Here is a 72,089-nt window from a genome sequence, read left to right as displayed (position 1 = left end):
ACGGTCGGATTTCTGCCGATTGCCAAAACCAAGTGGCGGTTAACATTTTATTTTATAAACTTACAAATCCAATTCGGGAAAATTTGTATATCATATTCCTGATCCGTAAGTTCCTATGGTCCTCAAATATTACGTACTATAACATATTAAAGTTTGGTGACGATCCGACAGTCGGGTCATCGATTCATATAATAACCTATTAATGTAACGTAGAGAATTTAGGTTCCAACAATCAATCTACGTCATACAATTACCAAAACTAAGCTTAAGGCATCTAATTTAGCCTAAGGATAACATCGATGGCCCATTGGCCACGCTCTGCCGCCCCGACTCGCCACAAAATTCAACTATTTCTAAACATTACCAAATGTTACAGAATTGTAGATTTAAATGAGTAGAGTAAACTTTATACCTGTGGCCAAGTCTAATTTGGCCTGGAAAGGCTTTAACTTACCTCAAACCCGCTGGGACTCGATTCGACCTCCAAACTTGCTCCGACTCCTCAACCACTGCTTGGGCCTTATTCCTAGGTTCTAGGAAAGTCTAATGGTTGTGGTAATTGAAGGAAAACATTTCACAAATTGTGGATTTCGAGCAAAAGTCTCACTGCACCCACCACCGATTTTTGAACAATTTACCACCAAATTCATCCTAACTGTGGGTGGAACTGGAAGAGGGAAGGTTATGGAGTAGGTTGTAAGTAGTGGGAAGGTTTGAATTGCCGAAAAAATGACGGTGAACCGTTGAGAAATGGGCAGAACGAGTCAGGTCGAAGGCTTGCACGGGCCAACCTGTGTCACCCCCTTCTTCTTCTCTTCTTTCCCCACCTTTCTTCTGTTTCTGATTGGTGACTCCCATCACTCTCTCCTCCCAATTGGTATGTCCCTCTCTTCTCTGATTGGGCAACCAATACCCTTTCCTCTTTCTCCCATCTTCCTCCCGCTTCTTCTTCTCCTTCTTTTATTCCTTCATTACTCTCAAATAAACTTATAGTAATAATAATAATAATAATAATAATAATAATAATAATAATAATAAATGGAAATCCCTTAGAAACATAATTTTCAAATTTGTGACTCCATGAAACCTCACGGATCATTTGGCGTCTATGCGTTCGTATCATTGAGTACTACGCAAATACATTAAAAAAATAAGTCGTATGTCTCACTAAACGTTGGCCAATGGAAGTCAAAACCCTCGCCTCTAAGGGCATTTTTGTAAAATCATGCTTTTAAAATTTGTAAAAACATAAAATTAGGGACGGGTCATCATAATCTACCCACCTTCAAAAAATTTCGTCCCCGAAATTTGAAATCAATTGTCATACATAAAATTGACACACCCCGACCTGGAAAGGTCAAAGCATGCTGGCCGTCACCGTGAGGTGACGTAACCATAAGGGTAAGTGATGCAAAAAGTGAATAAAATTAAAACTAATTAGGACTAAATAGTAAAAGAGTGCGCAATTCGTGGGTTGAACCCACTGCAATTATTCAGAGCGTAATAGACAGTGAGACTACGAAAGAGTAGTCAAGGCAACCAAAGTACACTTATTACATAGTAGTGATAAGTTCATACGTCTAAACAGAAGGAAATGTCAGAACTGCCGTGATTCCTCGAGTGCCACAGAGAGTACAACTATCTAGGTCCTGGAGGGGCAAAAAACAAGGTTGAGTGGGTCAGTAAAACAATGTTTATAAGAAAACCTTTATCTTTGAATATACTAACCCCTCGCCGTAAAACAAGTATAGTTTCCTCAAAACATACTACGTAAGTATGAAAATCCAATATATATCAACCATATAACCAGAATTATGCCAAGTTAATGATGTATCATATGCCACAATAATAATCAAGTGATAATCAATACAACTAAGTGCTCATCCATCTAAGCTGACACACAAGTTCGGACAGATGGTTTCTGACACAAACAGGACTGGGTGTAATCAATATGCTCTAGTACTACGATCACGTGAAAACTGGTGCAAAAGCACATCACATACAAGTCGGATCGCCTAATGCAATCTACCTGACAAGACTGGCACCTAAACTTGGATCCAAGGTGAGCGAACGGTGCAGATGTGAACATACACGTGAAGGACTGGCCCTGGCCCTGGGGCGAGTACTAACACCTGGTGCAGCAAGATGAGCATGTACACAAGCACGTATGCATGCCATGACAGTAATATCACAACCATATAGCAGCATTTATCACAGTTTTATATCACAATAATGATACTAGGCAATGTAAGCGTAAAAGTGACATAAATATGCATTTATGGAAACTATAAATATATATAGGTATAAAGCAACTGTCCACTCACAAGTATGTCACTGGGTTGTAACCCCCGAGCCTAGCTTGGCTTCGAAAATCCTCGGAATAAGTTTCCCCTATATGTGAAATAACTAAATAACATTAATTAAAGCACATAGCGGAAACCTAAATAAAACGCCCATAGTTTGCTCAAACCTAGGGTATAAATATATGAAATCGATCTACTCGACGACACGAACGCGTACGTACCATCCACGCGCCGCCTAAAGTCGCGGTCCACGCGCGCCCATGCGCCCCCGCGAGTACACTGTACTCGACTTCTTCGCGAAAATCTGCAGTTTTGCAGATTTTTGGGTCAACTTCCAGAGCCCATAACGAGCTCGATTCTCAACCAAATTCACTTCTACAAAAACCAAATTAAAGCTAAGAATGTGATCTACCGATCCCAATTTACAGAAAGTTCGAATATAGTCCGTGTTGTTCAGAAATTTGGTCTGAAAGTGGCCAAACGACCACGGCTAAAATTTTCCAGAAAACTAAAATTTTCTTCCCAACTTCCAGAGTTGATTTCTAACTCGTTACTTAACCAAACTCAGTGATTCAAAAGCCATTTTGAAGTTAGGAATGTAGAGAACAAGTTGGTACCTAGAAGAAGTCCAGTTGTGGTCGAGGTTGACCAGAAAAATGGTTTGAAAATGACTAAATGGCCACGGTTCTTGTACGAAAACTTCGGGTTCTCCTTCTTCTCGAGTTTCTGGGTAAAACCACACTTTCAAAACACAAACAAAGGATCAATAACAACCCATAGAAGTGAAATGAAGGTTCTAAGGGTTTCTTAAGGCTTACCTTAGCCATGCATGGCTTGAAAACCGTAGTATCGAACTCACCGAGTCGAACCTTCCGAGTTGGACGTTCAAAACTCGGTCAACACGCAAACCAAGGGTATGGTTGTGATCGTGGGGCTGAGATGAGCATGATGATGTAGTTTGTTTGTTCGATCTATGAGTTTTGGAGCTTGCTCATGGAGTTGCAGAGGGAGAGAGAGCTCACGGGATAGGGAGAAGGAAGAGAGAAGTTTTCAAATTTTCTTTGCTTTTTCTGATAGAGGGGGGACAAAACATACAGAAAAGATGGGATTGAATAGCTGAAAGTGGAGTGCTGTAGAGAGTGCACTGGATGGGTTTTAAAAGGAATCCAAGGGATAGATTTCTATATTTCCTACAGTAAAAGGAAATCGAAATCTATCCGAAGTAGATATTTTTACACTTTAAAATCTACGTCTACTCGTACTAGCGTGTACAATTTAAATGCGATAGCGAGAAATAAAATGGAAAGCGATAAGAATAAGTCCATGTCACTTGCCAGTAAGGCATAGTCGTCAAAACACATACTCGGAGAGAAATTACATAGGAAAATTAGGGATGGGTCGTCACAAAATGCTCCAAAAGATTGTAAGAAAATGTACACATAAAGAAGAAATCAAATTAGAGCGGTTGCATAAAAGAGAATGTCATTCCGTTGCGATTAGAGTGTAGTGATTCCTCTTTTATGCCTCCAAGCTCAAACTATCCTTCTCCTTCATTACCATGCCAAAAATATAATATTTTATCAAAACATAGGGTCCAAAAATAGACGTAGAAAACATAACATCAGAATATGTATGTAGTGAAGTAAAGTTAAAATAGTTGTACTGAAATAAAAAATGAGCATAAAATATTTTTCACAAACACACTCGTAGCGTAACGTACTTCGAAAATAAGCATGTATTATCTTTGGGTCAAGCCCAAACAACACATAACTATTTAAATAAGTAAATACAAATACTAACGTAGAATGACCTACTTGTTTACTTGCTTATCGAACCCAACGAATAAGTTATTGATATTACGGTCTGCAGCCCGCAATACCGACAACCCACTGTTATCTCAAATGATGCCATACTCCTAATCAGGAATATAACCGTAGTTACACATAACTCTAACAAAAGTGAGCATCTATCAAATATGCATTGTGCATAAAGTCTGTATGTCAACTCCAATGGTACCATAGCTAAACCAAAATTGTAACCGTGGTTACAAGCAACTAAAATAGAGATAATGGTATGTTGTAACCAAGCTAATAGTGGAACGAACAATATGCAATTCGTCCACTAAGATCTGAGTAACTTGTTTCAGGCTAGTCGTTAGTCTAGGGGTAGAAATGCGAACTAATAACATCTAATACTCATAATCTTCATAAAGACTTCCAAAGGTTTGGAAGTGAAACATATAGCACGATAAAATATAAATACATCAACATGATAATCTTATCGGGTTTCTGTTTGCCTGAACTTGTATAGAAGTCTAGAAGTAGCTTTCTCATAATGCCATTATCCTCTGGACGCAATTAGAAAAACTGTGGTCATCCAGGACGTTTGAACTCCATATCCTCAAAATCCTCTCAACGTTAATCAAAAGCGAGGTGTATCTAGAATGAAGATTCTCTTCAAACGCATCAAAGGGAGCCTCAATTTTATTCCTTTCCTACCTCCACATTTGATCATGCCACAACGAGAACTTCTTGATCACACCACATGGAGAAATTAACAGCGTCCCACTTCTATCTTAGTTGTCTTCACAAGTGTTTTGTTGTTGAAATTCCAATGCCCATTTTCAGGAATAAAATCATCGCCAATACTTAAAGCCTTGGAGCTGGAAGAATACGGCTTCCCACTTAAATAAAGCTACCACCAATTGAAACATTACCTAAGCATAACCTTGGTTCGGCATCAAGATTATTGATTTTCACATTCACTACCCGTACAAAAAACCTCGTACTGAGAGCGTATAATGATACTTCCTAACTCCAGTCATATAACAAAAGTGATTTACCATTCGAACTATTCTTGATATGTTAAAAGTAACTCCATAATGATACTCGAATTCTCTTACTACAATAGGATAGGACAAGCTAAAAATGATCAAGGATAGCTATATCATTTTTACTGCCGCCATGAAAACTTAGCTCATTCCAAGAGTAAATGTATTTAGGAAATTCTAAGGTTGATAAGGATTTTGGACCCATTCTCCACAAAGCAATGTCATTTGATTTTCACGCAAAGATGGTAAATGTCGACTCTAAGTCATAAATGAGATAACAGTTAAAAACCCTTTGTGAAAATGTTAACTTTCTTCCGTTACAAGCTTTTTGGGAAAGGAAAATAATCTCGTCCATTGAGATCACGTCTCATATGAAGAGTATCAATTGAATCAAATTTTACAATCTAGGAATCTAGTATATAGTTGACTAACAGAGCTTAAAGAATTTGGTCTCGCTATCAAGGAAGATAAGAAGGTCATCGATAAAACCATTATGAATTTGTCAGACCATGGAGGCAAACTCAGATTTATAAAGGTCAGTCAACTTGATCATCAGTTCGAAGTAAGGTTTAAATGGGTTCTAATCGCCACCCGATCAAGTTGCCAAAGTCGAGGTACAAACCTAGGGTTCAGTCTTTCACCTTAGCAAAAGGTTTGAAGTTCCCTAAGTAAATGATTGTTTGGGTAATTCCCTACTCAATACGCGTTAGTAACTAAATTCTTCCAAATGGTAGAAATTACTCGAAAGGACATAAGGAAACTTGTGAATATGATAAAGTAGATCGATGATAATATCTCAGGTAAGGCTTTGGAATATGACGCCTGAATGTACGTCCTTAAAACGTACCATAATATTTCCTTTCACCACTCCACATGCTAATAGGTGATGTGAAATATATAAGCACTCAAATTAAACCCTCTTTTTATCAATTGTAGCAATGTATGTAAGTAGGGATCGTTCTAGACCGGGGATTAGGAGGGATTGCAAAATCACTTGGACATGACTCAAAAACGTAAAAACAAGTTTTAAACACTAAAATAGACTCAAAGAATGCAAAACTAAACTTTAAAACACCAAAACAAACCAAAAGACTCAAAACAGCACCAAAACACTCAAAACTGCCTTAAAAACACAATCTGGGCAGTTTTGGACACTAAGCACCAAATTGGACGAATTTGGGTTTTAACTTGAATCAAAACACTTAAAAACACAAAGTAAAACACTTACTAACTAATTTGACACTTTAAAACAAAGGGGGATTGGTTTTGGACGAATTTAAAAACAAAACAAAACTTTGTAAATTGACAAGACTCTAAAACGAATTTGGTTTAAATGGATGATGGAAGGCTAGCTAAGGGGTTCATCTCCACACATGTTATACTTGCATACAAAACGATTTCCAATTGCTTTTCAATAAACCATGAATTCTCAATGCCCCAAGTTAATTAGGTCCACTTAAATTAACCCTCAGATTTTCCTAACGTTATTGAATTGGATGATTGCATACGACAACCCAAACATTCCCCACAAGTTCCCTACATGATTGCATAATAGAGATACAAGCAAGAATCATTAAGTTCTATGAAAACCATAAGCATTGACGAAGCACTTGTTACTATGATTGCATGAAACTTATGCCAAGAATTTACTTAACGCGATTGAGATCATCAACCTTTACTACTTGTGAATATAAGTCCATAACGATTAGGTGAAATTTCCTTATATCCTAGCATTCAATTTATGCATGATAATTAAGCGTGCACTCTCAACCAACACACACCAATCAATGTAATGCACATAGATAAGTAAATTGAATTCACAACTTATGAAACGCAATTAGAAGTAATCAAATCATAACACAAGCATAAACATGTATTTCGAATCCCCCCCTAGCCAAGGGGGGTTTAGTTCCTCATACGCACAAAACAAAGAGAATTGAATTTAAACATTGAAATCAAAGGAAAAGAAACACCTAGAAATTCCACGACGCGAACTTGAATTGCATGAACTTCCGAGCTTCCTTCTCCTCCTCCTTGGTGCGGCAAAGGACTTTAGGGACAGGTTGGGACTTTAGGTGTATGGATGCATGGTTATGGATGGATGTAGTAGTGTTTAGGGGTTGGGGATGGTGCGGCAAGACTTAGAACTAGGGGGAATGGTGTTTGGTGGGTGCGGCAAGAGTGTGGAGAAGGTTGGACGAATTTTTGGAGTGAATTGTGAATTGTGGTGAGTGGTGATCTGATTTAGGGGTTAATAGGAGTATATATAGGCACTTAAAACCCTAGGGTAATCAGATATGGACTTGGATAACCTAAATCCACAAGGAAATAGGTCTAAACAATCAGAAATCCTAAGGGATAAGGAGTAGGGGTGCGGCAGGATTTATGGGACATGGATAGGCCTTCTAGAATGCCTTGCAAGGCAAGGAACTAGGGCATCTAGAAGCTAGGGTGCGGCACCAATGTAGGGATTAGGGATAGGGCTTCTAGAAAGCCCCAAAACTGATAGGAAATGTAGAAACTCACGGCAAGGAGGGGAATTCTTCTAGAAACTTCTCATTTGTGTCCTACAACACTTAGGAGTCCTTCTAGCATTAGGAAAACATGTCTCAATCCTCCCTTGACTTGGAATTCTTCTCCTACTTCATCTTGGAAACCTTTCCTTCTGGGACTTGGAAATCTTCTTTGTTGCTGAAACTTGATGCCATTTGGATTTAACTTTCGTACTTCGAGTAGGAAACCTTGTTTGAGTAGGAATCTTCATCTTCAAGGAATCCTAATTCAACTAGGAAACCCATTTTGACTAGGAATCCTAATTCAACTAGGATTCTATCTTCACTTAGGCGCTTTCCTACTTCGACTAGGAAACCTTGTTCAAGTAGGAAATATCATCTTCAAATCTTCAATTTCGTCCATCCTCTTGGCTCCAAGCATATGACATCCATTCCAAGCTCAACTTTGCTCCAAAAGGCTCCAAAATGCATCCTTTTTCATATTTTGCCCTCAGAACCTGAAAACACATAAAACTAGCTTAAAAGACTACTTTACTAAGCAAAAACACTATAAATGTACAAGAACAAGCTAAACTAAGGTGCATAAATATGCTCCTATCAATAGGTCTTCATAACTTTCTCGATACACAGCTCACTCTAACAGTGACAAGTTAACTCGTACTTTGACTCTCCTATCTACCCGTGGAAGTGATCCAGAAGGTGGCTAGCCGAAGAGATTCTGTTTACCTAGATAGGTGATAAGGTAGAAACAACTATGAGTTTACTGTCCTAATACAAAGCTTACTCCAAACTTTCCGAAATTTAGTTCTTTGGCTTCAACAGTCACTGTTAATCAATCTCTTAGTCGTACCGCTAATTGACGCATATACGATAATTTTTAATATTGTTCCCTACCCTGAAACTGTAAATCAGCATTCCGGCACAAGGGTATCACTTCCAGATACTAGCATGTCTCTGGTATCAGAAATCAAACCGCCTGAATACTAGTTGACAATTCATGGATATCGGACAATATCGTCACTTAGTAGCACAATTATAGGTTGATTACAGACTAGAGCATGCTTAGGTGATAGTTTTTGGACAACTAATAAGGAACGGGTCCTTTGATAGGCTTCCATAATTCTAGGGGGAAAAATACTCACGATCTCAAAGATTTTGCACCACTCATCAGTCTAACAACTCACACTTCGGTGCCTATACTCATCAAAATGACGAGTATATCATCAAAAGAAATTCAAAACCATACTCGAATTACCAAAATCCACATATATGCCATGTTAAATATCTCAGCATCCATAACGAGTAGACCAGGTGAAGTAAATCAATGAAAGTAATATGTCAGCCAGATTCACCTATTGTGACCTGTACATCTAAACTCATAGCTCATCCAGTATACCTACACATGAGTCGGAATCACCTATAGTTGTCTATGCGAAAGGACTAGGTGTAAATAAATACGCTCAAGTGCTACGATCACGTGAAAACTGTGCAAATAATCATGAGTCACCTACCAGTTGGAACCACCTATAGTTGTATGTACGACAGGCCTGTGCACCTAACTTGGATCCAAGGTGAGTGTGCAGTGCGGGAGGTGAACATCACATGAAGGCCTGTGCCCTGGCCACGAGCGGGAGCACTAACACCGGGGTGCAGGTTTATGAGCTCTCAATGCATCTCAACATACTCATCAATTCACATAAACAATCTACAACTCACCTGGCACTTACCTGAGCACCCACATATCAAATCACATTTATGCATACTGTACTAATTCATAGTCTAAGCATAAATCAATAGACATGGCATTTCAAAACATAATTTCATTTAAACACATTTTATGGGAAAAATACCAAGTGTATAAGTATATACTAAAAACCAAAAGCTCACTCACCTGGAGTTCATGCTGCAACTCCCTAGCACAACCATAAAGGCGTCACGAACGATTAGTGCCCAAAACAATTATCAAATCACAACTCATAATTCTTATCAATAAAATATGTAACTTACATAACACACATCCCTACATCGTTCAATTCGGAAGATCTACATCACCGATTTCTGATCCCTTACTTCCAAAGATCCACATTATACTTCTAGAACAACATCCTAAAGTTCCCTTACGATCCAAAGGTCGGATCTGCACCGATTGCCAAAACCAAGTGGCGATTAACATTTTATTTTATGAACTTACAAATCCAATTTGGGAAGATCTGTATATCGGATTCCCCATCCAGAAGTTCCTATGGTCCTCAAATATTACGTACTATAACATATTAAAGTTTGGTGACGATCCAACAATTGCGTCGTCGATTCATATAATGACCTATTAACGTAACGTAGAGAATTTAGGTTCCAACAATCAATCTATGTCATAAAATTACCAAAAATGAGCTCAAGGCATCTAATTTAGCCTAAGTAGAACATCGACGCCCCCCCTGGCCATGTGCCACTATGGGTGGTGGTCGACTGCCCCAACTCTTCGGAAAATTCAACTATTTCTAAAAATTACCAAATTTTACAGAATTGTAGATTTCAATTAGTAGAGTAAACTTTATACCTGTGGCCAAGTCTAATTTGGCCTGGAAGAGCTTCAATTTACCTCAAACCCGCCGGAACCCTGGAATTTGGTGTGACTCGATTTGACCTACAAACTTTCTCCGACGCCTCAACCACTGATTGGTCTTTATTCTTGGGTTCTAGGAAAGTCTAATGGTTATGGTAATTGAAGGAAAACGTTTCACAATTGGTGGATTTCGAGTAAAAGCCTCACGGCACCCACCATCAGTTTTTGAGCAATTTACCCCCAAATTCATCCTAAATATGGGTGGAATGAAGAGGGAAGGTTATGGAGTAGGTTGCAGGTAGTGGGAAGGTTTAAATTGCCGAAAAAATGATGGTGAACCGTCGGGAAATGGGCGAAACGGGTCGGGTCCGAAGGCTTGCATGGGCCAACCCATGTCACCTCCTTTTTCTTCTCTCCTTTCCCCACTTTTCTTCTGTTTCTGATTGGTCACTCCCATCACTCTCTCCTCCCAGTTGGTCCATCCCTCTCTTCTCTGATTGGGCAACCAATACCCTTTCTTCTTTCTCCCATCTTCCCCCCGTTTCTTCTTCTCCTTCTTTTATTCCTTCATTACTCTCAAATAAACTTATAATAATAATAATAGTAATAATAATAAATGGAAATCCCTTGGAAACATACTTTTCAGATTTGTGACTCCTTAAAACCTCACCCATAGCTCCAAATTCACTTCCTCTGGTGTCTATGCGTTAATATCATCGAGTACTACACAAATACGTTAAAAGAATAAGTCGTACATCTTACAAAACGTTGGTCAACGGAAGTCAATACCTTCGCCTCTAAGGGCATTTTCGTAAAATTACGCTTTTAAAATTTGTAAAAACATAAAATTAGGGACGGGTCGTCACAGGTTGCCTCCCAAGAAGCGCTTGCTTTAACGTCTTCCAACTGGACGATACCGTCATTTAAGCTTCACTAGGGCCAACAGCATGAAAAGGTACATCCTCCACGACATGCTCCTCAAAACACTCATAGTAAGGCTTCAAACAGTGTCCATTCACTTTGAATTCATGTCCTGTCTTTAAGCTTTGAATTTGGACTGCACCATAGGGAAAGACATTAGTAACAACAAAAGAACCAATCCATTTAGAACACAACTTACCTGGAAACAATCGAAAGCAGGAGTTGAAAAGTAACACTTTCTGCCCTACAAAAAATGTCTTACTACGAATCATCTTGTCATAGGCAACTTTTATTTTTTCCTTGTAAATATGAGCGTTCTCATAAGCCTCATTTTGAATTTCTTCAAGCTCATTCAATTGTAACTTCCTATGACGGCTAGCAACATCAATGTTCATGTTGAAAGTCTTGACTACCCAATGTGCACGGTGCTCCAACTCAACTGGAAGATGGCATGGTTTTCCATAGATTAGTCAAAAATGACACATTCCAATTGGTGTTTTGTAGGCTGTACGATATGCCCACAACGCATCATTCAAATGCAAGCTCCAATCCTTCCGAGTTGGTCCAACTGTCTTCTCCAAGATTTGCTTGATTTCCCGGTTAGAAACTTCGGCTTGCCCACTTGTTTGAGAATGATAAGGTGTCGAAACCTTATGTGTGATATTATACTTCTTGAGCAGTGCCTGTATGGTCTGATTATAGAAGTGGGAACCCCCATCACTTATAATAACTCTCGGCATCCCAAATCTAGAAAAGATGTTAGTTTTGACAAAATCTGCAACCACTTTGGAATCATTAGTATGGGTGGCTTTTGCTTCCACCCATTTCGAAACATAATCGACCGCAAGTAAAATATAATTAAAACCATGAGAGGAAGGAAAAGGACCCATGAAGTCAATGCCCCAAACATAAAAAATCTCAACAGAAAATATAGGCGTCTGCAGCATTTGGATCCTTTGAACCTATATTTCCTGTTCTTTGACAACGATCACAGGTCATGCAAAAAGTTCTAGCATCCTTAAATATAGTAGACCAATAAAATCCACATTCTAAAACTTTAAGTGTTGTCCTTTGAGTACCAAAATGACCTTCGCATGCATAAATGTGATAGAAATTTAAAATTGAATTAAATTCAGAATCATGCATCAGGGCAATATTTCCACAAATAAGGGTCTTCCTATACATAAAACCATGCCTCTTTCTTAAATTTGTCACGTTGGTTTCTGTTTAGGGTGTTTGGAACCTGTTTAGACACTAAGTAATTCATAATATTAGCATACCATGGCTCACTTACCTTAATGGTCAGCAGCTGCTCGTCTGGGAATGCCTCTGGGATAGGTAATGGATATTCATTATGCACCAAATGACTCAAGTGATCAGCTATTACATTTGCACTTCCTTTCTTGTCTCGGAGTTCGATTTCAAACTCTTGGAGAATAAGCATCCAGCGAATAAGCCTTGGCTTGGCTTTTTTCTTCGTAAGTAAATACTTCAAAGCTGCATGGTCAGAATAGATTATGACTTTAGTGCCAAGTAAATAAGAACGAAACTTATCTAAAGCAAAAACAATGGCAAGGAGTGGTTTTTCAGTGGTGGAGTAATTCAATTGCGCATCATTCAAGGTTCGAGAAGAGTAGTAGATGACATGTGGCTGCTTGTCCTTTCTTTGTCCCAAAACAGCCCTATGGCATAATCTGAAGCATAGCACATAAGCTCAAAAGGAAGACTCCAATATGGTGGAACTATGATAGGTGCCGAAGTGAGCATCTCCTTGAGGTGATTGAATGCCTTCTCACATTTGTCGTCGAACACAAATGGCACATCCTTCTGTAGGAGTCGACACAAGGGTGTTGAAATCTTCGAGAAATCTTTGATAAAACGTCTATAGAATCCTGCATGTCCAAGGAAAAAATGAACCTCTCTCACCGAAATGGGAGAGGGTAAGTAGCGTACAAGATCTATTTTTGATTTATCAACTTCAATTCCCTTTTCTGAAACTATATGACCTAAAACTATTCCTTGTTTTACCATGAAGTGACATTTTACCCAATTTAAAACAAGGTTAGTTTCAATGCAGCGTTCCAAAATCAAAGTGAGATTAGCTAGACAATCATCAAACAAATCACCAAAGACACTAAAATCATCCATGAAAACCTCAATAATCTTCACAACAAAATCTGAAAAGATACTTAGCATGCATCTTTGAAAGGTGGCTTGTGCATTACATAAACCAAATGGCATTCGACGATATGCAAAAGTGTCAAATGGACAAGTAAAAGTAGTCATTTTTTTTATCATCTGGAGCTATAACAATCTGATTATATCCTGAATAACCATCAAGAAAGCAATAAAAAGAGTGACCAGCTAACCTTTCAAGCATTTGATCAATGAACAGTAGAGGAAAGTGGTTTTTCCTTGTGGTGGCGTTGAGCTTCCTATAGTCAATGCAAACTCTCCAACTTGTTTGGATTCGAGTGGGCACAAGTTCATTCTCTGCATTCTTTACAACAGTGACTCCAGATTTATTTGGTACTACTTGAACCGGTGAAACCCAACGACTATCCGAAATTGGATAAATCACTCCACAATCAAGAAGCTTGATAATCTCCTTTTTCACAACTTCTATCATCAGAGGGTTGAGTCGGCATTGAGCCTCTCGAGTTAATTTAGCCCTCTCCTCTAAAAGTATGCGATGCATGCATGTTGTAGGGCTAATTCCCTTAATGTTGGCTAAAGTCCATCCAATGGTTGTTTTGTGCTCTTTCAACACCCGAACCAGTTTCTCCTCCTCTACTGCCATGAGTGATGAAGAGACTATGATGGGCAACGTCTCTTTATCTCCCAAAAAGACATACTTTAAATGATTTGGTAATGGTTTAAGCTCAAGAATGGGTGCCTGAATCACTGAAGGTAACAACTTATTAGTAGAAACGGGAATTGGAATTAGGATTGGAGGCTTACCAATGTGTTGTGGCAAAGACTCAAGGGTAGCCACCATATCGACGATTATTGTAGGATTAGGCTCGGCCACATTGGTTTTGAGTCTCATTCTTTTAGCAATGGTTGTTTCAAGGGTATCCCTCTCCAAGGAGTCAAGATATTCCTGTGCCAAAGAATCAAATACGTTAATAGAGAAACAAGAATGATCATCAATAGGATACCTTATAGCTTCAGAAATGTTAAAATCAATGATATCGTCATAAAATTCCATTGTTAACGTCCCCTTAAACACATCTATCTTGATTCGGGCTGTTTTCATGAAAGGTCTTCCAAGTAAGATTGGCAATGGTGTAGAATGGGCTGAATCTTCCATGTCAAGCACATAAAAATCTCCTGGAAATATCAAGTGGTTAACCTGCACCAAAACATCTTCCAAAACTCCTTTTGAATATGCATTAGAACGATCTGCTAATTGAATAATAACACCATCATTTTTAAGCTCTCCTAGATTCATAGATGCATAGATAGAGTATGGTATGATGTTAATGGAAGTACCTAAATCTAACATAGCACGTTCAAACTTGGTATTACCAATAACACAAGGGATTGTGAAACTACCTGGATCTTTGCATTTAGGTGGCAGTTTTCTTTGCAAAACTCCAGAGGCATTCTCACTTACCTGTACCACTTTCATGTTTGAAATCCGTCTCTTTGTTGTACAAAGCTATTTAAAAAATTTGGAACTTGCTTTATTGCATCAAGCAGTGGGGTATTGACTTGCACCTTCCTGAAGGTCTCTAGAATGTCTTTTTCATTCTCTTCTTTCCTAGATTACATAAACCTGCGAGGAAAAGGCACATTTGGTGGAATAGGGTTAGAAGGAATTTGATTCGAACCAACCTTACCTAAGTGGGATTGCGTGGGATTCTTAAGGGGCAAGGGTTGTTCTTCCTTTGTCATGGCTCTATCCTCCTCATCTTCTTCTTGCAGTAGCTTTTCGTCCTTTATTTGCCTTTGTTTGGATGATTTTGGGTTGGTTCCAATCTCCTTGCCACTTCTCAAGGTAATAGCCTTAGCAGTTTCAAAACCTCTCTTTGGATTTACAATGGTTGAACTAGGAAGCTTGCCTTGTTATCTGAATTGTCCCATGAATTCTGCTATCTGCCTTATTTGATTCTTCAATTCGCCTACCTCATTGGCTTGATTTTGTAAGCCATGCATCAAAGAAGTTAGTACTTGAAGAATTTAATCATTATCCATTAACGAACCTGAATTTGGTTGGGTAGATGGTGAGTAAGGCTGTGGTGGTGCAAATGGCCTTTGATAGTGCCCAGGAGGTGGCTGTCTATATCCACCATGTTGTTGAGTTTGAGGTTCCCTCTACTTCATATTTGGATGATCTCTCCAGCCCAGATTGTAGGTGTTGGAGAATGGGTCATTCCTTGGTTGATTTTGGCCTTGATAACCTATGGCATTGGCACTTTCCCATCCCCCATTCTCTATCAATTGAGGACATTGATCAGTGGGGTGTCCTTCCATAGAGCACACGCCACAAGCACTTGTTCCTTGCACCTTGGATCCTTCAACAACCTGTGATAAAAGAACAGAGAGATTAGCCATTTGGGATTGAAGTTCTAAAATAGCACTTACCTCATTAACTTGATTGTGCCATGGGGGGGTCTCTTTGTCAAACTCCTTCATATTGTTATGCATTCAAGGCTCGATTTGCTATTAAGATATTTGCAGCAACTGGTGTTTTGTCAACCAAAGCACCTCATGCAAAGGCATCAAGCATTTGTCTCTCAATTGGAAGTAGTCCTTCATAGAAATATTGAATTAAGAGCTCTTCCTTCATTTGATGTTGTGGACAGGATGCAACTAAAAGTCTCGAAACGCTCGTAATATGTTGGAAAGGATTCTCCTTGGCCTTGTTGAATTCCACTAATTCTCTTCCTCAAAAGAATGACTCTTGACATTGGGAAGAATTTCTCTAAGAATGCTTTCTTCATGATTTCCCAAAAAGTGACGGTTCTAGGTGCTAATTCAAAGAGCCAATCTTTAGCCTTTTTCAAAAGAGAGAATGGAAAGGCTTTCATCTTCAGAATGTTCCCATCTACGTTGATTGGTGTCATGCTCGAGCACACCACTTCAAATTCCTTAAGATGATTGTTCGGATCTTCTATAGACAGCCCATGGTATTTGGGAATGTGATGCAGTAAACTAAACTTCAATTCAAACTCATTGGTCATGCCTTGAGCTGCTCTAGGGTATTGAATGCAAAGAGGGACGACATTGTCCAATCCCGAGGCTGAAAGTTCCTTAATTGTTCGATTGTCTACATCCATGTCTTGTTCCTCTTCCTCTTCCTCTTTTTCAAATTCAGATTCAGAACTAGAACTAGGTGGATTGGGTTCTGGCTGTTTCCTCTTCCTTCTCAAAGTTTATTCAAAATCATCGTCAAACTCCAATATATGCCCACGAACTGGTTGAGAACTTCTAGTCATAAACGAGTACCTAAAACAAAGAAAACTAAACTAAACTAAATTAGAAACACAATGAAAACAAAAATAGAAATTGTTTGTACCATACTTGACCAATCCCGAAACTACTGAGCACCGGTCAACGTTATACCGTCAATGACCCAGAAGAGCTTCCCTTCAACCAGGAGGCCAATCATAATGCGACACGTGTCGACATCAGAAGCCAATCACAGCGCGACACGTGTCAACATCAGAAGCCAATCACAACACGACACGTGTCAAAACAAAACTAGAAACTCTCTTCTATAAATAGGGATCATTCTCCCACAATAATCTCTAATGTCATTTTGTACTAAACTATTCACTAGAACTCACAAAAGGAGAGCTTGAACCTATGTATTTGTGTAAACCCTTCACAATTAATGAGAACTTCTCTACTCCGTGGACGTAGCCAATCTGGGTGAACCACGTATATCTTGTGTTTGCTTCTCTGTCTCTATTCATTTACATATTTATCCTCACTAGTGACCGAAGCAACCAAGCGAAGGTCACAAAACCTGACACTTTCTGTTGTACCAAAGTCCTCACTGATTTTGTGCATCAACATTTGGCACCGTATGTGGGAACGACACTTATTCCCACTCTCTTCAGCTTTGTCAAGCTGGTTTCCACCGCTTGTACACTCTCTTTTGACCAAGCATCTCTCTCCGACATGGGGAGCGAAAGAAGCCATAACACACAGAATGACACCCCCGTTGGACCTAGTATGAAGCAGCGAAAGCAGAAAGGAAATAGAGTTACTCTTCAAGCTAAAGTCGATAAGCTAGAAGTTCAGAACAACAAGATAACGATGAAGAATGAGGTCCTCCAGGAACAATATGAAAAACTTTTCGAGATGCTTCATGAGGCTAGGCATGCTCAAACACACAAGCACGTCGTCCCTGTTGAGGTCAACAATCATCTGAATGCCCCCCAACACGGAGGGTCACCGATATCCAACACGGACATCCCTGATAGGGATCGAGCTACACATCAATGTGATAATCAACAGGAGACTTCTCTCAACCCAACTGCTTCAACCCGAAGCAGAAGAAGTAGAGGAAAGCACCTCTTCACAGAGGGAGTGGAAGGATCAAAAGCCGTCTATCGCGATTGTCAAGACTTCCTAAAGCAACGTCGAGAGAATCTCATCCACATAAGCTCGAAGATCAATGACCCAAGAGTTTCTGAAAGACTCGGTCCTCTTCCACGACCCAGGCCAGTAGCCAATCTAGGGAATGGGCAACAAGTCCCAGAAGAACATGAAGGTACAGGGGACTCGGAAATATTCCGACATACTCACTCTAGGAGTCAGTGTGGCGAGTCCAAGGAAAAATCACGCTATCTTGATCAAACTTTCCTACTTACAAGAGGCGATGGGGACTTACGGAAGAAAACTTTAGTGGGGCACGACTCCACTCAGGACCCCCTTGTCCTACAGCTCCTGGAGGAAGTAAACAAGTTGAAGGCTGAACATTAAGCCGAGATACCTGACTGGAACCAACTCAGGCCTGGCCCCCTCACAAGAAGGATCCTCAACACCCCTTCCAAGCAAAGACAAAGTAGAAGTTTGACTTACAACTCTATACTGGAAGGGAAAACCCGATTGAACACCTTAACCTCTTTGAGTCCACCATGGTATACCGGAGACACACTGACGAAGAACGGTGCCTTCTCTTCCCCTCCACCCTCTCTGGCGGAGCTTTAAACTGGTATTGCTGTCTTCCACCTGAGACAGTAGACTCATTTGAAGAGTTGAGGAAGCTGTTTGTCTCTCAACACATCTTCCAGACCGATGGCTTGCATTTCGCAGATGACTTGTACACTATTCGCCAGAAGTCGGACGAGTCATTACGAAAGTATGCTGGCCGCTTCAGCCATGAGTATTCTCGCTGCGCTGAGGCAAATGACAAGACCGCCCTTAAGGCCTTCACGGCAGGCTTACGTGATTGTTTCTTCAAGTACATGATCAATGCCAACACTTGGAAGACTTACTCTGAGGTGATGGCACAAGCTTACAACCATGCCTCCGCCGAGGCAAGGACATATCAAGGGAAACCCCCTACAGTCACCCCTTATCAACAAGTAGGGAGTGGAGGCCAAATCCAACCGAATGAGAAGACCTCAACCTTCCAAACGGTAGCAGCACACCCCCTGCCTCATTTAATGCTTCGCCAAGTCAGAAAACATATCAATCCCAAGGCAAAATGAAAGATTTCCATCCTCACCAATCTCATTTTAATAGAAAGAATAAAGGGCACTATCGCGATAACTCAGGATATCGTCACAATAACGCCCGTCCCCAGGCAGTCAACGCAGTGGGCCAATCACGTGTCAAGACAGGCCCTACCCCGAGGTATGAGACATACACGCCTTTGAACGCTACATGCACGGCCATCTACCCCAGTATAGCTCACCTGATACCAAAGCCAAAGCCAAGACAGCCGGATTACAAGTCCACAAAGAACACAGGCATGTTTTGTTGCTACCATGAGTATAATGGCCATGATGGCGAGAAGTGCATCATCCTCCGTGATCATATTGAAGCTTTGGCCCATGAAGGAAAAATTGATCAGTTCCTCCTTCACCCTCCAAGGGATAACCGTAACCAACGCCAGGTGAATGTGATATATTCCATAAGCGGCGGCACACCCATGTCTGAATCTTCCAATAGGGCCATGAAAAACAGTGAACGAACTTTAAGACCTGGCCATCAAGTGTTTCACGTGGAAGACATCAGGGGAGGCAAGTATCGAAAGCCTAACTGGGATCCAATATGTTTCTACCCTGAGGAAGAAAGAGGTATCATCTACCCTCACAACGACCCGTTGATCGTGGAGGCTCACATAGCAAATTTTGATGTGAAACGAATCCTGATAGACACAGGTGCTTCAGTCAATATCATGTTTGCTGAAGCTTTCAAGGCACTTAATGTAGCTGAACACTTGCTCGATCGCTCGATTTCTCCTCTGATAAGCTTCTCTGGCAATATCGTACAACCTTTAGGGAGTATACACTTACCCCTCACCATTGGTACAGGCCCCTACACAGCTACTATTACCACTAACTTCCTAGTGGTCAATTGCCTGACGGCATACAATGTCATCTTTAGGCACACAAGCATCAATGATCTCAAGGCCATGGTATCCACACATATGTTGTTGATGAAGTTTCCAACCCCTTTCGGCAATGGATACATCATGGGAGATCAACTCAGTGCTCGATCATGTTACAACACTTCAGTTAAGCAACAACACCTGTTTGTCCCCAAGGAGACCCTCTTTATACATAAATAGGTAGTAAAGACCAGTCCAGATGAAGCCAACACGGATCTTCATGATGGCAACAGTCAACCTGACGACCCTCGAGATGACTCCTTCACCCAGCAAGCACAACCCGTTGAAGAGTTAGAGAATGTCTCTATCTCCAAAGACCATCCAGATCGCATGGTGAAGATTGGCACCACTTTGTCACCACCCCTTCGATTGTCGCTGATCTCCTTTTTGCAAGAGAACGACGAGGTCTTTGCTTGGTCATATAAAGATATGTCGAGCATCTCTCCTGATATCATCTGTCACCACTTGAGTATTGATCCCAAGACCAAACCAGTAAAACAGAAGCGAAGATCTTATGATGTTGAGCGATATGAGGCGATGAAAGCAGAAGTTGAAAAACTCAAAGACATAGGCTTCGTTCGTGAAGTCAATTACCCAACATGGGTAGCAAATGTTGTCCTTGTTAAGAAAAATCCGACCAAGGAAAGTCTCTTGCTTCAAAAGGTCTTGTGGAGAATGTGTGTTGACTACACCTACCTAAACAAAGGATGCCCGAAGGATAGTTTCCCCCTTCCTCTCATTGATAGACTTATAGACTCTACGGCAGGGTGTAAGCTCTTGAGCTTCATGGACGCTTATTCAGGATACAACCAAATCCTCATGAACCCCTCAGACCAAGAACACACAGCCTTCACTACTGACAGGGGACTATATTGCTACAAAGTCATGCCTTTCGGTTTAAAAAATGCAGGGGTAACTTATCAGAGGCTAGTTAATTCAATGTTTACCGAACAAATCGGGAAGAGCATGGAAGTTTATGTTGACGATATGTTAGTCAAGAGCAAACATGCCGACCAGCATATCACCAACCTATATGAAACCTTCACCATTCTGAAGAGGTATCGAATGAGGTTGAACCCCAACAAATGTGCCTTCGGCGTGGGCTCTGGCAAATTCTTAGGCTTCATGATTAGCCAACGAGGCATTGAAGCTAACCCCGAAAAGATCAAAGCAATCCTCGACATGAAAGAGCCAGTAACTTCAAAAGACATCCAAAGCCTTACTGGCAAGGTGGCAGCCTTAACCAGATTCATCTCTAAGGCCACAGACAGATGTGCTCATTTCTTCAAAGCACTCAAGGGAAATAAGAAGTACATTACATGGACGGAGGAATGTGCCAAGGCATTCAGGAACCTCAAAGAGTACATGAGTAAAGCCCATCTACTCTCCAAACCAGAAGTTGGTGATACTCTCATTATCTATCTATCGGTTTCGACTTCAGCAGTCAGTTCTGCTCTTATTCGAAAGGACAGTGGGGTCGAAAGGCCCGTCTACTACGCTAGCAAGGCCCTACAAGATGCGGAGACACGATACTCCAACATTGAGAAATTAGCTCTAGCATTGGTCATGTCTGCTCAAAAACTTCGCCCTTATTTCCAAGCACACGCCATCATCGTGCTTACCAATCACCCTCTGTTGGAAATGTGCCCTAAAGCCAATCATATAATGATACTTTACGGACATTTTACATGTTAAACTAATCTAGTTTAATATAAAGGGCAAAGATTATTGTTTGAGCCGTCTCATATAAATGTTATATGCTTAAACGATAAAGTCCAAGGAATATGTGATTGGAAGAATGTAATCTAATAACGTTAGATTCATGAGACCATTCTTTCGTAGACACATCCTAAATGTTCCTGATCATAGGATTGCCAATTGGGCATTGACAGTCCGTCAAGATCGGTACGTGCTATGTCTTCTCTCAGGGAAAGTGACTAGTCTCGAGTCATTGGTGTGTGTGACATCAAGACAAGTACGTAGGTGCTCAGTAGAGAATGAGTTCACTGAACGTGATCAACGAAGAGTTCTCATACTCATGTCACATGAGAACTCATGTTTGGGATAATGCAAATTAGTCCTTTGACCTGAGGCATCACAGTTGTCTTGTGGTTAAGTCCTTGATCTTTGATTATGTCAAAGTCACCCCATCGGGGTGTCCACGGCATCGTTGGGGTTAAGCCACTTAGTCATGGAGGCAAGTGAATGCGCAACAAGGGATCTCTAACCTTCAAACCGTTTGAGGGAGAATACTCTATGATATGATTTAGAATCTCTGGCCAGAGTATGAATGAGATTTAGAAAAGTCGTTCTAAATCACATTCAATGAAATCATATAAGCACACGAATCACATTGGATAGTAGACATGAATAAATAAACTATCAAACCAAACAATGTGGTCAGGAGTATTAGATTAGAGAAAGACCGTATTGCATTTGTAATCCCAAACTGAATAGGTTTTCTCTACCTCTTCTGATTAGCTTGGGTAACCATGATATGCTGCAAGGTGTCACTCATGGTTTGTGGAAGCCCTAAACGTGTGTAATCACTAAAGGGAGAATTGAAAGTAAGTTTCAATTCACAATCGATTTGAAATGGTTTTAATCGCCCACTGCCTCGCTAAAAGGAACCTAATGGATCGCACACCATAAGAGGTGGAGATTGGAGATTAAATGGAGATGAGTAAGAATGATTAAATGGTTTAATCATTTATTTATGGCAAGGATTAATTAATATGTTAATTAATCAAACGAATAAGTTCGTTAAAGACCTCGGGATATGTTTTGGACCTTAAGGCCCAATGGGCTTCGAACGTCAAGCCCATTGACTTAAGTTGTATGACAACTTAATGAATAATGATTCACTAAGACCCAAAAGCCCAAACAACACCCCATGGCCGGCCATTTAGAGGAAGGGTAGTGAACTTGCTTTAATTACAAGTTTGCCACTCAAATGAATAAAGGTATAAATATGACTTTATAGCCTTTTATTCATTAGGGTTTCTTTTAGAGAAAATTGGTGAGAACTTGTCTCTCCATTTTCTCTCTAGGAGGCCAGCCCCTTGGGGGGTGCATCTTGCAATCCCACTACTCCAAGGTCACTCATTTCTTCTCCAATCTCTCCTTGGTGAAGAGACTTAGAGGTTCCCTACTTTGGGAACTTGGAGAAACCTATTCTTCCATCCAAAAATATAGATTTAAGATGCAAGGAATGAAGGCCCTCTCTTTGGGTGATTAGCCTTTGCTTATGCAAAGAGGAATCTACAAAGGTATAAATCTCAACTCACTTTGTTTTGAGTTGACTAATGGTTCACCAATCTACTAGGCTTTGAATTTCTTGGTTAATGTTTTGTTTTTAAGTGCATGCTAGCATGATTCCGCCTTTAATTGTTAATTGCATGCTATATGATGTTGCTTAAATGAACATGTTTTCACAAAATATTCCTTCAAGTGGTATCAGAGCCTAGGTCTAGTAGTTGGTGAATCCTTTTGGGTTTTGTAGTTCATAGTTTGTGATTTAAAAGTTGTAATTGTTACAAGCTTTATTCTTGCTTCTTTGAATGTAAATTTTGTTAGAAAATTTGCCATCTCAAATGTTGTAGATGTAGTTCATATGAGCATGAATATTGGAGCTAAAATTTGGTGCCATGACTTTGGGGATTTTCGGCCAAATCCAAAGGGTGGATTTTTGGGTTCTTGTTTGACTTGTTAAAAGTGTTTTAAGGTAACTTTTGGAACCCCTATGTACCCTAGTTTGGTTAGATGTTATTTCCCTAAAGTTTGAATGGTTTTGGAATGTTTTTGGGTGAAAAATGTTCATGGAAAATTTTGAGTTTTTTCATGAGTGTTCTTCATTGTTCTTGACATTTTTGCCAAGAACAAAAAGGTTTGTGTTTTGATTCAAAGTTTTGATTTATTTCATAAAGTCTTTGTTTTGTGCTTTATCAAATGTTTTAATGTGATAGAAATTGTGTAAGGTGATGGAAATGGTGATAGGTGTGTAAGAAGTACTTCTCTTACACACACATCACTTGCATGACTTTAAGTCACAAACCACTTGCAAAGCTTTATGAATTTGTTGAAAAATTTTCAAAATTTTTGTGGACTAACACTCCAAAACCGGCCACCCTATTATTAGGGTTCTTTTGGGTCTTTTATGCAATTACATAAAGTTTTGATACTTTTGTGTATTTGCACTTTGGCCCAAAGGTTTACGTTTTTACGTTTAGGTCCAAAAACGCTAAAGGACAAATTGTTTTGCTCCTTTAATGAAGTTTTTGCATTGATTAAATTTTGGGTTCTATTGTAATTACATGAAGTAGTGGACTTTTGTGTCTTTACAAAGTGACCCCAAAAGTTTTGCAATATAGCCCAAAAGTTGAGGTTAATTGCTTTATGGCCCAAAAGTTGTGGTTATTGCATATTGGCCCAAATTAGGTAGAGAACAAAATTGTTTTGTCTCTTTAAATGAGAATTGGATTTTCATTTTGTTTAGCTCCATTTAAATCAATTTTATGGATACAAAAAAAAAAACCAAATGAAAATGTTGCATTCAATTTAATTAGTTAAAGTGTTAATTAATTAAAAGGGTGATTATGAACCTAAGCCTAATATAATTGAGCTATATGATAGGCCGTTTCAAATTTGTTTGAACCATGGGAATGTGTAGATTAGATTTTGGTTGTAATTTGATTTGATCAAATGTTGTAAAAGGGCTTAAGCTCTTCTTTACTTTAAAGTAATTTGTTTTATGCAAATGTTGTAATGAGCATAAGCTCACCTTTACTTTGAAGTACTTCTTTCTTGCTTTATATGATATGCATGAAAATGAAGTAGTTGGGTCCAACGCCCCTAAGACAACACGCCTTAATGTGATTAAACGCGTAACTAAAATCAATCACCATCCCTAGACCGAGATTCAACACAAGGCTCGTGTTGAATCTAAACAAAGGTTCATAATCATCCTAAGGCCCTAAGGCAACTATATAGTCCATCAAATGAATGCAAAGGTTATGTTAGTAGTATCATATACTCTTGCTTTAAAATCGTTTTATAAGCATAGTGGGAGTATTATATACAACTAAATCAATCAAATGGACCAATAGTTGTAATAGGACCAAATAGTTTTAATAGAGATTAAAATGTATGTTTATATGTGATGAGACCTAAAACCCTCAACCAAACCAATATTAAGTTGAAAAGCGTGAGAGTGCTTTGAACACTCTTTCGTGGCCTTCCACCGTGGTAGGCTTCAATCGTTTGTGACTCATACAACGTATTCGTCCAGTTCTGGGGTTGCAAAGTATGTGCTTACATTCAGGAGAAGCCTATAAACATATGATGAAGTGAAAGTAGGCAACGAGTATGGCCAATATGGAGTTCTTCTGAGGCCATTCTTGAACCCCTACTTGAACTAGCATGGTGGGAATGACTTAACTAAGTGCAATGATGCCAATATGGAGTTCTTCTGAGGCATCATTCTCTAGAGGCCAAATAAGATGGGTACTTGCATTAGTTGCAAATGAGTAAGCGTACTATCTCATTATTATTGTTGCTAGCCAATATGGAGTTCTTCTGAGGTGGGCTTGGTAATAGTGAGCCTCCCATAACCTACTAAGAGTTTCCTCCAAAACTCTCGAATTCCAATGAGGGATATGGAATTTGCAAAAATAGTGGGTGGTGCTATTTGATTTAAAGACCCGAATCAAATAGCTTAAAATCAATCAATTTATATTCGTTATGTATTTGTTTACCAATATATTTGCAAACGCTATCCAACACTTGACAAATAAAACCGAATGTTTTAGTTTCCGGACTTGGTACCACAATCCCAAAGAATGTCTTAAAAGGATTGCATATGTATCTAAGTAGTCTCATCCTCACAATCTTCCTAATGATAATGTATCATTGGAAGAACATGTTAGAAAAGTCTATCATGAAGAGGACAACACAAACAACCAATGCTTATTCCTTCGTTATATGAACAAAGGAACTTACGGAGATTAGCATAAAGAAAATGACACTTTTAGTGTTATTAGTTCTTCACTTACAAATCGTTGTATGAAGAAATAATGAGTTGTTTTGAACAACCCTTAGTCAATGCAAACACTTAGTGCTTGTTTCTTTGTTAAATGAACAAAGAACTTAAGAAGAAAGCACAAAGGCATGGACACTTAATGTGCCATGATTCTTCACTTACAAATTGTTGTATGAAGAAATGAGAGTTGCTTTGAACAACTCTTGAAAGTTTGTAATTATGTTTAGAACATAATGGTTGGTTGACAAAAATAGTCCATCAACATGGACTTATGATGATTTTGAATCATTGAGTGTTGAAGTATTAAAACACTTCTAGAGACGGGAACTAGGCAAGGACTTCACCTTTGTGTCCCTATCCTAATCGTTCACTAAGTTTATTGTAAACTATGTAGTGTACAATAACCACATGCTCTCCAAAATGTTTGATGTGTATAACACAATTGAAATAAGTTTCAAGAGAGATAGTGGGAGTTTAGGGACCTTGACTATGGTAGTCAAAGGAGAAGTCAAATGAAGAAAGCAAAATAACTCCAAGGGAACAAACTTTCTTTATGAAAGGATGGACATTGGAAGGGGTATTTGCAAGAAATGTCTTGCAAGTGTCAAGAACACACCTTTCGAAGGCGTTGTAAATTGTTCTTGAATAGTTCAAAACAGTTGGTTCTTCTACTTGAATGCTTGATTCCGTATTAGTAACTAAGTTTTACAATCGTTGTAAAAGTATGGCTAATAAGAAGTAGAAGATATATGAGAGAAGAGAAAGTACTTCACATTCGGAAAGTGAATAAAATATAGATTTCTGCGAAAGCAGATGGTACTTACTTCCTCATATGAATTACCAAAGAAATTGGAAAAACCAAAGATTGTCTTTACATTCCAATTTTAAGGAATTTAATTCCGTCACTATAGTAGAGATGGATGAATGTTTTGTTTGACAAAACATTGTTCTTTATTAATCAATGATTAGATTATTGTAATCTAATTAATAATCTCTATAGTAGAGATGATATGGTAGTGTTAACTGTTTAGAATATAATGATGCTTAAAAACCCAAAAGGTTGCAAAGTAGTGACTAATCCCAACTAAAGTTGTGATACCTCTAAAACATAAATTACGAGTTGGTCATAGATGGACGCTATGGATCATTAGATCCGGATCCAATACCTTCTTGTTAAAATTGTATAGAGGCGAAATGTTCGAATCTTTATTCTTTTGGAAAGAAGAAAGAATCACAAAGTTGTTGAGGTTAATTCACTTAGATGTTAGTGGCACTTGTCCACAAACATAATACTACTCATGTTGGATAACATTCACCGAAGATCACTCTCGGTTGGACTATAGTTTATTTTTGAATAAACACAAGTCCGAATACTTTGCAAAATGTTTCAAAGAATTCAAGAAATGTAAGTTGATGAGTAAGACGTCTAAAGTATTTACATCCTCATATTTGATCCAAGGAATGTTAACACTTTAGAATAGTTTTCTTGAAAGATATCAAGGAAAGAAGCATCATAAGATAATGGATTTCTCCATTAGGAGAAGAACGAACTTGAATAAGATTTAGTTCGTTGGATATTATCAATTACCCATATATATAGGATATATACTTCTAAAAACAATATGATTGTCAATTAGAAGATCTTCCAAATTTTTCATGACTCCATAAGATGTAGTTGGAAAGAAAGACAAATCTTAAGCATGTTAAGATTTGGGGTTGTGTGTTAATACACAATATTTGTTTGATAACAATCTTGTAGGATATCCTTAAATTAACTTTTGGATATCGCTTCTATAAACCAACTAACAAATGTTGTTTTGTTGGGTAGTTCATTGTAATCCTACAATGTGATTTGCCTAAGAGCAAATGAACGAAGGATAGAACTCAAAGAATGGTTCTTTGAAAGACAAGAAAGTAATCAACAAATATAACAACCTAGTTCCTATACCATAAGCTCCAAGGTAGTCGAGAAGGATTTATAAACCGTCTCAGTTGAATGGTTTGAACTTTATGACTATGTCATAGAGTTGCACCTCTTAATTCGAAAGAAATAAGAATGAAAATCCTTATGACTACATTGAGTGCATATACGATATATACTCATGGGAATGGTAAAGTACCATTTGACCCGAAATAATGAAACCTTCATAAGCTAATTGGTAGCTTAAGGTGACTACAATCAAATAGAATGGTTGACTTTGAAGGAACCATTTTTGACGTAGTCTTAGTTTCAATTAATTTGAAGATTGCTAGCTACAACTAAATGGTGATTCAATGTTTGGACATAATATGGGTTTCCGAAACCATTATTAAGATAGTCTTGATAATATATGTCTAAAACTATGAATCACAAGACATATAAGTTGTAGAGATCCATCCATCATGGATCTTAGCAAGCTAGTGGGAGCTATAAGCGTCTTATGAGAGAAAGGTCAAATCGTTTGATTTCTCATAAAGATGTAAATGAATCTTTTGTTTACTAGTTTTACAAAAGATTAGTGGGAGTTAATCATATTCCTAAATTTGTATATATATATATATATAAATATATATGTGATATATATGAATATATGTATGATATATTAATTTTGGAAATGAAAAGAATATTTCTTCGTTAAAGTTATGACTTTAAACATTATATGAAGATAGAATGTATATGGGAGACATAGTCTATATACATGGGATGGAAATCTATATTGATAGATTTTAGGATATAATTTGATTATATTAATCCCTAATAATAGACAAAAGATGCTAGGAAGTTTCTCATATGATGATAAACTTTAATCAGAAGAACAACTCTAGTGAGACTAGGAGGTAGCTCTTCTCAAAGGGAACGTACCCTTTGACTCCCAAAGAAATAATGCGTAAATAGAATCCTTTATGCGTAAGCAGAAAGGTGATTTATGTATTTCATATTGTATGAAAAACATTGATATGGGTTGTACCTAGAAAGGTACAAGACGATATCAGTGTAAGCCCAGGATTAGAACCATGGCAACTGTCAAGTAAGTCCTTAAGTATTTAAGAAATACTAAAGGATAAATTCCTCAAAGAATGAGGAAGAATCAGAGTAACGTAATGGAAGCGTAAATGTATTAGATTATGAATCTAATCCATCATTGGATGTTTCTTCATTATGAATGAAGAGATAAACGGATATCTCTTTATTATGACTAAAGAGATATTTGGATGGAAACATTAAAGTAATGACTTTAGTGTGTTCCATTATGAATCCAAAATATATTGCCATATAGAAGCTTACAACAATGTTGTTTGGATGAGAAAGTTCATTTATGAACTCTCTATTCGGTTCCAACCAGAAAGTGTATCTAGTGTATCGACACTATGACACTAATGGGGCGATAGCTCAAGCCAGGGAATCAAGGTCTCATCAAGATCCGAACTCATATGAGAGACTGAACCACATGATTGAGAATCATGTATAATGGTGACGTCGTTATTCTCAAGGTTGCTTCTATGGATAACATATAGATATCCATTGACTAGGCCTACTATTCAGCCATTTATGAAATGACTACAGAAGAGGTATCATCACTGATGACTAAGCTGATTGGCTCTAGTGCAAGTGGGAGATTGTTGGAAATGTGCCCTAAAGCCAATCATATGATGATACTTTACGGACATTTTACATGTTAAACTAATCTAGTTTAATATAAAGGGCAAAGATTATTGTTTGAGCCGTCTCATATAAATGTTATATGCTTAAACGATAAAGTCCAAGGAATATGTGATTGGAAGAATGTAATCTAATAAAGTTAGATTCATGAGACCATTCTTTCGTAGACACATCCTAAATGTTCCTGATCATAGGATTGCCAATTGGGCATTGACAGTCCGTCAAGATCGGTACGTGCTATGTCTTCTCTCAGGGAAAGTGACTAGTCTCGAGTCATTGGTGTGTGTGACATCAAGACAAGTACGTAGGTGCTCAGTAGAGAATGAGTTCACTGAACGTGATCAACGAAGAGTTCTCATACTCATGTCACATGAGAACTCATGTTTGGGATAATGCAAATTAGTCCTTTGACCTGAGGCATCACAGTTGTCTTGTGGTTAAGTCCTTGATCTTTGATTATGTCAAAGTCACCCCATCGGGGTGTCCACGGCATCGTTGGGGTTAAGCCACTTAGTCATGGAGGCAAGTGAATGCGCAACAAGGGATCTCTAACCTTCAAACCGTTTGAGGGAGAATACTCTATGATATGATTTAGAATCTCTGGCCAGAGTATGAATGAGATTTAGAAAAGTTGTTCTAAATCACATTCAATGAAATCATATAAGCACACGAATCACATTGGATAGTAGACATGAATAAATAAACTATCAAACCAAACAATGTGGTCAGGAGTATTAGATTAGAGAAAGACCGTATTGCATTTGTAATCCCAAACTGAATAGGTTTTCTCTACCTCTTCTGATTAGCTTGGGTAACCATGATATGCTGCAAGGTGTCACTCATGGTTTGTGGAAGCCCTAAACGTGTGTAATCACTAAAGGGAGAATTGAAAGTAAGTTTCAATTCACAATCGATTTGAAATGGTTTTAATCGCCCACTGCCTCGCTAAAAGGAACCTAATGGATCGCACACCATAAGAGGTGGAGATTGGAGATTAAATGGAGATGAGTAAGAATGATTAAATGGTTTAATCATTTATTTATGGCAAGGATTAATTAATATGTTAATTAATCAAACGAATAAGTTCGTTAAAGACCTCGGGATATGTTTTGGACCTTAAGGCCCAATGGGCTTCGAACGTCAAGCCCATTGACTTAAGTTGTATGACAACTTAATGAATAATGATTCACTAAGACCCAAAAGCCCAAACAACACCCCATGGCCGGCCATTTAGAGGAAGGGTAGTGAACTTGCTTTAATTACAAGTTTGCCACTCAAATGAATAAAGGTATAAATATGCTTCATTACCATCGGAAGCTCAAAAGATAGAATCAACAACCCCAGCATGGAGTCTGTATGTTGATGGCTCATCCAACCAACAGGGTTGCGGAGCAGGATTAGTCCTCACTACCCCCGACAAAGTGGCGATGGAATACGCTTTTCGTTTCAAATTCAAGGCATCGAACAACGAGGCCGAATATGAAACCCTTCTAGCAGGCTTACGTTTGGCCAAGCACCTCGGGGTTAAACGAATTGATATCTTCAGTGACTCTCAATTAGTGGTCAACCAAGTCACAAACAACTTTGATGCTAAGGATAGCTCCATGGCAGCATATCTTGCGCAAACGCGACTTTTGCTCAAGCACTTCCACTACCAGATCACCCAAGTTCCACGAACGGCAAACAGTCATGCAGACGCTTTGGCTCGCCTCGCCTCGGCAATGGAAGACAAAATAGGGAGAAAAATTCATGTCGAATTGTTGGCAGCACCAAGCACCATGGTCGCGGAAGTGTGCAATTTACAACAAGGAGATAGTTGGATCACCCCAATTTATAAATTCCTTGCTCATGGCACCCTCCCAATTGACAAAGTCCAAGCTAAGCAGATTCGATACAAGTCTGCCCGCTACCTGATCATTAATGACCAACTCTACAAGCGCGGTTTTACCCTGCCATACCTAAGATGCCTTACACCTGAGGAGGCGGAAATTATCCTTCGGGAAATACATGAAGGAGTCTGTGGAGATCATGCTGGGTCTCGATCCCTAGCACACAAGACTTTTCGCCAAGGATACTATGGGCCAACACTCCACCAAGATGCCATCAGAATATCTCGTTCATGTGATAAGTGTCAACGCTACGCAACTATCCCTCACTCCCCTCCCGAGCCGTTCACTCCTATGATCAGCCCTTGGCCCTTCACCCAATGGGGACTTCATTTGATCGGCCCAATGCCTGTAGGGAAGGGCAAGGTCCGCTATGCAATCATTGCAGTTGACTACTTCATAAAGTGGGCTGAAGTAGAACCCTTGGCAACCATTACTGAGGCAAAAATAGAAGACTTCGTATGGAAGAACGTCCTCTACAGATTCGGCATTCCCAATGCGATAGTCACGGACAATGGGCGGCAGTTCGACAACAAGAAATTCAGGATGTTCTGCTCTAAGTTCAACATCAACTTATGTTTTGCCTCTCCAGCCCATCCCTAATCTAATGGACAAGTCGAGGCCGTTAACAAAATAATCAAGCGCACTCTGAAAACTAGCTTGGACAAAGCTAAAGGTTGTTGGCTAGAATTCGTACCCCAAGTTCTTTGGTCATACTGTTGGAGATATGCCCTGAAAGTCAATCTTTGGAAGAAACCTTTCAGGACAATGAATGGATGTATGGATGATTCTTATACATCAAATGGCAAAGATACTAATTAGGACTATCTCTATAAACGATATATGTCATAAATAGTGAATCCATGGACAATGGATTGATGGAAGAAGTAATCTAATGATGTTAGACTACAGAGACCTTCTTCACATAACCATCATGTCCAAAAAGGTTCCTGGTCATAAGATTGTCGGAGGGATACTGACAATGCATAGACCGACACATACTATGTCTGCTTCAATTAGAAGGATGGAAAGTCTCATCCTATTCGTGTAGTGACACTAAGACAAGTATGTAGGTGCTCATTAAGGGAATGAGTTCACTGAACACAATCGAACGAGAGTACTTGCATGGAGGTCTACTCACATGTCAAGCAAGTAACTCTAATGGTTGGAATAGTGTAAGTAGTCCTTTGACCTGAGGCATCATCGTTGTCTTGTGGTTAAGTACTTGATCTTTGATTATGTCAAAGTCACTCCATCCGCGGGTGTCCACGACATAGTCGGGGTTAAGCCACTATGTCATGAAGGCAAGTGAATGTTCAACAAGGAATCTCTAATCCTCGTTTTGAGAGGATGAATACTCTAAGATATGATTCAGGAATCTTCGGCCGAAGTATCGAGCGTAATAAAGGAAAGCGTTCCTATACGACTCAATTGAATCATATAACATGGAATAATCACATTAGGGGTTTGACATATTATATCCATACCCTAGTGATGTGATTGAGAGTATTGTTTTAGAGAAGAATCGAATTGCATTGTAATTCCAACTGAATAGGTTCTCCGAACAACTTCTACATTAGCTTGGGTAGCCATGATATATGGTTAGATGTCACTCATGGCTTGTGAGTTCTTCTAGATGATTAAATGTAGTCATCAAAGAAGAAGGTGAATTAAAAGTAAGTTTTAATTCACTAAGTGATTGGATTAAATATAATCAATTGGATTGGTGCCAATCACCTCACTGCCTTGCTAATTAGAACCTAAAACGATTGTTCACCAATACACTCTTGTAGTGAGTAACTAATGGATGATGGAAATAATTAATTGGATTAATTAAGTGTTGTGATTAATTAGAAAGTCTAAAGAAATCATAAAAGCGATATAAGATCGTTTTGGGCTTAAAGAAACGTTCGGGTTTAATTGGGTCCATTGGGCCTAAACCCATTGGGCTTCTATTCAAGCATTGGATGACTTGACATAAATAAAAGCCCAAACAACACTAAGGGGGCCGGCCATATAGAGTGAAAAGGAGAGATAGGAAGTCAAGTTGTTGGCTAGGTTTCTTTGTGTTATAAAAGGAACTTTATAGTGAAAAAGTTTATTAGGGGTTTTTGTTGGAAATATGCCCTGAAAGTCAATCTTTGGAAGAAACCTTTCAGGACAATTGAATCGATGTATGGATGACTCTTATACATTTTGAATGTATGAAGTGATTTCTCATTAAAGTCATGAGAAATAGTGGGAGGTGTGAAAATGGATATAAACTTGAATGTGATTGGTTTATAGTTGTCTAAAGAATAATAGTACTTGACTATTATTAAGAGTTTGCAATTTTAATTGTTAAAAGACTCAAGCTCTTCAAACGTTAAAATTCCATGTTGTGTGACATTCTAAAGAATAGTCTTTGAATGTTGGTTTCGTCAACCTAGCATAAAATGGTTATATGTTGGGAGTTGTCCATAATTCTCTTTTATGAGGACAAGCTAAATAATCAAGCATATGGACAAGTATATGAAACAAAAGGGAAAAAGTTTCAAAATGAGTCACAACATATGGTTTAACAACAAGACAAACCAAATTCAACATCTCATGTAACAATATTGCTCTATGTAGTTTTGATAAAGAATTATATCAACCACCTAGAAGGAATGGTTGAGTTTCTTTATCCTTAGAAGGAGCCATGCTTCACTAAAGACTTGGATAATTCTTATATGACTACATTAAAAGGTCTTAGTATGACTAAAACTTGAAGTATGGTGTATGACACCATATAATTTAAATGAATAGACTTAATGAAACAAGTCACACATATCAAATGGAATTACTTGAGAAGGAATTCTTTTGTGTATGATTCATTTAAATTAGTGGGAGCAATATGCATTCAAATCAAGAAAAATATAATTGTTATTTTTGAATAAATGCTAAGTTACAACAAGGCCAGTGGGAGTGATGTCATAATTTGAGCAACAAGATGTGAATAAAGTCTATTTGATAGACTTGATAAAACATGGATGTTACTTGAGAAATGACAAAACATGACACGGTCAATTTTAAAGTATAGACTTGAAATTGGACTTATTGATATAGCAAGGCTATCTCAATAATGTTATATGGGAATTAAATCTCAAATGTTGTAGATTTAAGAAAGCATTTTCCTATGTGATAGGAAATCACTTTCATAACCCTTATAATGAATGTGTCATAAAATCACAAAAGGGACACATGTATTGACTTGTGAAGTAGATATCCAAAGGTGAAGAAACCACTGAGTTTGTCACTTTAAGATATTACTATATCCCAGGATCAGAACCAAAGCAACTGATAGAGTATTATTGCCTTTAAGAAAGAAACATCAGAGTGGGACTCTGGAAGCGTGCATTCACTTAGGTTGTTAACCAAAGTGAAAAATAAGCCATTTTAACAAATGGAACTTCAAAATGGATGAAGTACTAATCATATGAATGAATTGTTAGTATTGTACTACAATGGTCTCAAGGTTGGAGCAAAGTTTGTATAAAGTATACAAACGAAATATATGTCGATATATAGTTTTAGAAATTGCTTCAAAAGGTGTTTTGAATGGAAGGGGTTCTTATAGAACCAATGATTGAATCCAAACCATAAGGTCGTTAGTAGGATACTACGATGTAATGGGGCGATAGCTCAAGCCATGGAATCAAGGTCTCATCAAAGTATTCGAACACAATAAAGAGACATCATCAAATGTTTTGGAAACATTTGATAAGTAAATCCCTTTTGAATAATAAAAGGGATTAATACATAACCAAGTTAACCTACGAGCATAAACTCTCTCAACAAGATGTATAAGATACACTAGTGATTGACTTTAGTGCAAGTGGGAGATTGTTGGAAATATGCCATGAAAGTCAATCTTTGGAAGAAACCTTTCAGGACAATTGAATCGATGTATGGATGACTCTTATACATCAAATGGCAAAGATACTAATTAGGACTATTTCAATAAACGATATATGTCCTAAATAGTGTATCCATGGACAATGGATCGATTGAAGAAGTAATCTAATGATGTTAGACTATAGAGACCTTCTTCACATAACCAAATGTCCAAAAAGGTTCCTGGTCATTGGATTGTCGGAGGGATACTGACAATGCGTAGACCGGTACATACTGTGTCCCCTTCAATTGGAAGGATGGAAAGTCTCATCCCATTCGTGTTGTGACACTAAGACAAGTATGTAGGTGCTCATTAAGGGAATGAGTTCACTGAACACAATCGAACGAGAGTACTTGCATGGAGGTCTACTCACATGTCAAGCAAATAACTCTAATGGTTGGAATAATGTAAGTAGTCCTTTGACCTGAGGCATCGTCGTTGTCTTGTGGTTAAGTACTTGATCTTTGATTATGTCAAAAGTCACTCTATCAGAATGTCAACGGCATAGTTGGGGTTAAGCCACTTAGTCATGAAGGCAAGTGTATGCGCAACAAGGAATCTCTAATCCTCGATAAGAGAGGAAGACTACTGTAAGATATGATTCGGGAATCTTCAGCCGAAGTATCGAGCGTAATAAAGGAAAGCGTTCCTATACGACTCAATTGAATCATATAAGAAGGAATAATCACATTATGGGTTTGACATAACATATCCATACCCTAACGATGTGATTGAGAGTATTGTTTTAGAGAAGGATCGAATTACATTGTAATTCCAACTGAATAGGTTCTCCGAATAAACTTCTACATTAGCTTGGGTAGCTATGACATATGGTTAGATGTCACTCATAGCTTGTGAGTTCTTCTAGATGATTAAATGTAGTCGTCAAAGAAGAAAGGTGAATTAAAATGAAGTTTTTAATTCACTAAGTGATTGAATTAAATATAATCAATTGGATTGATGCCAATCACCTCACTACCTTGCTAATTAGAACCTAAAAGATTGTTCACCAATACACTATTGTAGTGAGTAACTAATGGATGATGGAAATAATTAATTGGATTAATTAAGTGTTGTGATTAATTTAGAAAGTCTAAAGAAATCATAAAAGCGATAAAGATCGTTTTAGGCTTAAAGAAACGTTTGGGTTTAATTGGGCCCATTGGGCCTAAACCCATTGGGCTTTTATTCAAGCATTGGATGACTTGAAATATATAAAAGCCCAAAGCCCAAATCCAACACAAGAGGCCGGCCACTTTAAGTGGAAAGGGAGAGATATTTAGTCAAGTGGTTGACTAGGTTTCTTTTTGTCTATATAAGAAACTTTATAGAGATATTGTTCATTAGGATTTTTGAAGTGTTAAAACAACAAAGAGGCAAAAGAAAAATAGCTCTCTAACACTACAAAGGCCGGCCACCTTAGGGGTGTTTTTACTAACACATCTTTCACCCTTTTGGTTATTCCTTCATCCTTCTCACTACACTAGTGGGTGAGGATCTTTAGAGGTTTCCTACTTTGGAAACTTGAAGAGAACCTAGGAGCACTCATACTATCAAAGTGGAGGAGGCAAGGAGGGAAGCTAGGCTCAAGGAGTTCAAGGAACAAAGGGCTTGGAGGTGGTCCATCCTTGGTCTCAAGTCTAGATCAAGAGGTATAAGACTAAACCTTCACTTTGTTCTTCTCTATAAATTGTTTTGATGCATTATATATAAACCTATGAACCTTGAAGGGGATTTGCATGACTATAGCTTTGATAATTTGTTATAAATGCTTCCGCTGCTTTCGTATATTAAAATTTATTTTGTATATGCATGATAGTCATTTAGAAATCCCTATATGTGAAAACTCATAATTTTCTTTTTCAGTTTTGTGTGTTGTTTTTCACAAAAAGAAGAAACCATCTCTCTCTCTCAAAACTCACACAAGGCCGGCCACCATAAGGGTGATTTAGCTAATCATTTTCTCACCCTTTTGGTTATTCCTTCATCCTTCTCACTACACTAGTGGGTGAGGATCTTTAGAAGTTTTCAATTTTGGAAACTTGAAGAGATCCTAGGAGCACTCATTCTAAACAAAGTGGAGGAGGCAAGGAAGGAGGCTAGGCTCAAGGAGTTCAAGGAGCAAAGGTCTTGGAGGTGGTCCATCCTTGGTCTAAGATCTAGATCAAGAGGTATAAAACTACTCCTAAACTTTGTTCTTTTATATGAATTTGTTTTTTATGCATCTTACATAAACCTATGCATCTTGAAGGGGATTTGCATGACTAGAGCTTTGATATTATTTGATAACATGCTTCCGTTGCTTTCGTATATAAATCTTGAATTGTATATGCATGCTAGTCACTAGAAATCCCACTTGAAATCTCATAAATTTCCCTTCACATACCGCACTTCATATCGGACTTCCACAGGAGAAACTCCATTCTCACTTGCTTTTGGTACAGAAACAGTTGTCCCGGTTGAGCTTGAGCAAGCAACATACCGAATCCAGAACTACATGCAGAGTGAGAACGACAAACAACTCACCCTCAACCTGGATCTAGTCGAGGAACACAGAAATCAGGCTCACCTGAGGAATGTCGCCTACAAGCAGCGCATCTCCAACTACTACGACTCAAGGGTCAAACCTCGCTCTTTCAAAGTGGGAGATTGGGTACTGAAGAAAAGATTACTCTGTGATAGAGTCCCGAGTGAAGGAACACTCAGTCCTAACTGGGACGGACCGTTCGAGGTCGTCGGCATCAGCCGCCCTGGCTCCTACAAGCTCAGAAGCTCCGACAACAAGACCCTTGGCCATCCATGGAATGCTGACCACTTGAACTACTATTACAAATAGACTCACATTGTACAAGTGTTAAGCTACAGCCGTTCGACATCCTATGTAACAAAGACCATTTGGTATGAATTCAATAAAGAGGTGATTTAGCCAACTCGGCCCTAAACTCTTTTACATTCTGAGCAATGAAACACTCAAGTGTTCAAGCTTCAATGCAAATGTTTCCAATACAAAATAAAATCTAAGTATGTGTCAACAAGACTATACAAAGGATCTATGCAAACATAGCCAAACATTCATCAATGATAGGGCAAGCACTTGAAGCTTGATAATGCAAACACTTGAAGCTTGATAATACAAACACTTGCTTGATAATGCAAACACTCATAAACATGCAAAACAAAAAAAAACTCGCAGGCTTATAACATGGCACGTGCCATACAAACAACAAACTAGTGCAGGTAGAGTACATGCAGAAAGTGAAAGCACTTCTAGTCATCCTCATCTGAGGTTGAACCCCTGATCATATCACTTTGAGTCCTACCGCCATTTTCTACATCTCCAAACTCATCATCACCCTGATGACTCTGCTCATCAGCACTGGCCTCATCGCCAAACTCATCTGCACTGCTAGAATAAACTGCAAGGTCAAAGGTTTCACCTTTTCGATGATGCTCATCTATTTCTTCACGGTATTTTCGAAGAACGCTTCCATCATCATAACGATCAAAGACAGCCATCCACTTCTTTTTTTTCAAAGTGAACTTCCCGGGTACAGTGATGTCTAAGGACATGGAGAAAGGCCTGGGAACCCAAGAACTCCTTCACAACAGCTTCCTTCTCAGTCGGGATACTACTCTTCAGCTCAGAAACCTCAACCAAGGCACTATCCAACTCCCCTTTAACCTTGGAAACCTCGACCATAGTTGTCTCCAACTGTTTCTTAGTCGCCTCCAACTGTACCTTGAGTCTTAAGTTCTCACCATTCCGCCTCTTCAAACTCTCAAAATGTTGATCCTTGACTTGGATGGCCTCAGCCAAAGCTTTGCTCGTCTTCCTGGCATCATTCACAAGCTGCTTATTCTCTTTTAATTTCACCTTGCACCGCTCAGCTTCTCGCAGTCTGTCGTGATACTCAGCCATGACCTGCATGAGAAGACGATCATCGCTACCAAAATAATGCTAATAAAGAGGAGAAAACAAGAAAATGACAAAGTAACACTCACATATGAAGACAGCTTCAACATCCGGTCGCAATCCGATTCATCTTTAGCTAAGGGCTCTCCGAGTTCATCGAAAGTGAATCGACGCCCTGCCAGGCAATTGTTGATATACCCAAATCCTTCCAAGGGACACTGCCAATCTCTTCCTTATCTTTACCCTCGCTGCTAGAACTAGGATCACCTTTCTGCCCAATGTGCTCCCTAACTGGAGGAAAGATAGGATTGATAGTAGGAAGATGAGGCAGCAATCGCCTATCTTCCCCGGCAACTATGGCAGCAGCATATCCAATGGCCTCAGCTTCAGCTTTCTTCGAGGCAGCAACCTTGAGGACTTCTTCTCGAGACTTAGTTTTAATGATTGGTCTCACTCGGTGCTTATGAGCTTCCTTGTGAAACAGGATGTCTTCTGAAGGAACTAAGATGGGCACTCTCCTTTTCTTGGTGCTGGTCTCCACTTTCTTGCCCACCTTCTCCACTGAACAAGGAAAATCAAAGTAAGGAATACCACATTATATATCTATATATATATATATATATATATATATATATATATAAAAAGGAGGGAAGAACAAGGATCAAGTGAAGGATACAACTTACTCGCTCGTCTCTGGCACTCGGAAACTAAGGGCTGGAAACCGTACTTTCGAAACAAGGGTCGTAGCTTACCCAAGTGTCTATCTTCTTTGGGCACCCTTAGCACTTTCTCTACATCAACTAGCTCCTGTCCGGAGAGTTTGATGGTGCCTCGTGTCACTGCATAAAGAAAAATCTTAGAAGCAAGAGAAAATCACAACAATAGCAAATAATGAGAAAATGGATACATTACAACCTACAGTCTGGAAGTGAGTAGAAACACGTCGCTCAGGTGTGACACCCTTAGCATGCTCCCAATCATTATAAAGAAAGCACCAACGTTTCTTCCATGTGCAGTATGCCTTTCTCTAATCAAAGACAACACGCTTTCTCTCGCTCCGACATGCACATTCGGCATAACCAGTACATGCTTTCACCGGGCGCATCTTATAACAGTAGCGCCACTGATGGAAGGAAGGCTCACCTAATCCACACTCCATCCAAATAATATAAAACCCGATCAAGGTATCCCAGAAACCAGGGTTAAGTTTCCCAGGTGCATAACCAATAAAAGACAGCATCCGTTGCAACCACGGATGCAAAGGTAAATTTACCCCCAAGGTCACTAATGTCTGGGTATAGAACATAACATGACCTTTGAGCGACTCAGAAGGCAATTCTTCACAACGCACCAAACGTATTCCTACACTACGGGGGATACTACATGATCGCCTTAGGGCCTCAAGCTGCTTTTCGCTATCTAACAAGTTATTTTCTAAATGGTCCGCTGTGAACTCAGAGCGAAATATGGGTATGGCGTCACAAACAACCCCCTCACCCACTAGCATGGAGGAAGAACCAATATTGGCTAAGGTTTGACAATTGTGAGGATCAGAACGAAATATGGGTATGACGTCACAAAGAACCCCCTCACCCACTAGCATGGAGGAAGAACCAATATTGGCTAAGGTTTGACAATTGTGAGGCTCATCCAACGTTTCTTTCGTACCAGACTCTAACAAAGGCCATGAAGACCCTGACATTGCAGGCTCAAACCTAGAGCTAGAGCTAGGGGAGCCCTCATCACTAAGACTTCCAGACTCCGACATCTATAACAAACAGAAACAAACTCTATCACTACATGAAGGATCAAAACATAAGGAAGCTCATAGGGCATGAAGAAAAGCTCAACCAGTTCATTATGTTCTTAACAAAATACATGAACACGCAAACAATTCAACAAGAATGAAAACATTCGATCTAGTGGAGAAGACTACCAACCTGAAGATGATGTAGCAAAGCAATGCCAGAATCCCTCTTAAGTAAAGAGCACTATGTCTTCAAAAATCACTACAAGATGAGCAAATGAAGGTAAGGTAAATAATGGAAACTTATCCTTCTTATATATAGTTCAACATGGCTATTGACATTCAAATTTCAAATTCAAACCATGAGAAAGCCCCACATGGAAAATCTTCAAACTTCTAACACTAGGGAGTTTCAAATTTCAAATGTTTCAGTTCCCCCCTTCACAAAAAAAAAAAAAAAAAAGGATCCAAAAAAATAAATAAATAAATAAAAAAGGATCCGAAAAACAAAAAAAAAAGGGGGAAGGGGGAACACAGCAGCTTCATCAATGGGATTCAACTACCAATCTCAAAAAACTTCGCACTGTCTTCATCAAGATAGTGCGAAGCACAATCAATTTATGGTGCCAACAAAAGCTTCATCAATGGAGGACAAATATCAATCTCAAAAGTTTCGCACTATCTTCATCAAGATAGTGTGAAGCAAAATCAATTTATGGTGCCAACAAAAGCTTCACCTATAAAGCTTCAGCCCCAAAGCTTCACCTATAAAGCTTCAACCCTTCAACACCAAAGCTTTACCTATAAAGCTTCACCACCAAAGCTTCACCTATAAAGCTTCAACCCTTCAACACCAAAGCTTCACCTATAAAGCTTCAACACCAAAGCTTCACCTATAACGCTTCAACACCAAAGCTTCACCTATCAAGCTTCAACCTTAATGCTTCACCTACAATACAAAATTTCAACACCAAAACATATAAAAGATTCACACACTCTTCATCAAGATAGTGCAAAGCTAATTCAAGTTTTGTGTCCTAAAAATAGCTTCAACTAGTCACGCTATATACCCAAACAAAAATCTATAGTCAATAACCCTTACCGATTAAACTATTTTCCAAACACAAAACCTTGTGGCAAATAAACAAATTTTGTTCATAAACCCAAGATTCCCTTGAACCTGTACAAAAACACGGGTCAACGCAAACATTTGTTTTGTTCTACACCCACAACATCCCTGTCATAAACAAACAGGCAATTATGTATATGTTTCCAAACATATTATAATAAATCAAACAACAAACCAAAGTCCCAAGTTTAACAATGGACAAAAGTACAAGCAATTCACCAGTAAGGAAGGTGCTACAAAAACATGAATCCCCCAGACTAAAATCCAACCCAAGCATCCTTTTTCTCCCTCTCCCTCTTCCGCCTCTTTCTATCTATCAAATTTCTGCAACTCCTGCTCTTCCTCAGTAGAGCTGAATTTTGGACATCTTATAGTTCTTGAGCAGATGAACAACTTTCACGAAGGAAATGTTTTTATTTGAGCGACGGAAGTTAGAGTGTTGAAGCTCCAAACATGACGGTCAGATTTCTGCAGGCTTCAAAACTGCCGTAGTGTTTCGAAGATCTGGAAATATTCAACCGTTAGTTTGTTCTGAATTTTTTATATGCTATGGAAAAGATGATGCGGAACAACTTCTATGAAGAAAGTATGTTGATCTGAACAAGAGAAAATGGAGTTTCGAAGCTCACAACAAGTCTGACAGGTTGACAGAAAAATGATGAACAGTTACTCATCATACCTGAATTTCTGGTTTTGTACTGCTCCAATGGATCTATAATTTGGATATGTTGTATTTCACAAGGTGAGGAACAACTTCAATGAAGAAAGTATGTTGCGATGAACAAGAGAAAATGGAGTTTCGAAGCTCACAACAAGTCTGACGGGTTAACAGAAAATTGATGAACAGTTACTCATCATACCTGAATTTCTGGATTTTTACTACTCCGATCGATCTCAAATTTGGATATGTTGTAGTTCACAAGGTGAGGAACAACTTCGATGAAGAAAGTATGTTGAGCTGAACAAGAGACAATGGAGTTTCAAAACTCACAACAAGTCTGACGGGTTAACAGAAAATTGATGAACAGTTACTCATAATACCTGAATGTCTGGAGTTGTACTACTCCGATGGATCTCAAATTTGGATATGTTGTAGATCATAAGATAAGGAACAACTTTTATGAAGATGACTTTGCGATCTGAGCTATAGAGAATGGTGTTATATTGCAGCAACTCAGGCTGATTAGTGGAAACGAAAAGCAATTCCACCAAAAAAAAAGTAAACAGCAACAAGGGCAAGCTCCCATACACCAAAGAAAAGATGAAAAAGAAGAATAACACAGAAAAGGGAGCTGGGTAGGACACAGGGTGCTCATCAAAAAGAGAGAAAAGCTACTAATTGCACTTGATCTTGTCTAGTCAGCAACATGCAGCATCAAACACACAAAAGTTGGAAATATTTTTAGATAAGGCATATATGAAGGTGTGACATCAAAACAAGGCTTCGTTACTTTGACAAATTAGTAACAAGCAAGACACCTCATTCGGCAACTCTCCTCGCCTGAAGACTTGGGGGACTCCCACCATATGCTACTGCACCTTGATACTCGGAAGTCTCACAACCACTCAGTGACTTGGATTTTTTCAAGTCTCCAACCGAAAAGTTTTCCTCACTCGGGAAATTAAGGGAACACTACCTCAAACTACATGCTTCACTCACAAAGCTTCAACAATACAAGTTTCAACAAACGAAAAAATTCAGAGAACTTTCTGAGAAGGCTTTGGTGTATTTAACACAATACGTTGAAATGAAGCAAAACTTATTTATTAATATTTTCAATAAGCTACAAATATGTACATATACATGAGTCAAAATAAACAAACAAGAGGGAGCCTTCACAAAGGTTGCTTAGGGGAAGTCTCAGCAGTCGGTAGAGGCCCAAAAGGAGAAAGCACCGGAAGGTGGTTATCCGGAGCCTCAGTACTGGACAGAACCCCAGAAGGAGGAGGCATTGGAGGTTGATCATTTGGAGCTTCATTATACGGTACAGCCCCAGAAGACGAAGGTAATAAATGCCTTTGGAACAAACCCACAAACCTTTGATGATCAAGTAAAGCCTGACCAGCAGATTCCTGCATCTGGTCAAGCTTCATTTTCATGTTTGTAGCATAGTCATGCGCGAGCCTGTGCAACTGTTTATTCTCATGCTTGAGCGCTCTAATCTCCTGTTTGAGACTTATCACTTCAACAGCCAATGATTCAACTTGGCGGGTTCTAGCAAATAGGCGTTGGGCCATATTAGACACAGAACCTGCACACTGAACACTAAGAGCCAGAGAATCCTTAACAGCCAACTCATCAGACCGTTTGGAAAGTAGTCTGTTATCTTTGGGAGTGAGAATGTTCCTGGCCACCACCGCAGCGGTCATATCATTCTTCATCACAGAATCCCCAACGGTAAGAGGACCAATAGGGGATATGAAAGATGGGCGTCATACGTTGTCTGGAGAAGGCGTGGCTGCCTCTTCTCCAAGGTTCAAGTCAAAACGATGGTCGGAGGGGCCATACATTTTCAAAGGTGTTGAAGAGATAAGAGGTCAGACAAATCAAGATCTTAGAAGTGCAAGAAGGGAGCTTCTACTGGTGGAGATTCAAGTGTGCTGTGGAACTTAATGCCAGCCTCTATAAAAATCTGCACTCGACGAAGCTTCAGAAATCGAAGAGGCGTTTGCTTTCTCAAAAGCTGGGCTGCTCAGAGACCACGAAGGCCGATCTCAGAAATCGAAGAGGCACCTGCTTTTTCAACCTCGTCAGCACCTGTCACATGCACACTCAGCTTTGCGGAAATTACGGGCAATCTGTCGAAAATGTCTGGTGAAGTAGAAAGCATGTGAATCTTACTGTTCAATCACCACTCTCTACACACAACATCAATTCCTCAGGTACCATATATAACTTTGCCAAAGATCTCTGACAAAGTTTAGGCACGAAAATTTCGAAGTTCCAGCTACCCTACTATTACCCACAAGGGTAAAGGAACAGCACCACTGCTTGACAACTGGAAAGTCCCTATGTGTGTCGACCTCCGTGTTCCGTGGCAAGACAGACTGGAAAGAACGTCCAACCTTTACTCACATTCGAGAAAAGACTCCCAACATAATTACTTTCTTAAAAGCCGAAGTGGCACCGCTTTCCGAATCTCGAGAGCCAGATCCCCGACGGGATTGCTTGTTCGAAAACCGAAGAGGCACAGCTCTCAGAACTTCGAAAACCAGATTTCTTTAGATAAAGCTTGTCTGTAATCTTCACACGCAGCATCAGCTTTCCAGATACCACATACCACTTTTTCAAAGTGCTCTAACAAAGTTAAAACACGTGAAGCTAGCAGCTCCCACTACATTGCTGTGACCAAGAAGGGTAAAGGAATAGCAGTACTACTTGCTATTGGGAAATTCCTATATATGTCGACCTCCTTCCTCCACGGACAGGCAAACCTGCAAAAATGCTCAACCCTTTCTTGCATTCGAGAAGGCACCCTCAACATAACCTCTCGAAATACTCAGCTTTATTTCCCCCCGATAATACCTCAGCAAATAAGCCACACCAAGAACAAGAGTATCTCATATCATCAGGGTTGAAAGCAAGAGTATCCCATATCATGCTTTCTCCCTGTTCTTGTCTTTGTCCTTGTCCACACCTGCAAGACAATGAGAAAGAGAGCAGTCAATCGGAACCTGAAATCAAACCTCCAATCTGGAACTGACTGCCTAGGACCTTTGCCTGGTTGCTTACTTAGCATTGCTCTCGAGTACTCATCCTCAACTGTTGTCAAGGTCATGAATTCCTCCGGCAAATACCTCATGACAGTTGATCAGATATTGGCTCTTTACACTGAAGCTGCCAAGCATAGATGAGTCAATATGAAGGAATATTCTGAATGACCATTTAAATGCAAAGGTTACACACCACTTCTGCCATGCAAAAGATTGAAGCAGAAGGTTCAACGATGAGCTGAAACAGATCACTACAGCACGACACCTTTCCATACCACATTCACTATTATGTCAACAGGAAGAGTATCCCATATCATCAGGGTTGATCATACTCTAGATTTGATGGGCTTGTTTTGACCCTCAAATTCTTGAGTCGACTCACTAAGGTGTCGTGAACTGCACGTGCCGATTTACCACTCTTGAATCAAATCCTTAAAGATCAAGCCACCAACGGTCCTTGAAGATATCACAAGCCCGATTCAAGATCAAGTGTCCACCACCCTGAATCAAATCCAGCCTAGTTCAAGAATAAGCCTGTGGAAAGTTACTTCTTCAAAAGCAAAAGTATTTCATATCATCTCTTCTCCATTTGCTTCTCCTTATCCTTGGTGCTATTTACGACACAAGGAGAAGGAGAACAATCAACAGGAAGCCGAAGTCGAACCTCCGATCCAGGTTGCTTGCTTGGAAGTCTGATTGCTTACCTTGTCTGTTACCTCCTTCGACAAATCTCCTAACTCGGCGACTTGGGGGACTCCTACTATAGGGTTTGTATCGCACTTGACCAAGCCCGAAACTACAAGTAAGCTTCAAGTGAAATTGATACATTACCTTGTGCATCTTCATCGGTTAAAGATATCACCCCTGGATGGAGGAAAAGTACTTCCAGGGAAGATGCCACATCTACATATGAGACAGATAAGGTAAGTGAAAATGATACCACACTTCGGTACTTAGAAGTTTCGTGATTACTCAATGGCTTGGATCTTGCAAGTCCCCAACCGAAGAGCTTCCCTCACTCGGGAACTTAAGGGAGCACTGTTTGTACCATACTTGACCAATCCTGAAACTACTGAGCACGGGTCAACGTTATACCGTCAATGACCCAGAAGAGCTTCCCTTCAACCAGGAGGCCAATCATAATGCGACACGTGTCGACATCAGAAGCCAATCACAGCGCGACACGTGTTAACATCAGAAGCCAATCACAACACGACACGTGTCAAAACAAAACTAGAAACTCTCTTCTATAAATAGGGATCATTCTCCCACAATAATCTCTAATGTCATTTTGTACTAAACTATTCACTAGAACTCACAAAATGAGAGCTTGAACCTATGTATTTGTGTAAACCCTTCATAATTAATGAGAACTTCTCTACTCCGTGGACGTAGCCAATCTGGGTGAACCACGTATATCTTGTGTTTGCTTCTCTGTCTCTATTCATTTACATATTTATCCTCACTAGTGACCGAAGCAACCAAGCGAAGGTCACAAAACCTGACACTTTCTGTTGTACCAAAGTCCTCACTGATTTTGTGCATCAACAGAAATAAAGGGAAGATTAGCAATTTTTCTAATCCCCGGCAACGGCGTCAAAATTTGATGTGGTAAAAACTAGCACACAAATTAAACCCTATGATTTAGACAATTGTAGTATGAGCAAGTAGGGATCGTTCTAGGCCGGGGATTAGGAGGGATGTTAATCAACACAAATTAAACTTAAAAACTGAAAACTAAACTATACTAACACAAAATAAGAACTGAGGGGGTTTTTGATGAATTTTAAGAAACAAAAGTAAATAGCAGCAATTAAATTGAGTTGTAAAAGGAATATGGGTGAAAAGCTAGCAAGAGGATTCTTCTCCACACATGAAACATATGCATACAAATTGATTTCCAATTATTCTTTCTATAAACCATGAATGATAATGCCCCAAATTAATTGTGAATAGCACTCATTAACTCTCAGATTATCCTAAGTTCATTAAATTGGACTTAGCAACGCAACCAAATTATCCTTCTCAAGTTCCTTAACTATGAAAATCATGATAGAGACACATATCAAAGGTCATTAAGTTCTGTGAAAATCATAAGTATTGACAACGCATTCGTAACTATGAACTACATGATACTCCTGCCAAGAATTTACTTAACACAATCATGACTAGCGACTTTTACTACTTATAAATATAAGTTCATAATGATTAGGTGAAATTCCTTTATATTCTAGCATCAAATCCCTACATGCAAACTAAGAGTGCACCTTTAATCAACACACAAGAACAAGTTCTTAATAAAACAGATAAGTAAATCACATTCATGTTTTATGAAACAATAACTGGATGTAATCAATTCATATAAAACATATGTTCATGGCTTCGAATTCCCTCTAGCTAAAAAGAAATTTAGTTACACATGTTCGTTATAGTTGAAAAGCAATTTAAAATAAACATCGAAACTAAAATAAGGATAGAAAGAACTCTCGAATTCCCCAGCACTCCAATGGCAGATTCGGCACAATCCTTAGATCCAGGTGCATGGCACTCCTCCTCCTATCCTTCCTTGCAAGCACAAATCACTCTTTCCCCCCAGAAACTTGCGGCACTCTCTATATTTTTCTCCTCTCCCCCCCTGAAAAATAAGTAGTATTTATAGGCAGGGGGCACGACACAATTTGTGGAGGAAAAGGAATTGGTTATTTGCATTGTTTTAGAACCCCTTAAATCAAATAGGAAGTGGTTTAATGTGATAAGGAATCCCCCTTGCAGTTGGAGATAAGGTAAAGTAGGATTAGGATAGGATAAGATAAGGTTTGTTAAGGATAAGGTTGGATAAGATAAGATTGGATAAGGTTTCCCTTTAATTTCTGATTCCTTGTCTTCCAAGCCTCAATCCTATTTCTTCCAGATTGTAGTACATTCCTAGCCTCATTTGACCACCAAAAACGTTCATCCCAAGTGCTCCCACGCATGCTATCCAATCCAAGTCCAAAACTGCTCCAAATTGCTCTGTTTAGCCATTTATTGTCATCTTTCCAAATTAGACCTACAATAATATGAAAATAACTTAAATTACGATAATAAATGGAAATTAACTAAGAAAATGCAAAGAAATAAGATAACAAAGTCGCATAAATATGCTCCTATCAACAGTGAAACATTAGATTCCATAATTCAATCACTTCATTTGGTTTTGAGATGATCAAGGAAGACCATTGTGTGTATCTTAAGAAATTTGAGAAAAATATTATACTTTCTCTGTATGTTGACGACATCCTCATAACGAGAAATGACAAGACCTCCATACAAATCACAAAAGTGTGGTTGTCATCCCATTTTGAGATGAGGGATATGGGAGAAGCACATTATGTGCTTGGAGTTAAGATCACCAAAGGTCATTCAAGGAAACTTCTAAGTTTGTCTCAAAAGACTTACGTCAAGAAGGTACTTGAACGGTTAAAGATGAAAAACTCTAAACCCCATAGACACTCATATGGAAAGAGTGCAAAATCATCCTTAGAACAGTGTCCTGAGATCAAGAAAGAGAAAGAACAAATGACAAACATACCATATGCCTCTGTGGTAGGAAGTTTGATGTACGCAATGCTTTGCATGCGTCCGGACAAGCTCACTGGCAAGTTGTCAAGAGTACTGTGAGAGACCTACAAGGAACAAAAGACTTAGCTCTATGTTATCAAGGATGTGATTACAAGATAAAAGGATAGAGTGATAAGGACTAGGCAAGTGATGGAGATGAACGCAAGTCCACCTCAAGTTATGCTTTATTCTTGGAAGTGGAATAGTTTCCTCAAGTAGCAAGAAACAAACTTGTGTTGCTCTACCAATGAGGGAGTCAGAATATGTTACCCTTAGATCAGCTATTCAAGTAGCTATTTGACTTCGGAGGTGCTTACGACACATGGGTATTACATCACATTCCCATGAAGTTGTATTTGTCTACTGTAATAATACCTCGGCCTTAGCATACACTAAAGATCCCAAGTATAATGCAAAATCTAAGCACATAGATGCACGATACCATTTCCTTAGGAACAAGGTTACCATGGGTGAAGTAGTAATGTTGAAACATATCTCGACAAGCATGCTTGCTGATCCCATGACTAAACGCATAATTAGAAAATGTTTTTTGACTCGTGTAAAGAATATGGGTTTACGTAGGGTTTAATGTGCTTTTCTTTATATAACATTATTATTGATTGAATAAAGCATTGAAGTTTTCATTTCATATTTCCTTTTGGAATGATTGTTTACACATCTTTACAAGTGTCAACAAGCTAGAATTTGTTCTTTACACGAACAATTCGCCCTGACACTGTGGTAGTGAGCAGGATGAGAAATATGTGTCCTCGATGCATTTGAGTGTGAGACTTGTATTTGCACGTACCTATATACACTAGATATATGTATGTATGTCACTTTAAAAATGTCTAAGCTGAGACCTAATAGAGGTCAAACATGAAATTTATTTTGAAATTCATGGTTAAGCTTGTAAAGCCGGATGTGAGTATCTAGATGGGCGCCAACAGGGCGACTAGGATAGAATGCTCAAGTTAGGCACTTGTGTAGTAAATAGACTAAAACCCGTACGGTGTATGCTCAATGGACATGTGACACACACATTGAATTGAGGATACACCATAGCATACAAATTATATTGTATGTGCTATTACGAATGGATAGTGAAAGTGATGAATTGATCACTACTTCAATCATTGTGTGAACAACAAGGGATCTATATGATTCCACCCTTATGCCCTTTTGGACTATAGTCTATGTCAGAAAGATGAGGTTTTATGATCACTACTTTAGCATGTTTATCTAAAGCAGTCAAGTTAGCTATTGTTCCAAGAGGCGTGTCTAGGCAATAGTTAAACCAAATTAGGCTGACGTGAGAATTTAGGAAGACAGTTTGAAGACAACACCATGTCATGTGGTTCATTCGTTGTGCAGTGTCTTTTGATATTTGTTATTTAACATAAGACATGGATACATGATGCTTGTGAAACATGACATTGCTTTTTATTTCATAACGAGGGATAAAGAATGTCAGGTATGGTGTATGACAAACAGTATGAGGTATAAAGTGATAGACTTCCGAGTGATGCACTCTTGTTAGTTTGGTGATAGCTTAATAACCGTTCTAGTGGATATGTACGTTCTTTTCTCGCAAGGTCGCGCATTCCACTTCCTGTACGAGGAGATAAACTAGAATGGCTGTGAAGTATGTGGGTTGATTGAGATTATGCCACACCGTAAGTGGATGAGTGAGAGATGTAGGATTTATGTAATAAATAAATCAAATAGTGATCCACCCACCCAAATTAGGGCGATGGATTGATATAAATCTCTTAATTATCTTTTGTGATAGTTAGAGAAAAATCAAGAGATATTTAGATTGGAGCATACTCGGGATTTTTATGGGTGTTTTAGTCACTGTTCCCTCTTCCCAACCACTATATAATAAAGCTTTGAGGAAGAAACACAAAAGAAAATACAAGCATTTTCAAGGTTCACAATATTCTAGTTAGGTCTCTAGGGTGATCTCCACAAGAGGAGAAAACTAAAGGGGTAGCTCGACATATCGTAGCCAACTCAACGATCTTCGAGGTTCTAGATACACCTTGGTTCATGTTCGTATGATCGTGTCGAGATCCAAACTTCCACACAAGAGGTATAAACGTTCCTCTACTTAATTTATAGTCTTCCAACACCCGTATACACACTTGTTTACTTTTGGTCTTTCGAATTACGAAAAGGAGGCTTTCAAGTCTTCACATACCCTTTCGTTTTAGCATGACAAAATAACAATGTTTTACAATTGCACTTACAAACGTTTGCACTCTGTACACTGACTAATAATGATGTTCAGCAATAATTGATACATAATCTAGCGTCAAAATTATGAATAAAGTAGAAAATACAAAGAAAAAGGAACGAACTGTGTGTTCAATCGCTAAGATACAGACGATGTTAGAAGCCCGCAGCCAAAGAGTTAGGACTGGTAGCCAAACGAAAACGAGAAGCCTTTGTATAAGAAAGATTCATTTGTTTTCACTTGGTTTATCACAGGAAACCGTATCGTAAGTTACAATGATAATATTTCTTAGCGTAAGTATTTGCAATTTGCAGGTGACCAATAGATACCAAACATCGCCGTGACTGTTGAGTAGTTCGTAACAGAATTACATAAAACATAATTCTACTAGGAAAGTGTGATGAAGTGCTGCAATGAACTAACCAAACTTGGAGGCCAATGCTTCGTTTCTTTGACGTATGAGAGGTCCGTATAGTGAGGATCAAGAAGCGTTGCAATTGTGAACTGATTTTCTGCAAGCAGGGGGGCGTGTTTGTCGACATACAAGGCTGCTGCTAGAGCTGCATGCACTTCTGTAGAAAAACCAAACAACAAAAATGAATTCGTTAGAAATTGAGAGAATTTTGTCGGGATTAGCTTAGGCAAGGAACGTAATATCTACTCAAGTAGGTACCTGGATATCCCTTCAAAGATATGGAAACATCCTCCATCTCTGCAACTGCATCTTCTCTGTTGCCAACCTCATACAAAACCAAGGATCTGCCTACTCTTGCATAGTCTGAAAAGGCAAAGTCATTGTACTTCTCAATCACCTGAAATGAGATAAAGACGATGTTAACTGTGAAACTCGTTTCTTCTACCCGTCTGTCTCTCCGAGTATAGTAATGGCTAGGTGCAAAGATGTTCCTTGATTAGAGAACTGAAACAATGCACAAAAGCACCAAAGACGATGCGACTTTTAAACAAGGAACCAAACCATCATGATTCATGATGATGACAATGACATAAAGTAGTTGGTTATTACTGAAACACAAGATATGCACATTTCAAATTGTCGAGAGGATTCAAAAAGGCAGAGCAATAATGATTATTAGACACACAGCAAAACCATATAATTCTGAGAGTTAACTGACCCAACACTCCTAATTTCTCTAATTTGTAGGCAGCGGAAGATTATAAAATAGAACACAAAAACAGGTGAACTACTTAATCCATCCGTTGTGCAGCTTATCTAAAGCTGGAACAGCTGTCTCTCTTCTCCTTTTTTTTTTTTTGTCGGTGAGGTCCATCGTAGCTAAGCACATTCCATGGAACCCAAGGGAAGATCAATTTAAAATATGAGAAATATGTTTCTTACATGCTATGTAATAACAAAAACACCATGGCATGGCAGGAGCTGTATCCTATCCAGTTCCGGCCATACACGCATTCAAGGAAATAATTGACTAGTTTTTGAAAGCTTCGATTTATTCGGACATAAAAATTAATTAAGAAAACCTTGTCATACAATCCAGCCCCACTCTCTCTAGTGCACCACTCTGTTGCATTTCCAATAACCACATCCACACACAAATGCACACAGGCATACACTCATACGCCAAAACAAGAGAAGAGAAGCATGCACGAGACCAAATCAATTCCAGTTGGAAGATTGTAAGGTTGGAGGCTATTGGAAGAAGCTACTCTCGGCTGGAATGCTGGAAATCAATCACAGTCATACCTTTTTGGAGCTAGCTGTTATATCCATTGTATAACTCTTGGCTAGGGCTAGGTACTTTATTCAAGAGATTGTTTACTTTAGCCTACAATTAAGGGATCCTGTTTCCTAGTTATTGTAAAATAGTTAGTTGTCTTCCAAGGAGTAAATTAGGGAGTTGATTGGGAACTGATTGGAGGCTGTGTCCTCCGTTCCTTTCTCTATATATGTTCCAACTTGTAAATGATTTACACATGAAATATACATAAAAAATTCAATAATTCCACATAGCTTTAACAGGTGAGTCATGTCCGTACCGGAGTTTCAAGTCCACCATTGGCTTCATTCAATCAAGTTAACGGTTTATTTGGTTCATTCAATCAGGTGAGTCATGTCCGTACCGGAGTTTCAAGTCCACCATAGCTTAAAAGAAATATAATGCCCACGTTTCCTTGGGAAAGAAATAACCCCAAATCCAAATGTCCACCATTACCAATATATAAAGACAAAACTCAGGAAACAGGCAACAGGCAAAACGTAGTAGTGGTAAAGTGAGTGATTGAGTACCTGAGTAAAACAGACAAGAGCTTGGTCAAAGTCACCCAGAGCCTGCAGTTCCCTCCCTTTCTCCAACAACTCCAAGGCATCCGATATTCTTCGAGAAATTGCATCGCTTGCGTCTCTCTCAGCAGCGCTTATCGGGTTGAAGCTTGTGAGAGCAGAAGAAGTGGAACCAGAAGGGGTTGTTGAATTTACATTGCTACTGTTGGTGTCACTACAGCTAGCTTTACTTGGGAGCAGAAAAGTAGCCAAAGGAAGTGACAAGAGAACCAAGCGCCTGCTCAGCAATGGCCATTTTACGTTTGCTGGTTGAGTTGAGGAAGAAGAGGTCGGGAGAAGATGGGGAATGGGTGGTGCTTTACATGCCCTCATATTGTTTTGATTTAATTTTGTGGGCAAAGCCTTTCTGCCTCCTAACTTTATACTCTTTTTTATTTTTATTTTTTTTGTAAATCCAATTTTATTAGACTATTTCCAACCCTTTGAGTTAAAACCTAAAAATTTAACACATAAAATTTAAGTTTTAACCTATAAGCAGTTTTTTTGCTCCAACCATTCTAGGTTAAATTCTTGACCCGAGATTATTAAAGAATGAATTTAGGCTAATTTTTTTTGTTGAAGTAGGTTTTTTCAAAAAATAAAAAAAAAATTATGTAGACTATCCTAATTTAATTTTATGAACATTTTAACCTAAAAATATCTAAATTCCGATAAATATTGAAAAATTACTAAACCGACACCACAAAACTCATGAAATGCTATGAAACAATATTTTTTTAATTAATTTAGCTGTTGGATTTAATTTTGGACCATTAGATCTTTTTTTTACCATTAGATTTGATCATATTAGATCTCAACCATTAGATTCAAAAAAAATTATAAATATAAAACCATTAATTGAATAAATTAAATGTGGACCGTTGGATAACCAATGGTCCATTTGAATTGTGACCATCAGATCAGAAAATGAGTCGTTGGGCTCGTGTCACGAGGCGAGATGATGGCTGACACACATGGGTGGGCCAGCAAAATGCTGAGGTTGCTTAATGCGTGGGCCGTGCGAACTTCTAGGCTTCGGCAACTCAACTTCACTTCCCTCATCCCACTCGCACAAGTGGGTTACATCACCAAGAGTAGCTCCAGCATACGTTGGAGCCCGATGGACAAGTGCTCGAACAGCGCCACATTGCCCTAGCAACGAAGTCTAGCCCACGTTGGTGATTGTGCTTGAGGGAGAGGCCCGACATGAATAGCTAGACCGAGAGCCCGATGGCCAAATGACGCAAGGCTGACGTCAAGGCGATGTCAGCCACGTTTATCTTTTTTTGCGTCAGGCACATGCGCTTCAAGCGTCCGTGGTGGCGCGTCGTCCAACATGTTTTCAGACGTGGGGCTCGCGGCGCTTTTCTGAAATGTTACCGTTGGGGAGGCCACGTGGCTTCTCCACATCCGTTGGATTTCAACAACTACATTTTATGGACCATTGGATTTCAAATGGTAAAAAAAAAAAATTAAACCTTTATTAATTTCAACCATTGGATTTGAGATCAACGGTCCACATTATTCGCCTTTATAAATTGAAAAAAAAAAGTAAAAAATTCTGAAATGTTACCGTTGTGCCACGTGGCACAATCTAGAGGGTTGGAATTTGTTGATGCACAAAATCAGCGAAGACTTTGGTACAACAGAAAGTGTCAGGTTTTGTGACCTTCGCTTGGTTGCTTCGGTCACTAGTGAGGATAAGTACGTAAATAAATAGAGACAGAGAAGCAAACACAGGATGTACGTGGTTCACCCAGATTGGCTACGTCCACGGAGTAGAGGAGTTCTTATTAGTAGTGAAGGGCTTACACAAGTACAAAGGATCAAGCTCTCAATTTAGTGAGTTCTTGTGAATGATTTAACACAAATGGCATTAGCCAATATTGTGGGGGAATGACCCCTATTTATAGAAAAACTTGTAGCTTTGTCACATTGACATGTGTCATGTTATGATTGGTTCTTGATGTCGACACGTGCTGCGCTCTGATTGGCTTCTAATCTTGACACGTGTCGAGTAGTGATTGGCCTCCTGGTCGAAGGGGAACTCTTCTGGGTCCTTGACAGTATAGCGTTGGCCGGTGCTCGGTAGTTTCGGGATTGGTCAAGTATGGTACAAACAGTGCTCCCCTAAGTTCCCGAGTGAGGGAAACTCCTCGGTTGGGGACTTGCAAGATCCAATCCCTTGAGTAATCACGAAACTTCTAAGTACCGAAGTGTGGTCTGATCTTCATCTGCCCTTCTCTGGAAGTACCTTTCCTCCATCCGGGAATGGTGTATTTAGCTGATGAAGATGCACAAGGTAATGTATCAATTTCACTTTGAAGCTTACTTGTAGTTTCGGGCTTGGTCAAGTGCGATACAAACCCTATAGTAGGAGTCCCCCAAGTCGCCGAGCTAGGAGATCTGCCGAAAAAGGTGACAGACAAGGTAAGCAGTCAAACTTCCAAGTAAGCAACCCAGGATCAGAGGTTTGACTTCGGCTTCCGGTTGATTGTTCTCCTTCTCCTTGTCTCTCATTCAACTGCCAGGATAAGGAGAAGCAAATGGATAAGAGATGATATGAGATACTTTTGCTTTTGAAGAAGTAACTTTCCACAGGCTTATTCTTGAACTGTGCTGGAGGGTTTTCTGGTGCCCTTCAGAGTATAAGGCCGACTCAAAAATTTGAGGGTCAAAACAAGTCCATCAAATCTAGAGTACGTTCGACCTTGATGATATGGGATACTTTTGCTGTTGACGGAATAATGAATGTGGTATGGAAAGGTGTCGTGCTGTAGTGATCTGTTTCAGCTCACCGTTGAACCTTCTGCTTCAATCTTTTGCATGGCAGAAGTGGTGTGCAACCTTTGCATTTAAATGGTCCTTCAGAACATTCCTTCATAGTGACTCATCCACGCTTGGCAGCTTCAGTGTAAAGAGCCAATATCTGATCAACTGTCATAAGGTATTTGCCGGTGGAATTCGTGACCTTGACAGCAGTTGAGGATGAGTACTCGAGAGCAATGCTAAGTAAGCAACCAGGCAAAGGCTCCAGGCAGTCAGTTCCAAATTGGAGGTTTGATTTCAGGTTCCGACTGACTGCTCTCTTTCTCCTTGTCCTGCAGGTGTGGACAAGGACAAAGACAAAGACAGGGAGAAAGCATGATATAGGATACTCTTGCTTTCGACCCTGATGATATGAGATACTCTTGTTCTTGGTGTGGCTTATTTGCTGAGGTATTATCGAGGGGAAATAAAGCTGAGTATTTAGAGAGGTTATGTTGAGGGTGCCTTTTCGAATGCGAGAAAGGGTTGAGCATTTTTGCAGGTTTGCCTGTCCGTTGAGGAGGGAGGTCAATGTATATAGGGATTTCCCAATAACAAGTAGTAATGTTATTCCTTTACCCTTCTTGGTCACAGCAATGTAGTGGGAGCTGCCAGCTTCACGTGTTTTAATTTTGTCAGAGCACTTTGAAAAAGTGGTATGTGGTATCTGGAAAGCTGATATTATGTGTGAAGATTACAGACAAGCTTTATCTAAGGAAATCTGGCTCTCGAAGTTCTGAGAGTTGTGCCTCTTCGGTTTTCGAACAAGCAATCCCGTCGAGGATCTGACTCTCGAGATTCGGAAAGCGGTGCTACTCCGGTTTTTGAGAAAGTAATTATGTTGGGAGTCTTTTCTCGAATGTGAGTAAAGGTTGGACGTTCTTGCCAACCTGTCTTGCCGCAAAACACGGAGGTCGACACACATAGGGACTTTCCAGTTGTCAAGCAGTGGTGCTGTTCTTTTACCCTTATGGGTAATAGTAGGGTAGCTGGAACTTCGAAATTCTCGTGCCTAAACTTTGTCAGAGATCTTTGACAAAGTTATATGTGGTACCCGAGGAGTTGATGGTGCATATGGAGAGCGGTGATTGAACAGTAAGATTCACGTGCTTTCTACTTCACCAGAAATCTTCGACAGATTGCCCGTAATTTCCACAAAGCTGAGTGTGCATGTGACAGGTGCTGACGAGGCTGAAAAAGCAGGTGCTTCTTCGATTTCTGAGATCGGCCCTCGTGGTCTCTGAGCAGCCCAGCTTTTGAGAAAGCAAACGCCTCTTCGATTTCTGAGATCGGCCCTCGTGGTCTCTGAGCAGCCCAGCTTTTGAGAAAGCAAATGCCTCTTCGATTTCTGAAGCTCCGTCGAGTGCAGATTTTTATAGAGGCTGGCAGTAAGTTCCACAGCACACTTGAATCTCTACCAGTAGAAGCTCATTTCTTGCACTTCTAAGATCTTGATTTGTCTGACCTCTTCCTTCTTCAACACATTTGAAAATGTCTGGACCCTCCGACCGTCGTTTTGACTTGAACCTTGGAGAAGAGACAGCCACGCCTTCTCCAGACAACATATGGCGCCCATCCTTCATATCCCCTACTGGTCCTCTTACCGTTGGGGATTCTGTGATGAAGAATGATATGACCGCTGCAGTGGTGGCCAGGAACCTTCTCACTCCCAAAGATAACAGACTACTTTCCAAACGGTCTGATGAGTTGGCTGTTAAGGACTCTCTGGCTCTTAGTGTTCAGTGTGCAGGTTCTGTGTCTGATATGGCCCAACGCCTATTTGCTAGAACCCGCCAAGTTGAATCATTGGCTGCTGAAGTGATGAGTCTCAAACAGGAGATTAGAGGGCTCAAGCATGAGAATAAGCAGTTGCACCGGCTCGCCCATGACTATGCTACAAACATGAAGAGGAAGCTTGACCAGATGAAGGAATCTGATGGTAAGGTTTTACTTGATCATCAGCGGTTTGTGGGTTTGTTCCAAAGGCATTTATTGCCTTCATCCTCTAGGGTTGTACCTGGTAATGAAGCTTCAAATGATGAACCTCCAATGCCTCATCCTTCTGGGGTTTTGTCAAGTACTGAGGCTCCGGATAACCACCCTCCGGTGCTTTCTCTTTCTGGGGCTTTACCGACTGCTGAGACTTCCCCTAAGCAACCTTTGTGAAGGCTCCCTTTTGTTTGTTTATTTTGACTCATGTATATGTACATATTTGTGGCTTATCGAAAATATTAATAAATAAGCTTTGCTTCATTTCAACATATTGTGTTAAATACACCAAAGCCTTCTTCATAAAGTTCTTTGAATTTTTGCTTTTGTTGAAACCTGTATTGTTGAAGCTTTGTGAGTGAAGCATGTAGTTTGAGGTAGTGTTCCCTTAATTTCCCGAGTGAGGAAAACTTCTCGGTTGGAGACTTGAAAAATCCAAGTCACTGAGTGGTTGTGAGACTGCCGAGTATCAAGGTGCAGTAGCATATGGTGGGAGTCCCCCAAGTCTTCAGGCGAAGAGAGTTGCCGAATGAGGTGTCTCGCGTGTTACTAATTTGTCAAAGTAACGAATCCTTGTTTCGATGTCACACATTCGTATATGCTTTATCTAAAAATATTTCCAACTTTTGTGTGTTTGATGCTGCATGCTATTGACTAGACAAGATCAAGTGCAATTAGTAGCTTTTCTCTCTTTTTCATCTTTTCTTTGGTGGAATTGCTTTTCGTTTCCACTAATCAGCCTGAGTGGATGCAAGCTAACACCTTTCTCTATAGCTCAGATTGCAAAGTCGTCTTCATGAAAGTTTTTCCTTATCTTGTGAACTACAACATATCCAAATTTGAGATCTATCGGAGTAGTACAACTTCAGAAATTCAAGTATGATGAGTAACTGTTCATCAATGTTCTGTTAATCCGTCAGACTTGTTGTGAGCTTCTAAACTCCATTTTCTCTTGTTTAGATCAACATACTTTCTTCATCGAAGTTGTTCCTCAGCTTGTGAACTACAACATATCCAAATTTGAGATCCCTCGGAGCAGTATAACTCCAGAAATCCAGGTATGATGAATGACTGGTTATTATTTTTCTGTCAACCCGTCAGATTTGTTGTGAGCTTCGAAACTCCATTTTCTCTTGTTCAGATCGGTATGCTTTCTTCATTGAAGTTGTTCCTCAGCTCGTGAACTACAACATATCCAAATTTGAGATCCCTCGGAGCAGTATAACTCCAGAAATCCAGGTATGATGAATGACTGGTTATTATTTTTCTGTCAACCCGTCAGATTTGTTGTGAGCTTCGAAACTCCATTTTCTATTGTTCAGATCGGCATGCTTTCTTCATTGAAGTTGTTCCTCATCGTCTCTTTCATAACATATCAAAAATTCAGAATGAACTAATGGTTAAATATTTCCAGATCTTCGAAACATCACAGCAGCTTCGAAATCTGCAAGAATCCGACTGTCATGTTTGGAGCTTCAACACTTTAATTTCCGTCGCTCAAACAGAAATGGTTCCTTCTTGAAAGTTGTTCATATGCTCAAGAACTATAGGGTGTCCAAAATTCAGCTCCATTGGAGAAGAGCAGAGGTTGTAGAAATTTGATAGATGAAAGGAGGCGGAAGAGGGAGAGAGAGAAAAAGTCTCTTGGGTTGGATTTCTATTTTGGGGCATATTCCAATTTTTGTAGCACCTTCATTATTGATGAATTGCTTGTACTTTTGTCCATTATGAAACTTGGGACTTTGGCTTGTTGTTGGATCTATTATAATATGTTTGGGAACATATATAAGTGAATAAATAAGAAGGAAAATTTTGGGCCCTTGTGGGTGTAAAACAAAAAATGTTTATGTTTACCCAAGTGTTTTTGTACAAGTTCAAGGGCATCTTGGGTTTTGTGAACAAAATTTGTTTATTTGGAGCAAGGTTTTGTGTTGAAGCTTTGTAGGTGAAGCTTTGGTGTTGAAGCTTTGTAGATGAAGCTTTCGAGGTGAAGCTTTGATGGTGAAGCTTTGTAGATGAAAGTATGTAGAGGGAGCTTTCTAGGTGAAGATTTTTTAGGTGAAGCTTTGTAGGTGAAGCTTTTTTAAGTGAAGCTTTTCGGGTGAAGTTTTTTTTGGGTGAAGCTTTGTGGGTGAAGCTTTTTAGGTGAAGCTTTGTGGGTGAAGCTTTTTAGGTGAAGCTTTGTAGGTGAAGCTTTTTTAAGTGAAGCTTTTCGGGTGAAGTTTTTTTTTGGGTGAAGCTTTGTGGGTGAAGCTTTTTAGGTGAAGCTTTGTGGGTGAAGCTTTGGAGGTGAAGCTTTTCGGGTGAAGCTTTTTGGGTGAAGCTTTTTAGGTGAAGCTTTGTGGGTGAAGCTTTGGAGGTGAAGCTTTTCGGGTGAAGCTTTTTGGATGAAGCTGTTTTTTTTTTTTTTTTTTTTTTTTTTTTGCGCTTGACACGGTCTTCATTTGCTTGTTTTGTAGTGACTGTGGAAGACGGATTGCTTTCTGATTGAGAAGGGTTCCGGCATCGCTTGCTATGAATGTAAAAGAGTGAGGGCTGAGTTGGCTAAATTACCTCTTTATTGAATTCATTGCCAAATGGCCTTCATTACATAGGATGCCGAACGGCTATAGCTCAACACTTGTACATCGTGAGTCTATTTGTAGTAGTACTTCAAGTGATCAGCGTTCCATGGATGGCCAAGGGTCTTGCCATCGGAGCTTCTAAGTGTGTAAGAGCCAGGGCGACTGATGCCAATGACTTCATACGGTCCATCCCAGTTTGGACTAAGTGTGCCTTCACTCGGGACTCTGTCGCAGAGTAATCTTTTCTTTAAGACCCAGTCTCCTATTTTGAAAGAACGAGGCTTGACCCTAGAGTCATAATAGTTGGAAATGCGCTGCTTGTAGGCGACATTCCTCAAGTGAGCTTGGTTTCGGTGTTCCTCGACTAAATCCAAGTTGAGGGTGAGTTGTTTGTCATTTTCACTTTGAATGTAGTTCTGGACTCGGAATGTTGCTTGCTCGAGCTCAACAGGGACAACCGCCTCTGTGCCAAAGGCAAGTGAGAATGGAGTTTCTCCTGTTGAAGTCCGATATGAAGTGCGATATGACCAAAGAACTTGGGGTACAAATTCTGGCCAACAGCCTTTAGCTTTGTCCAAGCTGGTTTTCAAAGTGCGCTTGATTATTTTGTTGATGGCCTCAACTTGTCCATTAGACTGGGGATGAGCTGGAGAGGCAAAGCATAAGTTGATGTTGAACTTAGAGCAGAACAACCTGAACTTCTTGTTGTCAAACTGTCGCCCATTGTCAGTGACTATCGCATTGGGAATGCCGAATCTACAAAGGATGTTCTTCCACACGAAGTCTTCTATCTTTGCCTCAGTAATGGTTGCCAAGGGTTCTACTTCGGCCCACTTTGTGAAGTAGTCCACTGCAACAACTGCGTAACAGACTTTGCCCTTCCCTGCCGGCATTGGGCCGATCAAATCAAGTCCCCACTGGGCGAAGGGCCAAGGGCTGATCATAGGAGTAAGAGGCTCTGGAGGGGAATGAGGAATAGTTGCATATCGTTGACATTTGTCACATGAGCGGGATACTTTGATGGCATCCTGGTGGAGTGTTGGCCAGTAATATCCTTGGCGAAAAGTCTTGTGTGCTAGGGACCGAGATCCAGCATGATCTCCACAGACTCCCTCATGTATTTCCCGAAGGACGATTTCCGCCTCGGCAGGCGTAAGACACCTTAAGTATGGCAGGCTAAAACCTCGCTTATAGAGTTGATCATTGATGATCAGGTAGCGGGTAGACTTGTATCGAATTTGCTTAGCCTGGACTTTATCATTTGGGAGGGTGCCATGAGCAAGGAAATTATAGATCGGGGTGATCCAACTATCCCCCTGTTGTAAGTTGCATACTTCTGCGGCCATGGTGCTTGGTGTTGCCAACAGTTCGACATGAATTTTTCTTCCAATCTTGTCTTCCACAGCTGAGGCGAGGCGAGCCAGGGCGTCTGCATGACTGTTTGCCGCTCGAGGAACTTGGGTGATCTGGTAGTGGAAGTGCTTGAGCAAAAGTTGTGTTTGCGTAAGATATGCTGCCATGGAGCTGTCCTTAGCATCAAAGTTGTTGGTAACCTGGTTGACCACTAATTGGGAGTCACTGAAAATATCAATTTGTTTAACCCCGAGGTGTTTGGCCAAACGTAATCCTGCTAGAAGGGCTTCATACTCGGCCTTATTGTTTGATGCCTTGAATTTGAAACGAAGAGCATACTCCATTGCTACTTTGTCGGGCGTAGTCAAGACTAGTCCCGCTCCACATCCCTGTTGGTTGGATGAGCCATCAACATACAGACTCCATGCTGAGGTCGTTGATTCTACTTTCTGAGCTTCCGATGGTAATGAAGCTACTGCTTCAGGTGTAGAAGCAATGTCAACAGGATATGTGAAGTCGGCGATGAAATCTGCTACTGCTTGACCTTTTTCGGCTGGTTTTGGTTGGTAGGAGATGTCAAACTCACCCAATGCTATCGCCCATTTGATCATTCGCCCAGACGTGTCAGGACTCTGGAGTATCTGTCGAAGAGGGTGATTGGTAAGCACGATGATGGCGTGTGCTTGGAAATAAGGGCGAAGTTTCCGAGCAGACATGACCAATGCTAGAGCTAATTTCTCAATGTTGGAGTATCGTGTCTCCGCATCTTGTAGGGCCTTGCTAGCGTAGTAGACGGGCCGTTCGACACCACTGTCCATTCGAATAAGAACAGAACTGACTGCTGAAGCCGAAACCGATAGATAGATGATGAGAGTGTCACCAACTTCTGGTTTGGAGAGCAGAGGGGCTTTACTCATGTACTCTTTGAGGTTCCTGAATGCCTTGGCACATTCCTCCGTCCATGTAATGTACTTCTTATTTCCCTTGAGTGCTTTGAAGAAAGGAGCACATCTGTCTGTGGCCTTAGAGATGAATCTGGTTAAGGCTGCCACCTTGCCAGTAAGGCTTTGGATGTCTTTTGAAGTTATTGGCTCTTTCATGTCGAGGATTGCTTTGATCTTTTCAGGGTTAGCTTTAATGCCTCGTTGGCTAATCATGAAGCCTAAGAATTTGCCAGAGCCCACGCCGAAGGCACATTTGTTGGGGTTTAACCTCATTCGATACCTCTTCAAAATAGTGAAAGTTTCAGATAGGTTGGTGATGTGTTGGTCAGCATGTTTGCTCTTGACTAACATATCATCAACGTAAACTTCCATGCTCTTCCCAATCTGCTCGACGAACATTGAGTTGACTAGTCTCTGATAAGTCGCTCCTGCATTCTTTAGGCCGAAAAGCATGACTTTATAGCAGTATAGTCCTCTGTCGGTAGTGAAGGTTGTGTGTTCTTGATCCGAAGGGTTCATGAGGATTTGGTTGTATCCTGAGTAAGCATCCATGAAGCTCAGGAGTTCACACCCGGCCGTAGAGTCTATAAGTCTGTCAATAAGAGGAAGAGGGAAGCTATCTTTCGGACACCCTTTGTTTAGGTCGGTGTAGTCAACACACATTCTACACAAGACCTTTTGAAGCAAAAGACTTTCTTTGGTCGGATTTTTCTTAACAAGGACCACATTTGCTACCCATGTCGGGTAATTGACTTCGCGGACAAAACCTATGCCTTTGAGTTTTTCAACTTCTGCTTTCATTGCCTCGTATCGTTCAGCGTCATAAGATCTTCGCTTCTGTCTCACCGGCTTGATCTTGGGGTCAATACTCAAACGATGACAGATGACATCGGGAGAGATGCCTGGCATGTCCTCGTATGACCAGGCGAAGACTTCAGTGTTCTCTTTCAAAAAAGATATCAATGCTAACCGAAGGGGTGGTGACAATGTGGTGCCAATCTTCACCATGCGATTTGGATAATCTCTTGAGATAGGTACCTTCTCCAACTCTTCAGCAGGTTGGGCTTGCTGGGTGAAAGAGTCATCTCGAGGATCATCGGGTTGATTGTTGCTATCAGGAAGATCCAAGTTCGCTTCATCTAGGCTGGTCTTTGTGACTTGGTCATGTACAGACAGGGTTTCCTTGGGTCCGGGCAAGTGTTGTTGCTTAACTGAAGTGTTGTAACATGATCGTGCACTAAGCTGATCTCCTCTGATGTAGCCGTTGCCATGGGGGGTTGGAAATTTCATCAATAGCATATGCGTGGATACCATAGCCTTGAGATCATTGATGCCTGTGCGCCCAAAGATGACATTGTATGCCGTTGGGCAGTCAACCACTAGGAAGTTAGTGGTAATGGTAGCCGTGTAAGGGCCTGTACCAATAGTAAAGGGTAAATGTATGCTCCCTAAGGGTTGCACGATATCACCGGAGAAGCTTATCAGAGGAGAAATCGAGCGATCGAGCAAGTGTTCAACTACACTGAGTGCCCTGAAAGCTTCGGCAAACATGATATTGACCGAAGCCCCTGTGTCTACGAGGATTCGTCGAACATCAAAGTTGGCTATGTGAGCCTCCACGATCAATGGGTCGTTATGAGGGTAGATGATGCCTCTTTCTTCCTCAGGGTAGAAACATATCGGATCCCAGTTAGGTTTTTGATACTTCCTTCCCCTGATGTCTTCCACGTGAAACACTTGGTGACCAGGCCTCAGACTTCGTTCACTGTTTTTCATGGCCCTATTGGAAGATTCAGATATGGGTGTGCCGCCGCTTATGGAATATATGACATTCACCTGGCGTTGGTTACGGTTATCCCTTTGAGGGTGAAGAAGGAATTGATCAATTTTTCCTTCTCGTGCCAAAGCTTCAATACGATCACGGAGGATGATACATTTCTCGCTATCATGGCCGTTATGCTCATGGTAGCAACAAAACATGCCCGCGTTATTCGGGGGCGTGTAATCTGGGTGCCTCGGCTTTGGCTTTGGTATCAGGTGAGCTATGCTGGGGTAAATGGCCGCGCATGTGGCATTCAAGGGCGTGTATGTCTCATACCTTGGGGTAGGGGGTATCTTGACGCGGGTTTGACCCACTGCATTGACTGCCTGGGGGCGAACGTTATTGTGGCGATACCCTTGGTTATCGGGATAGTGTCCCTTACTCTTTTTACTGAAAGGAGAGTGGTGAGGATGGAAATCCTTCCTCTTGCCTTGAAATTGATATGTCTGTTGATTCGGTGAAGCATTATGCAAGGCATGGGGAGGTGCCACTGCTGTTTGGAAAGTCGAGGTCTTCTCATTTAGGTGAGTCTGGCTTCCACCTCCCACTTGTTGATAAAGGATGGTTGTAGGGGGTTTCTCCTGATATGTCTTTGCCTCGGCGGAGGCATGGTTATAAGCCTGCGCCATCACCTCAGAGTAAGTCTTCCAAGTATTGGCATTGATCATGTATTTAAAGAAACAATCACGTAGGCCTGCCGTGAAGGCTTTGAGGGCAGTCTTGTCGTCTGCCTCGGCACACCGGGAGTATTCATGGCTGAAGCGGCCAGCATACATACGTAATGACTCGTCTGGCTTCTGGCGGATAATGTACAAGTCATCTGCAGAGTGCAAGCGATCGGTTTGGAAAATGTGTTGGGAAACAAATAGTTTCCTCAATTCCTCAAATGAGTCTACCGTCTCAGGTGTAAGACGACAATACCAATTTAGAGCTCCACCAGAGAGGGTGGAGGGGAAGAGAAGACATCGCTCTTCGTCGGTGTGCATCCGGTATGCCATGGTGGACTCAAAGAGGTTAAGGTGCTCAATCGGGTCCTCTTTTCCAGTATAAAGTTGCAAGCCAAGCTTTTGCTTTGTCTTTGCTTGAAGGGGGGTGTTGAGGATCCTCCTTGTAAGAGGGCCAGGCCTGGGTCGGTTCCAGTCAGGTATTTCAGCCTGACGTTCAGCCTTCAACTTGTTTACTTCCTCAAGAAGTTGTAGGACAAGGGGGTCCTGAGCGGAGTTATGTGTCACTGGAGCTTTCTTTCGTAAATCTCCATCTCCTCTTGGAATTAGGAAGGTTTGATCAAGGGCATGTGATTTTTCCCTGGACTCGCTGTACTGGCTTCCAGGGTATGTCTGTCGGAACACCTCTGAGTCCCCTGTACCCTCATGTCTCTCTAGGACTTGTTGCCCCTTCCCCAAATTGGTGGCCGGCTTGGGCCGTGGCAAGGGACCGAGTCTCTCAGAAATCCTTGGGTCATTAATCTTTGAGCTTATATGGATGGAATTCTCTTGACGTTGCTTCAGGAAATCCCGACAATCGCGAAAGACGGCTTTCGATCCTTCTGCCCCTTCAGCAAAGAGGTGTCTCCCTCCACTTCTCATGGTTCGGGTCGAAGCAACTGGGTTAAGAGAAGCCTCATGTTGCTTATCAAGTCGAGGGGTAATCTGTTCCCTATCAGGGATATCTATGTCGAATGCATGTGACCCTCCATGTTGGAGGGCACCCAGTTGATGGTTGACTTCCACGGGGGCAACAAGCTCGCGTGTCTGAGCTTGCCTAGCTTCGTGGAGTGTCTCGCAGAGCTTCTCATATTGCTCCTGGAGGACCTCATTCCTCATTGCTATCTTGTTGTTCTGAGCTTCCAACTCATCGACTTTAGCTTGAAGAAGAACTCGTTTTCCTTCCTTCTTTCGTTGTTTCGCACTATGTGCAAGGGGGGTGTCATTCTGTGTGCTGTGGCTTCCTTCGCTTCCCATGTTGGAGAGGGATGCCTGATCAAAAGAAAGTGTACGAATGATAGAAACCAGCTTGACACAGCTGAAGAGAGTAGGAATAAGTGTCGTTTCCCACAGACGGCGCCAAATGTTGATGCACAAAATCAGCGAAGACTTTGGTACAACAGAAAGTGTCAGGTTTTGTGACCTTCGCTTGGTTGCTTCGGTCACTAGTGAGGATAAGTACGTAAATAAATAGAGACAGAGAAGCAAACACAGGATGTACGTGGTTCACCCAGATTGGCTACGTCCACGGAGTAGAGGAGTTCTTATTAGTAGTGAAGGGCTTACACAAGTACAAAGGATCAAGCTCTCAATTTAGTGAGTTCTTGTGAATGATTTAACACAAATGGCATTAGCCAATATTGTGGGGGAATGACCCTTATTTATAGAAAAACTTGTAGCTTTGTCACATTGACATGTGTCATGTTATGATTGGTTCTTGATGTCGACACGTGCTGCGCTCTGATTGGCTTCTAATCTTGACACGTGTCGAGTAGTGATTGGCCTCCTGGTCGGAGGGGAACTCTTCTGGGTCCTTGACAGTATAGCGTTGGCCGGTGCTCGGTAGTTTCGGGATTGGTCAAGTATGGTACAAACAGAATTCAAAATTTTTTTTATCCAAAGGCAGAGATTAATTATGTGAATAAAAAATTAATAAAAATTTGGAAAAAAAAATTTGAAAAATTTTGAAACAAAAAAAAAATTGATTTTACTTTTCTATAAATACCTTCTCATTATCTTCTATCTTACACCACAATTTCATATTTTCTCAACTACTTTCAACCACATTCCTATCTTTCTCTCAAAGTTTCATTCCAATTTTTTTCCAACAAAATGACTAATTATGCAGGTACAAATTGGACGCTTATTGAAGATGTTACGTTGTGTGCTAGCTGGGTTGAAGTTACTCATGATCCGATTACAGGTAATGAGATGCAATTGCAAGAAATGTGGAGTCTTATTCATACCAATTATGTTGAGAAAATTGGTGGGAAAAGAACCAGAGAATCGATGTCCAGTCGTTGGAGAATACTCAGCCAATCGTTTAGTATGTGGAGAGACGTCTTGGCACAAGCTAGTAGTAATCTTCAAAGTGGGGTTGTAATTTCTTATTTATTGAATAGAGTACTTTATGTTGTTTCCAATTTATTGAATTTAGTACTTTATTTAAACTAAGAGTATATTTATTTAATTTGGTAATTTATTTATACTAAGAGAATCTTTATTCAAAGGACATAAACACACCAAATAAAATTACATAAACATACCATAATAAAAAAAAATCACTAAATGAACTAAAAAAAACACACCAAATAAAATTAAATAAACAAACCAAATAAAAACAAACACACTAAATGAACTTAAGTATCTTAAGCTTGTTTCAAGTCAATTTGCCGGTCATTGTGCATATATGGGTCATGAAGTGCAGTATATCATTGAATGAGCCTTTCATTGTAACATCCATCCCTTTCTAATGGCTCGTGTTGCACAGGTTCTTCAATGGCGTCATGAGAACAATATATTTGTGTTCTTGAATTGTTCATCGTGTCTGACTCATATTCATCAACGGCATCATAATCGTACTCATCTTCCACAATCATGTTGTGAAGAATCATGCATGTCATCATGATGGATCAAAGCGACTCTAAATCAAACATTTTGGCAGAACCCCTGACAATCGCCCAACGAGCTTGGAGGATACCAAAACAACGCTCCACATTCTTCATGCACCCCTCTTGACAGCTTGTAAAGTGTTTTTCCTTCACACTTCGCGGACGTGGCATTGTTTTGACAAACAACGACCACCTTGGGTAAATTCCACCTGCTAGGTAGTAAGGCCTGTGGTACTTATGTTCGTTGACCCAGTACATGACTCTTGGTGCTTTTCCTTGCAGGACATCGTTGAACATTGGGGATTGAGGAAGGACATTGAGGTCATTTTGAGCTCTCGGAACCCCAAAAAGGCGTGCCAAATCCATGTATCAAAAGATGCCACCAGCTCCAAAATGATACTTTTTGCTCATTTTCTGTCCCCATAAACTCCTTGCCATGCACTTGGACAGTTTTTCCAAGTCCAGTGCATACAGTCGATGCTTCCAATCATCCCTGGAAAACATCGCATCTCGCCCTTCTTCAGAAGCTTTTGCAAGTCCATCTCAGTAGGTCTCTGGAGGTACTATGCAGTGTAGATAGATTCGATTGCAGAGCAAAACCGCATCAGGGACTCAATAATTGTTGATTTTCCCATCCTCGCTATCTCATCCACTTGGTCTATAGATGCTCCATATGCAAGCATCCGCAAGGCAGTAGTAATTTTTTGCTCAAGCAGGAGACCCATAACACCAAAAGCATTCTTCTTTTGCATAAAGTAAGAATCATGGTGGCAAACAACGCCCATGATTTTGTTAAACAAATGTCGTTCCATTCTAAAACGACGTTTAAAGTACGTATCAGGGAATGCACTGTTACGAACAAAATAATCGTCCAAGAAATCCTTACCTCATCGTTGCCTGCTTCTATCAGTGTTTGCAAAACGGCTAGGCCTGGAGATCTGAGCCACAACTTGGATGGCTCGACGGGAATGTGAGGCTCTTGCCATTCTTGCTTCGTCATCTCTCCTTCTACGCTCCTCATCCTCTTCCTCTTCCATCTCATTTTGGGCCACCTGGAGATTGAACATTCCTTCTGATTGGTTAAACAATTCTTCCTCTTGCTGATCGATTTCCCACATCATCCTTGAAGAAGAAGACATTGTAAGAAGGAAGCAAAAACTATGAATAATGATACAGATTTTGATTATGGTAAAGAAGGAAGCAGAAACTATGAATAATGATAGAGATCTTGAGAAAATTGGTGTGAGATTTCTAAGGATGGATGGTGGATTATATGGAGGATTCAAAAAGGATTAAATTCTATATAATGCCACATGGCATGTCGTCATTCGTTAAAAATCTAATCGAAATCTATCCTCAAATATTGTAAGCAGATTGTGACATGTGGCGCGACGTTATTGGTTAAAAATCTTATCAGAAATCTACCCTCAATGATTCTGAAAAGGTAACGACACATGGCATGACGATATTGGATAAAAATCTTATCGAAATCCATCACCAATAATTGTCTTTTCGAATAATGACATGTGGCACAACGAGAACGATTAAAAATCTTATCCAAAATTACAAATAAAATTATTTTGTATTAGTTTATAAATAAAAAAAATACTAATATTTATTACCTATTGCCAGGGCTATTCAGTGTAGAGGTGGAGATGCAAAAAGGCAGTTACTGTTCATTAAGGGCAGTTACTATTCACTAGGTGGATTAAGTAGTGAATAGCCCTAGGGGGCCTTTGCAACGGTGGAGTTGCTCTAACCTTGGCTAAATTTGGAAGGAACTGCAAACAACAAGACTAGCTGAGGAAAGCTCTCAAAGGACCAACACGAAGCTTCATGAATTAATAAGTTTATGTTGTAAAAATATGGTGGATGCTTTAAATCAGGATGGGGATCGTGCGGACAAAATTAGGACTTGTTTGGAACAACTTCTTTAAAAAGCAATTTTGCTCATAAGCACTTTGAAATTTTTTCACAAAAAAAAATGCAAGTGCTCTCTTGCTTTTTTGAAGCCAGAAGCACGTCTCATTTGTTTTGACAAATATGGTCATAAGTGCTTTTGGTGATTTGTAAGTACTTTTAGTTATTTTATTAACACTTCCAAACAGATCCTTAGATTTGGATATTCGGTGCAAGTACTTGCAAGACAACTACCAAATTAGCAACATCGATCTCTGCTCGTCTTTTTATAATTGCAAACTATATCATTATTTAATATGCACCAAAAACAAAAGGAAGAACTTAAACTCAAATGCAATGAGTTAAAAAAGAATGTCCTATTCGCCGAAACTTTTTTTTTAAGTTGTTCTTATATTACTTCATGCTGGTATTATATCAGTAATTCTTCAGGCCTGTGACAATATATTAATTTTAATTCTGTTTGTACACATAAATTAGTCCAAAAGAAACCAAAAAGATGAGGAAGAAATCAGATAAGCTATATTTTACAAGAGAATTGCAATTCATACAATGAGTAATTCCTTGAGTGACAGAGGGACCAATTTAGTGCTAATTAGAGATCTGAAATGCTTGAGACAGGTGTTTAAGCTTCAGCAACAACCGCTGGTCGATGCATCGGACTGTGGCGGTTTCTCCTTAAAGATGTTATGCTTCTTCACCCCTTTAGAACCCTCGGCTAAGAGACTAGGAGTATCCAGAATCTGCATTAGAATATCAGGCCATCATTTCATTACAATATCATTCGTTTTTGTTAAATAAGATTATTAGAAATTTAATCAATAATGCTTTGTGCAAATTAAATATCAACGATTGCCTTTGCGAACAATTGTGCTTTCTTTCTTCTTTTATATTTTTTTTCCAAAATATTTATTCTCAATTAATGAGTTTCATAGATTGATACAGACACGATAAATGAGATTACGAGATTGAAGTTCTCCAAACCTTTAAAACAAGCTCTTCGAAGCACTGCTGCACATTAACTCGAGTTTTAGCACTGCACTCAATAAAGAGGCACCCAGATTCCCTAGCAAAATTTATTCCCTCTTTCTTTGTTACAACCCTGTCGCTTTCCTGGGAAACAAGGATTGAGAATTAGGTGCATATACATAGGGACCTCACATCAACTTGACCTGTAATCATGCCTGTGTTTATCAACTCAAATGTTCACCAAACATACATGCCAAGTACCTAATAAGTGAGGGAGCTGTACAATAGAAAACTGGACATCTTGTG

At 39.9% G+C, this 72,089-nt stretch overlaps 2 protein-coding genes, 1 long non-coding RNA gene and 1 pseudogene across 3 annotated transcripts in view; 1 reads left to right on the top strand and 3 right to left on the bottom strand.

Moving 5' to 3' along the window:
* Nucleotides 1-39,233: 39,233 nt before the first annotated feature.
* On the bottom strand, nucleotides 39,234-40,403 carry LOC126629059 (uncharacterized; annotated as a pseudogene).
* An 11,333-nt stretch (nucleotides 40,404-51,736) lies between these two features.
* Nucleotides 51,737-54,187, bottom strand: LOC126617847 (uncharacterized). The gene is made up of 3 exons (XM_050285937.1): nucleotides 53,790-54,187; nucleotides 52,200-52,338; nucleotides 51,737-52,098 (listed from the first exon to the last, which is right to left on the bottom strand). Exons 1-3 carry the CDS (start codon nucleotides 54,153-54,155, stop codon nucleotides 51,914-51,916), a joined length of 690 nt encoding a protein of 229 aa, XP_050141894.1. The 5' UTR covers nucleotides 54,156-54,187; the 3' UTR covers nucleotides 51,737-51,913.
* Nucleotides 54,188-59,384: 5,197 nt separating this feature from the next.
* Nucleotides 59,385-61,338, top strand: LOC126617842 (uncharacterized). Its single transcript, XR_007621549.1, has 4 exons — nucleotides 59,385-59,677; nucleotides 59,761-59,858; nucleotides 60,034-60,764; nucleotides 60,881-61,338. It is a non-coding gene; the product is annotated as an uncharacterized LOC126617842 (long non-coding RNA).
* A 9,888-nt stretch (nucleotides 61,339-71,226) lies between these two features.
* Nucleotides 71,227-72,089, bottom strand: part of LOC126617837 (ras-related protein RABC1-like) — a 10,302-nt gene continuing 9,439 nt past the window's right edge. The window contains exons 5-6 of the mRNA XM_050285917.1: nucleotides 71,799-71,927; nucleotides 71,227-71,557 (exon numbers count right to left, since the gene is read on the bottom strand). Of these exons, the coding sequence (XP_050141874.1) occupies nucleotides 71,447-71,557; nucleotides 71,799-71,927 (240 nt within the window). The 3' untranslated portion in view covers nucleotides 71,227-71,446. The remainder of the gene's footprint in view (nucleotides 71,558-71,798; nucleotides 71,928-72,089) is intronic.

This window comes from Malus sylvestris, chromosome 1 (genome assembly GCF_916048215.2).
Source record: "Malus sylvestris chromosome 1, drMalSylv7.2, whole genome shotgun sequence".
In the NCBI taxonomy this organism is placed as follows: Eukaryota; Viridiplantae; Streptophyta; class Magnoliopsida; order Rosales; family Rosaceae; genus Malus; species Malus sylvestris.
The sequence above is the reverse complement of the archived record's forward strand: the minus strand, read 5'-3'. Positions and strand labels throughout refer to the sequence as shown.

Coding starts and splice junctions, on each gene's coding strand:
- LOC126617847 (XM_050285937.1), bottom strand. CDS start 54,155: ATGAGGGCATGTAAAGCACCACCCATTCCCCATCTTCTCCCGACCTCT. Junction 52,339..53,789: donor CTCTTGTCTGTTTTACTCAG/GTACTCAATCAC, acceptor ATCTCATTTCAG/GTGATTGAGAAGTACAATGA. Junction 52,099..52,199: donor ATCTTTGAAGGGATATCCAG/GTACCTACTTGA, acceptor GTTTTTCTACAG/AAGTGCATGCAGCTCTAGCA.